Source organism: Argentina anserina, chromosome 3, assembly GCF_933775445.1.
Source record: "Argentina anserina chromosome 3, drPotAnse1.1, whole genome shotgun sequence".
Taxonomy (NCBI): Eukaryota; Viridiplantae; Streptophyta; class Magnoliopsida; order Rosales; family Rosaceae; genus Argentina; species Argentina anserina.
Window position 1 is genome coordinate 9,635,979 of NC_065874.1, and position 72,089 is coordinate 9,708,067.

Consider the following 72,089-nt stretch of genomic DNA (forward strand, 5'->3'; position numbering starts at 1 on the left):
GTGCCGCTCTAGGCTGCCAGTTTGGTTGGTTTACGGTGAGTGCAACCAGGCGGGGTGTTTAAGTGGTTGTGTTCGACCATAACGCGGCGGCATATGCTTGAACCTTGACGAGCCTACAAACTGTGCGGTATTGCGGCGTCTCAAGATTGTTCAGAGGCTTTATTGAAGGTGTTTAGTGGATCTGAAGCTCATTTCCCTTGGACCGGTGGTGGGTTGCATGATTTCAGGTGGAGGAGTTTTGTTGTGCACACTTTGATTGAAGTATTTCGATCTGGTATGCCTTAAAAGCATGTAGGAAAGGGTTTTACATCCTATCAGCGTGTTGGCGGCAATGGAGGGAAAATCTTGTCTCCACTAGCGGCGGCATTGGAGTCTTGCTCACGGGATCATAACCCTAAAAATATGATCAATATTGATAGAGGTACCAAAATGACTTACAAATGAGAATTTCAGGTATCAAATTGTCCGTTTTCATACATCAGGTACCAAATTATCCAAGTAGCCATACTTTAGGTACCATATGAGGAATTAACCCATCCTTCTTTTTTTTTCATATTCTAATACACTTATCTTTTGATCAAGTTGCATGTGGAAGTTGGGCAAACATTAATTGAGAAAAATCATGAAAATGGAGACACTAGTGAGAAGTCTTAAAAAGGTCCTTCACCGAAAGACATAGGACCGACTAATGTCTGTGGGCACATAATGTCTCCTACTGAAAGACTGATGAACTTGTTAAGTTAGAAAGGATATGCTTTTAAAGACAAAGGATCCAAGATGGTTCGGATGTCACAGTTCTCTCAATCTATGTGGAAATGAAATATATGTGCTATATTGTCAAGCCACGTACGTTGTCACATTTTCTTATTGAAATGCACTACTGCAGTTGACAACGAGTTCAGATATTAAAGATGGTCATTGTGTTTTTAGGTAGAAAGGCTCACACTTCACAGCTGGTTCTATTATTGTCAAAGGAGGCGGATGCAGTTGACTCGTTGGTCTTAGTTTGAAACTACTTTGAACGCCACTCTGTTAAACTGAAAGTAGGAACATATCATGAACGCCACGTCCTCACGAGCTACGAACAAATTAAAATCATGTAAAATGACTTGATTTCAAAGAAATTCTAAGCAATTTCTATACATCAAGCTACAAGACAATTATCTCATAAAGTAGCCACAACATGTTTAAAAACCTAACTTATTTATAGTATCCGGAACGTCACTCCATTTACAGAAAGTAGGTGTTGGAAAAATGGTTAATAAACCATTTAAAATCAAATTATAATTGATTAACTTAATTAAGTTAAACTTATAATTAATCAAAGATGAATATAGATTTGAGTTCTCCACAATGAGGGCTACAAGATCATATGTTTGTTTGTGTAATTTGGTTTGTGGGTGAATAAGAAACTGTCACTCAAAGATAGCTACTTAGAATGAGGGGAAAATGTTTGTCCCCCATTGGAAAAGAGAAGTGTTGAAAAGACTTTATATAGAATCAATTGTGTATGGATTGTAAAGTGTGTAAGCCCCCTTATACCCTCTCGCGCACGCGCAGGGGGGTGCAAATCCCAGGTCACAAGGGAAACTCGTGTATGCCCGTGCAACCTGCGGACACGAATACCTCATTGAATTGAGGGTCGGAACGCAGATTCTTTTTGCATTTCCGAAAATTCAGTTTTGACTGTTCAAATTCTTCTTTTGTAACAACTATGTTATTGTGTGTTATGGAGAATTATAACAGAATTGAAATCAGTGCTTGTAATATATGTAACTCATATATGTTATGATCTTTTGATTTCTATAACAACCATCTTATTCATTACTGTATAAATAGCCATCATCATTTCATTGTAAATCATCCATTCCCACTCTCAAAGTTCCTAGCTTTTCTCTGGTGATAGAAAAAGGTACATTTCGAGTTCGTTGAAGGTTCTAGTTAGTAGTGCAACTTCCTAGAATTATTTAATCGTTATATCCTGGGATACAAGCGCCGAACATCCTTGCACCGGTAGAGGAGGTGTAAAAGTCTTAAGGACAGTGTGGTATCACACACGTCTCGACTAGTTCTTCCATCACCAATCGTTCGGTATTTTGGTTGAATTAATTTTCGTGTTCTTCGTTATTAGAGTTACATGTTTAGTTTCTGTTTTATAATTCAGTTTATTAAATTATATATGCAATATATCACTGTTTCTCTAACAATCTTAAGACGTTTATTTTGATATTGCTTATATAATTTGTATTTCGATATTTTTCTACAAATTTTCAAGGAAAACTTACACCTTGTGTGTGTGTTTAAGTTTCCGAAAATGACTAACGGAGAAAATTCTGGAAATGGCAAAGGACCTTTGGTGCCAACTGTGCCTGCTGCCCCTATTGTACCTGTCTCAATATCCCATGGGGAAAAATCTGAGAAGTTCAACGGTTTGCATTTCAAGAGGTGGCAACAAAAGATGATGTTTTATCTGACCACTCTGAATCTGGCAAGATTTTTGACGGAGAATGCTCCTGAGTTCAAGGAAGATGACCATGGTGATCAAGCAAAGATTGCTGCTGTGAATGCATGGATTAATTCGGACTACTTATGTAGGAATTATATCATGAATGGTTTAGCCGACTCATTGTACAATATGTACATTAGCATGGGAACAACAAAGGAGCTATGGGAATCCTTGGAGAAAAAATATAAGACCGAGGATGCCGACGCCAAGAAGTTTATCGTGGGTCACTTCCTTGATTATAAAATGGTGGACTCAAAGACCGTGATGAGTCAATTCTCCGAATCTGAGTCTGAGGCTGAGGCTAAACCTAGACGAAGTAAAAGGGCAAGGTCCGAAAAATCTTATGGACATGACATCCTGTCATATATGGTTGAAGGTGATCCCCGTACCTTCAAAGAGGCAGTAAGCTCAACTGATGGTCATATGTGGAAATAAGCAATCAAAAGTGAGGTTGACTCTATCATGCAAAATCACACTTGAGAATTAGTGGATTTGCCACCTGGGTGTAAGCCTTTGACTTCCAAGTGGATTGTCAAAAAGAAATTAAAAGTTGATGGGTCAATAGACAAATACAAGGCTATAGGCAAAAGGAGGGTTTGGATTAGTTTGACACTTATTCTCCTATGACGAGAATAACCTCCATACGGATGGTACTTGCAATCGCAGCGTTGCGCAAACTTGAAGTACACCAAATGGATGTAAAGACGACTTTCCTAAATGGAGATGTAGAAGAAGAAATCTACATGGAACAACCATAAGGTTTTTCTGCTCCTTCTCAGAGTAAGAAGGTGTGCAGATTGGTTAAGTCATTATATGGCTTAAAACAAGCAACAAAAAAATGCTATGAGAAAATTGATAATGCCATGATCACCAGTGGATTTAGAATAAATGAAGGTGATAAGTGTGTATATGTCAAAGACACTGAAAATGGATATATCATTCTATGTCTGTATGTGGATGATATGCTTATGGTTGGGAGCAACGATAAGATGATCAAGTCCACTAAAGACAGGTTGAATTCTAAGTTTGACATGAAAGACTTGGGACTTGATGATGTCATTTTAGGAATTAAAATTACGAGAACATTAGAAGGGCTTGTGTTGAGTAAAACACACTATGTGGACAATATTCTTGGGAAATTTGACAAGGAAGGTTTTGGAATTGTGAAAACTCCTGTAGATATGAATCTACATTTGTCCAATAATAAAGGTGAAAGTGTTTCTCAATTAGAGTATTCAAGAATAATTGGGAGTCTAATGTACTTAACAAGTTGTACAAGACCAGATCTAGCTTATGCGGTTCATAAGCTAAGTATGTACACGAGTAATCCTGGAGCTATGCATTGGCAAGCGATTGGAAGAGTACTCAAATACCTAAGGTATACTCGTACCTATGAATTGCACTACACATCATACCCAGCTGTTATAGAAGGGTTCACTGATGCGAACTGGATATCTGACATGAAAAACTGAAAGTCTACTAGCGGATATGTATTTACGCTAGGGGGTGCAGCCATGTCCTGAAAGTCCTTAAAACAAACAGTTATAACTAGATTCACAATGCAGTCTGAGTTTGTAGCACTAGACAAATGTGGGGAGAAAGCAGAATGGTTACGCCAGTTCATAGAGGACATTCCTAGATGGACAAAACTTGTGCCTGCGATTGGTATACATTGTGATAGTCAATCTGCAATTAGCAGGGCACAAAGCAAGATGTATAATGGTAAGTCTAGACACATTCGTCGAAGACATAATACCATTAGACAACTACTCTCAACTGGAGTTATCTCTATAGACTATGTAAAGTCTAAAAATAATATTGCTGATCCTTTAACCAAAGGGTTAAACAGAGAGTTAGTTGAAAAATCATCGAAGGGAATGAGACTAAAGCCCATTGGAAATTAAAAATCACTACAGTGGATACCCAACCTAACTGACTGGAGATCTCAAGATCTAGGTTCAAAAGGGAAAACCAAATTGTGGAGATTAGTTCGGATCACTGTGGGGAGTTCCCCAAGTCCATTCCTATGATGAAAAACAGTGATACCCGTATGGATGAGGTTAAGCTAAAAACTTTTAATGATTCTTATACATCGAGAAATCAAGTAGAGTAATGCGGGTTACTCTTAATTAAGAGATCACCTATGCAAGAGAGAAGTGTGGCCGCTTTTAGGGGAGTTAATAAGGGCATAACTCTTATCAAACTACTTGTAGAACCAGGCGTGTGTTTCATGGCCAAAATGAGCACAAAAATGAGAACCGAAGTGTACCAGAGAGACTCATGTGTGAAGTATGTCATCATTTACACAAATGATGAATAGTTTAAAGATATCGCTTCTACTATTTAGTTAGTAAAGTAAGCATACTTTCATAAGGGAATGTTCAAAGGGTCAAACCTACCTATCCTATGCAGGTTTCAATTGTAGAAATCTATCACCAAATTATATCGAGTCTTTGGTGGCCAATTTTATTCATGTGGAGAATTGTTGGAAAAATGGTTTAAAAACCATTTAAAACCAAATTATAATTGATTAATTTAATTAAGTTAAACTTATAATTAATTAAATATGAACATAGATTTGAGTTCTCCATAATGAGGGCTACAAGATCATATATTTGTTTGTGTAATTTAGTTTGTGTGTGAATAAGAAATTATTACTCAAAGATGACTACTTAGAATGAGGGGAAAGTGTTTGTCCCACATTGGAAAAGAGAAGTATTGAAAAGACTTTATATAGAATCCATTGTGTATGGATTGTAAAGTGTGTAAGCCCCCTTATACCCTCTCGTGCACGCACAGGGGGGTGCAAATCCCAGGTCACAAGGGAAACTCGTGTATGCCCGTGCGACCTGTGGACACGAATGCAACACCGAATTGAGGGTCGGAACGCAGATTCTTTTTGCATTTCCGAAAATTCAGTTTTGACTTTTCAAATTCTCTTGACTGTTCAAATTCTTCTTTTGTAACAACTATGTTATTGTGTGTTATGGAGAATTATAACAGAATTAAAATCAGTGTTTGTAACATATGTAACTGATATATGTTATGATCTTTTGATTTCTATAACAGCCATCTTATTCATTGCTGATTGTAAATCCTCACTGATATAATTGCCATCATCCTTTCATTGTAAATCATCCATTTGAAACACAATCCTCTCCCACTCTCAAAGTTCCTAGCTTTTCTCTGGTGATAGAAAGAGGTACCTTTCGAGTTCGTTGAAGGTTCTAGTTAGTAGTGCAACTTCCTAGAATTGTTTAGTCGTTATATCCTGGGAGACAAGTGCCGAACATTCTTGCACCGGTAGAGGAGGCGTAAACGTCTTAAGGACAGTGTGGTATCACACACGTCTTGACTAGTTCTTCCATCACCAATCGTTCGGTATTTTGGTTGAATGACTTGTCGTGTTCTTCGTTATTAGAGTTGCATGTTTAGTTTCTGTTTTATAATTATTTATAATTAAATTTATTAAATTATATATGCAATATATAACTGTTTCTCTAACAGTAGATACCTATCATCAACACTTATGCTCTCACGAATTATGAAAGAACTGCCAAATTACCTAAGATAAAAAAAATATCTTAAGTGATTTCCATGCTACAAACCATAAGAAAATCACCTCAAAAAGTAGCTATGACACGTTTGAAAACCCAACTTATTTACAGTATCCAGCTAGAAACTGCCCCTTGCAAAGGGTCTCTCCTCAATCACGGGGTGTGGTATAATGGTTTCTGACCGCGAAAACTCTTTGACTAGGGTTTAAACGTAACATTGATCAGGGGTTCGATCGTTGGCGGAGGCATTACACACCTCTTTGTTTCTAACTAGGCCACAATGTGGGTCTGAGTTGGGGCATTGAGTACATTACTGTGGCCAGGGCACCAGGTGAAATTCTGGGTTGTAACCATTTCACATGGGCCCCGTGAGGGATTAGAAAATGCGAAAGGTATTACCTTTGGCCGTGGGAATACGCTGATACTAGGTTTCTAGACTGACTCATCCGGTTTGGTATGCAACGGTGTACCACTGTGGAGCATTGAAGGGTTGTCTTCCGCTGGGTTTGCCTTCGGGCCCCATATAAGAAATGTCTTAGAACTAGAAATTAAAAAAAAAGGTCTCTCCTTAGATAGAGATCACATATAAATTAACTATATTTTACCAAGTTCGAACAGACCAAAAACTATCCAAGCCTCCACACTGGTAGAAGACAGGCCAAACTCGCCGGTGGAAATCGAGCTCCGGTCAGACTCCACAACATCCACGATTACCGAGGATCAAATCAAGTAGATTTCACTTTAGAAAAGATAAAATAGAATAAGGTGTTAAAGGAAAACATTATTACCTTATTAGTGTGTCTTCGTCAAAGTAACTGACGGAGACAATTTAGCAATCAATATTGATATTTAGTTAATTACGGATCTAAATTATGTAACTGATCAATTCATTTATTGTCATTAAACTGATTGATACATTTTCATGTAATATTTCCCCTATATAAAGGGGGTTCGTAATAATATGAGTAGACCAATTCTTTTTTCACTTTTACACGTTATCAGCACGTTTGCTTTACTATGAGTTTCTAGCAAAAAAAAAATTTGAAAACCCTAGTTTTTTTTCTTTTTCCCGGTCGCCGCTCCCTAGCAGCACCACTGCGCATCTGATCGGCGTGACCAACCGCTCGCTTCCGACTGGCGAGACCAGCAGCCCAGATCGGTGCGGTTCGCCTCCTGCTCCTGCCGCGACATCGCCTCCGCAACGAACCAGATCGCCGACCCCCCCCCCCCGCTCCGACGTGACCCAGATCGCCGACCCCCCGATCTCTGATGCGACCCCCGACACATGCCGCAAGCAAGATCGGCGACGCGAGATCTGATCCGCCATCCGCGATATCCGATTCGCGACCCGCGACCCGCGACCCGCGACCCGTTTCGAAAAAAAAACTGAAATATTTACCATTCTGGTAAATCAAGTAAGTAAATATGCATGTCTACAAGATGATTTGTTTGTTGGGTTTACTGCATGCGGATATGGTATGTTGTAATGTTTTCAGTTATGCATGGTAAATTTAAGACATTAATTTATTGATTGTGGCATATTTGATCAATGTGTTATACTTTATAACGTGCTTAAGAATTAAATATATGCATGTTTCATAGGTTCTTGACATCAATATTATTATTTTAGCACGACTTATATATTATTTTCATGATAATGAAAAATCATGCGTTTTACAAATTTTTATAAAGTAACTATGCGATAAAGTATTTTCACAAAAATCATAGAAAGAAAATATATGACCACCATGAAATTTGGTATTGAAATCCAATTCACACTCTTGGAAATTAATAAACATTTACTCTTGTTTTTGTAGATGGCTGACCAAACTCGACCCGAATTCGCCATTTTGGACTCAGAAAGAATTGAGTACCATCGTTGGGTTTCTGATGTTGAAACAACGTTTGTGGGAAAGGACTACACAACCACCATTTATCCTCCCACCGACAAAAAAGATGAACCGTCGGCAAAAACCAAAGCCAATGCCTAAATGTTCTTGAGGCGGCATAATGATCAAAGCTTGATATGGGAGTATCTTCAGTTGAAAACACCTAAAGAACTGTGGGATGCCCTAAAGGGACGTTTTGGGAATATTCATGACACTTTGCTCCTAGAATTAACTGTCCAGTGGAATGAAATCCGCTTACTTGACTACAAAAGGGTTAATGACTTCAACATTGATATGTTGCGCCTGAAAGCACGTCTCAATTTATGTGGCAAGGAACTCACAGAAGATGATATGATCTAGAAAACTCTATCCACTTTCCCTACTTCGGCCCTTATACTAGCGAACCAGTATAGGTTGGAATATGACAACAAAAGAATCACTACCTTCCATAAATTGATCACCATGTTGCAAGTATCTGAGCGTCATGATCAAGTTCTTCTGAACAATAATGTCAGACCTATTGGGACAAAGAAAATTCCCGAGGCTAACTATGGCAAGGTGAAGGATGGAAAGAACCCTAAAGCAAAGAAGACTGGACGTGCTGACCCTTACACACGTGGGGGCAATACACCATGTGGAAAAGGATATGGAGGCCGTGGTATGGGTCGTGGAATGGGCCGTGGACGTCCTCCCAATGTATGGTGCAAAATGGTGGTGCAGGTCCTAGTGGCCATGGTGGAACTGGACCTAGTGGTGACAAAGTGCAAAAAGCATCGAAAAACCCATAAGCAAAAAGGGAAATAGTTGGCAATGAACCTTGCTATAGGTGTGGAGACACTTGATAGGAGCACTTTGTGCGACGTTCTTAACATGTTTTTATCTAAATTTGTACTTTGCTTAGCCCTTATTGTTGTACTATTGAGTCATTGAGTCGTAGTAAGAGTCTTGAGCGGTATTGGATGTATTTTGGTGTTTACATGAGTTAAAACGCATAATTAGTTTAGAGTCCTAGTTTGACTAGGAATCCTTGTTAGGTTTTGAAACTAATTATCTCTTACTTATGATTTTATTTTCTTATTTTCATATTGGATTGAAGAGATAATTAAAGAAAAAAAGATGGAGCCAAGTCATGCAACAATTAAATAGAAGATGATCATTAAAGGCATAAAACATGGCATGTTTTAGGGATTAAAGCATGGCATGTTTTAGGGATTAAAGCATGGCATGTTTTAGGGAATAAAACTTTCCATGATTTAAGAGATTAAAGCATGACATTATTATAGGAAGAAAGAAGCAATTTCAAACCCTCCATATTTCCTCTATATATACATGGCTTCATCTCTCAAATAAGATCACTTCTCATTAACATTCAAGAGCCAAAACTCTACCAAAACACCACCATAAATTTCCCTCACAAATTAGCCAAGCCGTCCACCCCAAAACTATCATCATCTCTACCGAGTTTCACTATTGAAGACACACCTCCAATGTTCCTACAACGTGTGATTTTCGCAACTCATCTCCATGGCTTCGTCTATTTGTATTAATCTACAATTCTTTGTCTATGAAGATTGTAAGTTGTTATTTATGTGGAAATATTGGTTTTGTATTTGTTTTAGAATTTTCAGATTGTTTTATTGGATTTTTGGATCTTTGCCGAATTGATGGTTTTCTATAATTAATGAGTTTGTATTTCTATTGTTGTGTTATAATCATCTTTCTCATACTTTTAGATAATTTTCAGATATGTGCATATGAATTTAGTGCTTGGATGCATTCCCTAAGATTGTGTTTGAGTGCTAGATTCATCAACCATATTGACACAAATCGAATCATGCCCTAAGTAGGTTCGATTTGTGTTGATTAAAAGTGGTAAAAATTCTGGAAATTTGCATGTGAAACCATGGTGGGTGACGCCATACATGAAACATGTCTCCAACAAAGATTTGGTGCTTAAATGTAATCTTGTTTGATTTCTACTCTAAGTGTTATTGAATTCGATTGCATGCAAATTTAGATTAGGCCCTAAGTCAATCTAAATGTTAATTGAAATCTTGCACGATTAGATGATCCCCTAAGGCTCTAATTGTATTGGTGTCTAAAAAGTATGTAATTGGTTGAATTAGAATGCATGATAGGTTCGAACTTGTAATTATGTGCTGTAATGGTAAATTTGGTTTAAGTTTGTTAAAGAGAAGTCGATCATGTAAATAATAATTTAGGTTTTATTTTAGTAGTTAATAATCAATCTCAAACCCCCCATTATTTATTAACACTAAAAGTTTAGAGTTCCCTTCAATTCCCCGGAAAGAACGATCCATGCTTATTCTATACTAACGATGATGTTTTACAGGGTTTATTATAGACGTTTTAACCAACGCTCTATCATTTTGGTGCCGTTGCCAGGGAATTGAGAAAATCTCAATTCTTTGAAGTGTTAATTTTGTACTATATTGTATATTTGTAAAAATAAATTCATGTGAATAGTAAGGTGAATAGTAATATTCAATAAAAACAATTATAAGTTTTTTTACATCTAAAAAAAAAAGTAAATCTCTGTAAATTTTTTTTTTACTTTTTTTTGTAAGTATAAAAATGTAAATATACTTATAAATTGTAAAAATAAAAAGTAAAAAAAAAAACTTTATCTTTGTAAAAATAAATTTTGTGTACAGTAAATAATAAATTAAAAAAATTAAAAAATAAATGTATGTGAACAGTACTAGGTAACAGTAAAATACGCACAGTAAAAAATTAAACTTTTTTTAAAATATATTTTTTTGTGATAAATGTTTTAATTTTGTTGTAGTATGCATATAGGATACTTGTTACACTTAGATAATTTTTAAGGAAACTAAATGTTTATTTATGCTTAGTTTATTGTAAGTTATAAAGTAAACGGAATAGGTAAAGTCCATTTTATCAATATTAGACTTAACCCTCCATTAGTACTTTGTTAAGGTCACTTGGGGTTGAGAGCGGTTTTTATTAACACTTTACGAGCAGTCTAACACACAAATTTATTCCGAGCTAAGTAAGGGCATGCTATTTTCATTACCCTGGTTCAAGGTTTATAAAATTAGATCTCAGAGGCTCATAGACTGACATACATCTCGGTGATAGAGTCGATAGTGGAAACATCCTTTCGAGGGTGTAGCCTCCGTGGTGTCCAACAAATGAGTCATGCCTTGAGACTATCTCTGAATCTAACTATCCAGCCTTCTGAAACAAAAGAATGAGTTTGTGTCTAGACAACATACTTAGGCCGCATGTCCACCTCGCTTTATAATTTAGAAAATAACTTTGTATAAATAGATGTATATAGTTTCAAAGCATGTAGGACATAAATGGGTATTTTTCAGAAAGCGTAATGAGAAGAACAAAGTCCTAAGGTACAAGGCTCGCCTTGTGGCGCAAGGTTTCTCACAACGCCCTGGAATTGACTATGAGGAGACATACTCTCCCGTAATGGACGTCATAACGTTTCGCTACCTTGTTAGTTTGGTAGTTTCCGAAGGACTTGACATGCATCTTATGGATGTGGTTACAACATAGCTCTATAGGGATCTAGATTCAAAGATATATATGAAAGTGCCTGATGGACTTTAATTGCCCAAGTCAAGTGACTCTAAACTACGGAGTTTGTTTGCAATCAGGTTGAAATACTCACTTTATGGACTAAAGCAATCTGGGCAGATGTGGTATACCCGTCTAAGTGACTACTTCATTGGGAAATGATATAAGAATAATGAATTGTGCCCCTGCATATTTATAAAGAAAACAAGTTCTGGATTTGCTATTGTAGTTTTATATGTTGATGACATGAACATAATTAGCACTCTTGATGAAATAAGAGAAACCATGAGTTATTTGAAATCCGAATTTGAGATGAAAGATCTTAGGAAAACTCGGTTTTGTCTAGGCCTTGAACTAGAGCACCGAGCTTGTGAAATTTTAATCCACCAGTCTGGATATGTCCAAAAGATACTCATGCGATTTACCATGGACAAAGTGCATCATGTTAGCACTCCCATGATCGGTCGAAGTTTGGATGTAAATAAAGATCCGTTTCGCCCACAAGAAGAGGTCGAAGAGGTATTAGGAGCTGAAACTCCATACCTAAGTGCAATAGGCGCCTTATTGTACTTGGCCCAATGTACTCGACTAGATATTGCATTCTCAGTGAACTTGTTAGCTAGATTTAGCTCAGCGCCTGCGCATCGTCATTGGAGTGGTGTCAAGAACATATTTCGATACCTAAAAGGAACCATTGACTTGGGTTTATTCTTTCCTTACAGTAAGACAGGAGGATCCGCAAATGGAATTGCAGTTCCTAAAGAAAAGGTCGATGACAAAATTACTATCCCCTACTCTGAAACCCCAAATAATGTTTTGGTTGGTTTCGCTGATGCTGGGTATCTTTCTGACCCACATAAAGGCCGTTCCCAAACTGGTTATGTATTCACTATTGGAAAAACGACAATATCTTGGAGATCAACCAAGCAAACCCTTGTGGCTAGCTCTTCGAACCACTCAGAGATTATTGCTCTACATGAGGCGGTTCATGAGTGCGTATGGCTAAGGTCCATCATTAATCATATTCGAGGAACTAGTGGTTTAAGTTCTACCACTGAAGAGCCTACATGCATTTATGCAGATAATGCAGCTTGCATCGAACAGATGAAGCTAGGTTATATCAAGGGTGACAATACGAAACATATATCTCCAAAGTTTTTCTACAATCAGCAACAACAAGCTCTCCTCAAAATTCAAGTGAACCAAGTTAAATCTGAGGAGAATGTGGCAGATCTATTCACCAAGTCATTGCCTAAAGTTATGTTTGAGAAACATGTAAAAGATATATGAATGTGAAAGCGTTCCGAACTCCCTTGATTAAAGTAAGAGTTAGGTGGAAGGGTATATTTTAGGGGGACTCACACATGTCATTAGTGTGTTGTACTCTTTTCCCTTTCAACCAAGATTCATTTTGTCTCATTGGGTGTTATTATCTGGCAAGGTTTTTTATGAGGCAACAGTTCACGCACTACTATGCATTTGACTTAGCATAAGAGAGTGTTAAAGGAAAAACATTATTACCTTATTAGTGTGTCTTCGTCAAAGTAACTAACGGAGACAATTGGGCAATCAGTATTGATATTTAGTTAATTACGGATCTAAATTATGTAACAGATCAATTCATTTATTGTAATTAAACTGATTGATACATTTCAATGTAATATTTCCCCTATATAAAGAGGGTTCGTAATAATATGAGTCAACCAATTCTGTTTTCACTTTTACATAAGGAACCTAATTATGTTGACTTAACAAGCGCTCTTGCTCCATCTCTAACATGTGAAATTGTAAAATATAACAACGCACCGTAACACATGGGCTTTGGTTCGAGATCATTGGGTTTGGACGTAGTCGTACTACCTGATTCGACCATAGTTTTCTTCTCCTAGCTTTAGCAGGTAGAGTCAAGTTGAAAGTATATATGGTTTGGGGGTTTGCAAGCGGGTTCTTCCATAAGTCCCTTCAGTCTTCAGTTTCAATTCAACAAAATAAGATTACAATAAAGGAACACTCAGTGATATAACTAAATTTCCCACACTCTGTACGACCAACAAAGTTAGTTACATGACTATCACAAAACACAATAGACATGAGTCAAAAAGACCTAATCTTGAACCAATCAAAAACTAATTCAAGAAGTAGTTGATAACATACTCGCCATCAATCTCAAGAAGAGAACTGCTCCACTAGTATCACATACCAAAACCTTCGGCATATTTGTAAAGACAATCTTCCCATTACATTAACACCCAGAAAGAACTAAATTTTAGACAAGGTTCTAAAAAGCGTTAGGCGGTATGTAGGCGGACAACCACCTCCTAGTGCCTAGACGGTTAGGCGGCGCCTAGGCGGTTTTGAATGATTAAATATTTATTTATTTTTATACATATATTTAAACTATTTTAATGATTAAAAATATATAATGATGTTTAATATTAATTTTAAAAATACTTAAAATAGTCAAAATTCACTTAAGTAGAAAGTCCATAAAAATATTGAAAGAAAATATAAATAATGAAACAAATGCAATAATACTAAATCTCAATTTATTTCTCTCCAAATTATTTCCTAACTCATTTAGTATCAGACTCAAACTTAATGTTCATATTTCTTTCTTCTTCTTTTGTTGATGAGATTCAGTTTTCAGAAAATAGACAAAGAGTGAGAGTTGCGGCCTCTTTTAGTTTTTTTTTAATGTCAAATGATGTTGATCGACTAAGACTGAATAGAGCCAATTACACCGTCTATGACTGAATAGGACCGCCTAGGACCGCCTAGGACTGAATATGGCCACATAGGACCGCCTAAGACCGGTTAGAACCGCCTAAGACCGCCTAGAACCACCAAGGACCGCATAGGCGTCCGCATAGAACCGCCTAGGCGGCCGCCTAATTCACAAAACGTCACAGATGGCCGCCGAGGCAAAAAGCGTGGCGGTGGGTGACCTCCTAGTGCCTAGGCGGCCGCCTATACCATTTTTTAGAACATTGCTTTTAGATAATCTTTGAACATGACATGCACCATAAACATGTGCACTCAACGACACGACCAAACCCTACCTATCGACATTCTAAATTCTCGTTCAAAGATGAGGGACGACAAAACCCTTAATAAACTAGAAACTAAAAAACAAAACAAAAACAAACCTATGTCAAACAACCTAAGCCCACCTAGATTGACCCATGCCCACCTCAGTGGATCTTCAAGACTAGCCGACCAAAATTACAGCCAATCTGCAGCCAATTAGCCTCTTTGTCGCCGACACCAGAAGCCACCACCCGTGTATGTGGCGTTGGTGCACCTCACAACCAAACGAGATCCAACCCAGTAAGGAGGAGCGAGATCGAAATTGGATTCACATAGCCTAGCCAACGTAGCCTCCGCATCCATATCTCATACCACCACACACTGGCAGAGGCTCCACCCACCACCAAGAACCCGACCAGCAACCTATGGTGACACCATGGAACCGCCTCCGAGATTGGCTAACTACACCAGAAAGGCAAAGCATCAACCAGATACACTCTCTCGATCCCCGCCATGCTAGGCCACCACTTGGTCCTCCTCACACCCGCGGATGGCAACGTCAATGGATACACCGTCAGACGGGGACTCAAATTTTCTTCCGAAATTCTATAGCGTTTCGGATTTTGCGGAGACGAAAAAGTGGGTTGTCATCAGGCTTGTAGGGATGCCACTATATGTGATTACTTCTAAAAAACATCGTTTAAGAACCTATATATACAAAATGAAATTTATAGTCGGATGTAGATGTTAATCATTTAGTGGTGTCGAATTTCATTAGAAAACTAGGATTGGGATTAGTCATGTCTAATGTCCAAGACTACTCATGTTCTTTCACAGTCGGAGAATGTATCTATCATATTGCATCAAAGCACTTGATTTGTACGTAGAACTCTTACTCGTGTCACCTATCCCTCTCTGTTTTTTTTGGTCAATGGATGAAAATCATTAAAGGCTGGCTTTGATAATACAAAGGGAGAAACTAGGCATAAACCAAATCAGATAGAACTGAAAAATAACAAAAGACCAACAACAGAGCAGAGGAGGCTAAAAAGGATCTTGAACTAAAACAAGCTTTAATTTCATTATTGAACAACTACACACGTGTATGCAATCTAAAAACACAGCTACTAAACTATATTCGTATACACATAAATTGGATGATTAATTAACATTTAAGATCGTCAAGTTATACGTTATACGTATACATTATAACGATGTGATTGCGAAGACAAGCTGGTCAAGAATGAGGGAGAGATATATTCTTAGTGACAATGAGAGAGAGAGAAAGAGAGAGAGAGAGAGAGAGAGAGAGAGAAACAATGGGTGATCAAAAAGGGTAGCAGATTGCCGCGTGATTCTACAATATCATCACGCATGACATACCAGTCTCTCCAGATTTTGACTTCATTGAGCTCGGTCGACTTCTGCCATATCCAATTAATCTGGCGATCAGTTCGATATCTTCAATGACAAAGTCATGGAAACAATCTGAAAGTCTTATCAAACACATTAAAAATATGCTGCGTCGTCCTCGACTAGATCAAGAATGAAATTCTATCTGTATCAGTTGGTATGATATGTAAATGATTCTCGATCTTTAAGAATGAATCATTGGTCGGGCAGTTGTGTTGGATGTCCAAATTGCCCATCGGTTCATAAGAAATTAGGGGGCGGAGAAGTATTTGAAGTTCACAGCACTAGATTACCAACTTTGATTAATAAGTTGAACATGTCATAAGGATTCCAAAGTCACAAAGAGGAGATCGAATTCTGTTTCTAATTTATGATCGGCTTCGTCAAAGTTTTCTCTGTTAGGTGTGTTAGTCATCCTTCCTGATATTTTACGTGTTTTAAGTTGCTACTTGATGTCTGTGAGGGAAATAAACTTTCAGCTTCATGCATGCCCCCATTCTTAGATCAAGTCTGAAAGTTAAAGCACAAGGTCACTAACAAGTGATTCAAGTAAAAAAGGGTGAAAAAATAGTAGAGTACATGCCAACATCACTCCTCCCACTACTACAACGTGAAGAAAACACCGATAACCATGAAGTGAGGACCAAAAAAGCAAGCACTATAAATTAACGAGTTTATGGAGGAATGGGGAGAGGAGTAATATGAGTGAAATCTTCAAATGACAACGGTATCAAGTGTTATTCCAATTCATTGTATTATGTATGCTTGAATTGACACTTAATTGGGTGTAGTGTTTTTTGTTTTGCAGGTACCTTCTTCCCAAAATATCAAAGGAGTAGAAGTTTTGTTGGGAATCTCCCTTCAAAAATTCTATGTTCCAACAATCTTGATTTAATTTTCTCTTCTTGTAATTCGTTGATAAATTTGTAATAGTTTATATCCCAATCTTCATGTGCATTCTTTGATTAATAACAGAGCAGCACCTCTACATGATAGACCTTAACAAAAAACTGAAGAGTAACGGCAACAAGCGATTGAGTTCAATATTTCTTCAGCACATTACTTTGAGCTTGATGGTAGATCTTTCCATGTACTACTATTATTCCGGAATTCCAAAATGCAGTTTATAACTTCAAAATGTGAAATTATATTGGGTTGTGTTGGAAATTCTACATAAAATTTGCACCAATTAGGATTGAGATACATGGTTGAGTCACCTATGTTAGGATTGCGGCTCAAAACTAATTCCTTGTCTATTTTGGATTCGTTACTTCTGAAAGATGTGGGTAAACTATTATAGTGTATCTAAGATTCTTAAAGTTTTCCTTAGAAGTAATCATAATCATATTATAAGTTTGACAAATTGTGAACCTATAAATATGACCTTAGAGGGTTAATTTTAGGTGTGGATCAATTGAGAGTTTATAGAATTACAAGCTTTGAGAGTTTGGGTGATTTAGAGAGTACTCTACTGTAAGAATTTAGGTTGTAAGAAGATAGATTATTAACTTAAGAGTGTGGAAGAACCGAAGTGTTCTTTAGTTATAATTTTCTTCTTGTTTAGTGGATCCACCATCACTATCACCAAATGACGTAGATTAACTGTTTTGACTAACCCTCGTTAATTCTTGTGTTCACTTGTATTCTAATTGGTTATTGTCTTCACTTAGTTTTGGTCTTGGGCTAGGGAGTTTGAAAAGTGACCTGAATTTCCTATCATTTGGTATCATAGCCAGGTTTCGTGAGCTAGCGGAAAGATGATGATTGAAGACGTCGAGACGAAGGTTGATAAGTTTGATGGGCATTACTTTGTTATGTAGAGGTCTCAGATAATTGATTATTTGAATATGAAGAAATTGTCTAAGCCTTTGAAAGGAGTTAAACCAAAGACCAAGGAAGAAGATGATTGGGATGTGCTTGATGCTCAAACTTTAGGAACTATTCGACTATCGCTATCAAATGAGGTTCGACGAGATGACTACCAAGGAGTTAATGGACACTTTGGCAGATATGTATGAGAAGCCAGGCACTGCCGAGCAAGTGCATTTATTAAGAAAGTTATTTTCAATGAAGATGAACAAATAAGGCTCTGTGTGAAAACAAACTGCGGTTTGTGATATTGTCGAACAATTGGCCACTGTAGATATCAAATTTGAAGTCACGTTAAGGCGTTGGTTTTGCTGACCTCCAAGCCAGATAGTTAGGATGTTACTATCAACTTTATTGGTAGTTCAGCTGGAAGAAAGAAGTCTACAACGAAGTTTGTGATACCCTATTGAGTGAGGAATCTAGGAGGAAGAAGAATGATGAAGAATAGTCGTTTACGACTACATCTGTTTTGGTATTAAGAGGAAGATCTTGTGGAATTGAGGGTTTGAATTGTGGTCGATTAAAGTTGAGGAATTTTAGAGATCCAAATAGAGACAAATATAAGGAGTGCTTTTATTGTCATGATATTGGGCATATTTGATAAAATTGTCCAAATTGAAGTTGAAGAAGACTACCACTGCTGCGGTGCAGGATGAAGATGATGGAGAATATTATGGTGAGGCACTCATGGTCACATCATGTTAAGAGAAGCCACAAGATAAGTGGATTTTGGATACCAGTTATTTTGAACACATGTCCCAATAGGGATTGGTTTTCTTCCTACAAGTATGTGAAGGAAGGTCTAGTGAAGTCGGTTGGTGCAAAAACCTACAAAGTCATTGGTGTTGGAATAGTCAAACTTAAGGTACATGATGGATTAGTGAGGGCTTTGGAGAATGCTCTTCATGTTTCTAAATTCGATAGGAATCTGGTATCTAATGGAACTTTGGATTTAGAAGGCCACAAGATTGTTGGTCAAGATGGAAATATGAAAGTGTTGAAGGGAGCACTCGTAGTGATGAAAGGTAAGAAGGTAATATGCCTCTATCATTTAGAAGAGAGTTTGGTTCGAGGTGGAACTGTTGGTTCCGATAAGAGTTTTGTACAAGGTGGAAAGATAGACAATCTTGGTTCCTATTGGCATTCTAGGAGATGAGCAATAGTGAATGTGGAGGAACAAAAGTTGCTTCTAGAAGGGTAAAGTTTCCAGAGCAACTAACATTGCAGTAGTCTTTAAAGGGAGACAGACCTGTAAGGATCCCGACACAAGTTTATGGTGGAAATATGCTAGCTAATGCATATTCCATTATTGAGAAGTCACCTGCTTCAAAGAGTGATAAACTTAAGGAGCAAACTTGGTGTTCTAAGAGTGATGCATCTAGAGAAGGTACCATTGAGGCTGGAGAATTTGTTAAGAGAAATGTCGCTCAAGTGAGTTGTGAAAACAATTGAAGTACACTCCCATTAGGTTCGGCAACTTTGATGAAGACTTGTGGATTGTATGCAAGTGGCTGAGCTGTGCATGTTTGAGGGAAAACGTTACTGTCCAATACTCAAATTTGATTGTTTTTCAAACTTGGCTAACTCGGCTTGTTGTTGAGGGCGCTGAGAGGCGCATTGAGGGGTGGTGGTGATCGTGTCTCGTTGAGAAGACCCAGAGAAGCTTGCTTGTAGTGGAGGGTTGGAGATTTTTAAGCCGAGGTGGAAATTGTTAGGATTGTGGCTCGAAATTGATTCCTTGTTTGTTTTAGATTTGTTACTTCAACAAGGATTTGAGTAAGTTATTCTAGTGTATGTAGGATTCTTAGAGTTTTCTTTAGAAATAATCCTAATCATATTATAAGTTTAACAAATTGTGAGCCTATAAATAGGACCTTAGAGGGTTAGTTTTAGATGTGAATCAATTGAGAGTTTAGATATCTAGAGAGTTACAAGTTTTGAGGGTTTGGGTGATTTATAGAGTTATTTACTGTGAGAATTTAGGTTGTGAGAATATAGATTATTTAAGAGTGGAAGAACCGAATTATTCTTCAATTGTAATTTTGCTCTTGTTTAATGGATCCACCACCACCATCACCGGATGACGTATGTCAACTATTTTAATTGAACCTTGTTAATTCATGTGTTTGCTTGTATACTTATTGGTTCCTGTCTTCAATCAGTTTCGGTCTTGGACTAGGGAGTTCGGAAGATGACCCGAATTTCCTATCACCCTAGAGAGTGGCTGCAGCAAGACTTCTTGTTGAAGGGCATTGAATCTCTATGCCTGAACACTTTTGTCAACTACAGAAACACGTGAGAATTAGAAGGGAAAGTGAGAACATGTAAACAGTGATGATTCGTAATGGTTGCGGGAGGATCAATCGAAAGGATACTCCCATCAACCACCGTACTACTGCAGCAAAGAGAAGACCAAGATAGTAGTGTCTTTGTGTAACTATTCAGCGCCATAGCATCACAAACTTGAACAGTGATATATGAATTACACAGAGAAGCAAAGATACTGTAGCCTGCCAGATATATATACTTTGAAATTTAACAGTTTCTGTAGCATCCTGGCAATGTTCAACATTCGACTATTCTGTTTTTCCCAGAAAGCCAATATAATGGCCGATCACTAGACTATCCCTTATTGTTTTACCCAGTCAGATTCTACTCTGCGGTACGTTGCACATGAAAATTTTAGTTCCTTTATAAGCTTAATATTGCATTCGCATCCAGCTCTTTAATTAGTGTCTATGTTTCAAAGAAACCAACAAAAGCAATAGCAATATTCAATTACCAGGTGATAGTTTGCAGATCTGACTCTGAAATCATGTAGCTTTGAGAAACTAAAACCATTGTTTCAGTATGTGTCTTAACCTCTAGTATTTCATAGGTCACTAGTGTGTGTGTGTGTGTTTTAATCTACTATGACTACATGAAAAAGCTTTTCAAAGATAATGAATACCCCCAGCCTTCTAAGAAGAATCAAATGAAATTACTACTAAAACAAATGCACAAGCCGTTGGTGCAATTGTTAATCAAAATGATCTGGAAACTGCAAACACAATATCACGGCAACTATCAAATAAGTTTTTTTTTTTTTATCAAAGCAACTATCAAATATGTGAAACAGATTCGGAAAAAAGTGTTGTTAGACTCTAAACTGTTATACTGATTAAAAAACTTCAAATTTGAATCTTGCCATTACTACTAACAATTAGCAAAGATATTTATGTACAAACTGCTGAAGAAGTAAATTATAGAACTTTTAAATCATTATAACTTCTATCCACGCACGCTGACACAACAAAAAAGAATGGAACAAGCTAACTGATTTGATGTACTCATGCAGTCATGCTGCTAGAAAATTCTTCAGAACACGTAGGGGTTTAAGTTCTCTGGTTTGGACCGGGAATAATGGAGCTATTAAAAATACTGAGCAACACAGATGAGACTTCAGTGGTGGACATAGACAGAGTGTGCGTACGACTTTACCGAAATCTACTGATATAATCTATGTACTCACATGTTCGGTAGAACAGAGAGGATCGATCTAATGCCCAAGGAAGATCCTTTTGCAACATAACTTCAATATGACTGGAAAAAAATATATTGAATTTCACATATTACAATTACTATCTGTACCAATTGAATCTGTGTTGAAACTACAGCATATGGATAATGATATTTAAAGAAGCTGAAATATGAACATTACCTAATGAAATATACCAGACTATTTAACTTAGTTCACATGAGCATCCGTTATTGTTGAATCTACTACCGCAATTCCCCTTCATTAGCACTTCCCTCCTCAGTCCTTGATTCTTGTTGGTCATCTACTACCGCAATTCCCCTTCATTAGCACTTCCCTCCTCAGTCCTTGATTCTTGTTGGTCAATCTGGTGAGCAACATCATATGTGGCATGTACACCAACAAACAAATAGTAGACAATCATTACTGCAGTGCAAATAGCAAACCTCAAGAATGCAACATAACCCAGAGACCCAATGAGGAAGAGATTAATTCCAATGGACAATGCAGGCAACCATGGAACTAGGGGAACACTCCAAACCTTGGCAACTCTTTGCTTGGGAAGCAATGCCATCCACAAAGTCCCAGAAATCCAAATCACACCAGCCACAACATACCAAACCCAGCCGCCCATATTGGTGTTCCAAAGCACAGCAATTGCGATTGAGGAACCAATGATAACAAACAAACTTGCAAGAAACTTGAACAGGTCCCTCTTGGCTGTCAAATCCTTAACATAATACCTCCTCACAAGCAATGCAATAGCGACACACATGAATATAGAGAGTGTACTGAAAGAAAACACACTCGACAGGACATCCAGACTAGTAAAGAAGGCTACAATTGCACTCGCTATGGTCACCAGTATAGTAATGGGGGTTCCAGTTCTAGGATGAACCAGAGCAAACCAAGGTGAACTCATATGAGACCTCGCAATCTGTGTAGTGTACCTAGCTTGTCCAAGAGATCCCACCAGCAAGCTAGTAGTCATTCCCTTAAGAACACATATACTCACCAAATACTTGGCCCAATTCATCCCAATAGCCGTAAACGCAACCGAATACGCAGCATCTGCACTGATCTCAGTATATTTCTGCATCATAACCAAAGCCAAAGACATCAAGCAATATATCAGTGATCAAACTCATGGAACCAATCAAACCTACTGGTATATCCTTTGACGGTTGCTTAACTTCCTCTGCAAGGTTGGCAACCATGTCGAAACCAGTGTAAGACCAATAAACCAAAGCCGAAGCCTTGAAGACACCCTCTGCCCCACAAGGGAAAAAAGGGTAACAAATTCTCGGTCTTGCCATATATAAACCAACAACTATAATAAACAGAATCACCAATGCACGTGCAATAGAAGCAATCCAGTTCAGCATCGAAGTCCGAGCTGTTCCACTCATCGCTACACCATTAGCAACTAGGAGAACCACAACAGCAACTGGGTCCAACAAGTTGAATCCATCAGGAAGTGAACTCACCCGAAACCTTAAAAAGTCGGTGTTATCTGTATTGATCATGCTAGCAAAGTAAGAAGTCCACGATCGGCCTAGCCCGGCGGCGCCGACCATGGCCTCGAGGAGAATGTTCCCCGCGGCAATAAACGCAACGAAGTCTCCGAGCTCGATGCGGAGATAAGAACACGATCCACCGGCGACGGGGACCTCGACGGAGAACTCGGTGTAGCAGAGGACGGAGAGGAGAGCGGAGAGGCCGGAGAAGGCGTAGGAGAGGACAATGGCGGGTCCGGCGACGAGAGTGGCCTCACCGGTGATGACGAAAATGCCGGAGCCGAAGCCGAACCAGATGAGGTCCCACCAGGTGAGGCAGTGCTTCATGTTGTGCTCGCCTTGTTTGGGGAGGTGGAGGAGCTCGAAGGAGTCGGAGGAGCGGTTGAGGAGGCGGTCTTTGAGGCGGGAAGGGGTGTGGGAGAGGGCGTGCTTGTAGGAAGTGAAGGTTTCGAAAGTGGGTTCTGGGAAGAAGTCGTGTTTGGTCCATCGTTTCCAGTAGCTTCTGGGTTCAACTGGGTCTTGTTGGGGATGGGAAGCCATGGCGGGTGGTGGGTTTGGAAGTGTTTGGGAGTTGGGAGAAGACAAGAGTGAGTTTGGTTGGGTCGGTGAGAGGGGTTGGCAGGTTGATTATGTGTGTTGTTGGATGTGTTGAAGTCTTGTTGGGTTGGAATTGGAGAGGGGACGATGGAATTGAATTGATGCCGTCATTGGAGCTGGATGCGTATGTGATCATACGGGCCGTGTAGATACACAGTTTATCTTTGCCGTTCGTTTCAACACGTGGAGCTAATTTCTGATCGTTTGAGATCAAACTCCAAATCGACAGAATACTCGCGAGCGAGGTAGAATAGAAATCTTAGGAAAAAAGTCTGGGCCACAGCAAATTCTCTATTCTTCTTCCATGGTTCTGCTCATGGTGTAAGCACAACACTTAAAGTGATCAAGGGTTTCCTTGTTCTCTCTGCTCTAACCACAGTAGTGCTTTGAAGCAGTTCTGAAGAATGGTAACTAATAGTGGCGGATCTCTGGAGTTTGCTCATTTGTTTTGCTTTCAATGGATACCAGAGGCTTAATAACGCGCAGCCGCCCAGGAGTACATACGGATACGTGGCGGTGGCGAAAAAGTTGGGCACCTCGGCAATAATGAGGGAGAAGTTGAGGAGGAGATCGGCAGATTAGATTTAAATTCGAGATTCGGTTAGTGGTGACGGAGAGTGGTGTCTCTGGTGGTGGTTATGGGTACTTTATTTATGAAACCGAGTGCAGCAGAGATGCAAGAATGCCTGAGACCACCCAAAATGAGGAAGACAAAGAACAAATGTATCATTTCAAGAGAGTTCTGATGACCTCTATGAATATAGTACTTTGGCGTATTTTTGGTCGGACTCCGATGCATTCATGGTCAACACCTTTTACTTCTTCCTGGCCTTCCCTACTTGGGCTGCCATCATGTAGAAATTCAAGAAGCAGTAGAGGACAGCCACCAGAACCACATACCCATAATCTTTAGGAAGCAATGTCACGACTGAACCCATTTTCGGACTGAGTTTATTAATATCTCTATAAAACTAAGTCAAATGGCTGGACCGTCAAAGAGTGAAGATTTGGATCTTGATCGCGATCCCATTCAAATTCAGTCTTTCTTACGAAGAATGAGAAAAGATTATTGAAAAAAGAAAAGAAAAACAGAGAGGAGGAGAAAGATGTCCCCCATTATTAAGATTTCTAATCAACCACACAAATAGTCGCCTCAGTATTCCTACTACCACTAAAGGCGCGTGGTTCAACTTTTAAACAGTGTATATTCACGGCCCGTGCATGGAATAAGCTCTCATAAAATTACCAGATTTCTGGTCCACGTGATTGATGAGTGAATGAATATCGAATCCTGGCCAAATAGCACAACTCAGTGACAGTTACTAGGAGTGAGTCACTGCGAGTGAATGACAATACAATCTCTCGACTAATAAAAATAGGTAATTAAGTCCATGAGATTTTATGGAATGACTACTCTATTAAAAGGCACAAAAAAATTATGTCATTTATCTATTTTATTTTAGTGTTAATTTCAAGATTAAAATAAAACATTCACAAATCTCTTATTAGTAGGTTGTTGAGTATTAAATTGTAATGACTTAGAGAATCTCAGTCGGTTAGACATTTTAGCCAAATCATTAAAACAATAACTTTTGACTGCACTTTTTTAGAGCAACTCCAACCATGTAGTCAAAATCCTACATGTACAATAAACGGCTAATTGACAACATTCAATCACCTCTAATCAAGTAGTCAATTATCATACGTGTTTTAACTATTCTCAATAGCATCAATCTTAAGCCTTCACCTTTTGTTTATCAACATCTTAACTATATATTATGCATGATTCTCTTAATAGCATAATCTCAAGCCTTCACCTTTTTTATCAACATCTTAACTATATCACTATACTTCTCTCTTTCTTTATCCTTGAATCATTTTCTCAAATTAGATCTCAATCTCTCTTCAAAGCCACTAAAAATCAGATCTGATACGAATCTCCCAAACCTCATTCATACCTCCCCAACCACCCCCACCCCCACCACTCACTACTAGAAAAATGAACTTATACGACAATAGCTAAAAACGGTCGTCACCTAAGAAGAGATAAGACGACGAAATCAATGTCTTCAGCTAAGTGGACCAACTCCTCACCTAGGTTAAACTAAGATGACGACATTAATTTTTGTCATCTAAGATGGTGACTAAGTCAACGAATAATATTTTTGTCGTCTTAATATGGAAGTTAGGTGACGCCTTTCATTTCGTTATCTATGTTTTAGCTTGGGTGACGAAATATATATATTTTTGACGGAAATATAATTAAATATGTAATTAAAAAAATAAATTGAAAAAAAACTAAGACTAATTACATATATACAGTATTAGTAGTTTAAATATAATTTTTTTTCTTTCAATTTGAAAGCTAAGAGTATAAATTATGATTGAGGAATTTTAGTTCATTCCTTTACTTATTATTATTCATAGTTATTTTTTTGTTAAAAGCGGGTGATTCATAGTTAATTAGTTTTAATTATTTTTGAAATACCAGTCTACTTAGTTTCATTTATGAGAGCCTTTACGTAGGTACGTATTGATAGCATATTAAGATTATAAACAATTATGTCAAATTTTGGAATCTAATTAAATCTCATTAAGGATCGATATTTCTTCTCAATATAGATACATAGTTGATATCTTTAGCTTTTTCAATTATGTTTTATTCCATCAATATATGGCTCTCATAGATGATTGCTAATTTCTTCCCACGTCATGGGAGGCTTTAAAGGAGCTTTGAAATGAAATTATTCCAATAAATGCCGTAGAATTTAAAATGTTAGTTACTTAAATTTAGCATATATGCATATTAATATACATGCTAAACATGTACCGATCAATAAATTAAGAAACTTTGAACATATTCATATTAGTAGGATGTATTAAAAAAAATTGAAGATCGATGAGAAAGTTAATTTTATTTCATAAATCATTATGACTAATTAAGAAAGAAATTATACTCTTTTGTTCTAGCGATTTAAAGTTGCATATGTATTTCATTGATGTTTGAGGAAAATGTAGACTAAAATTGTTTAGTCATGGACATTTCGAAATCCATTAAAGTGGCATGTTCCCTATCTATATAATAGTATGAATTTAATTTAAAAAAAAACATAATTACTCACATCCAATGAAAGAACATGGCGTGGATCGAAACCATGCACCGTCAGATTCGATCAGATCCAACGGTTTATTAACATCTCATACACCAAATCATGGTGATCTCTCCTTCCTTTATCTACACCGATCGAAATTATATCTCTTCAAAATTTCAGATCCATTTTCTTCCTTCTTCTTTCTTTCCCCTTTGTATTTTAGATCACTTTTCTTCATTCATTTTTCTTTCTCACTTGATCTTTTCTCCCTTCAGATCCAAAAAACCTTACCAATCTCACTCTCATAAGCTAGGCCTTCTGTCACCGCCACAGTGAGCACACTTCCGCCACCACTCCTCATCACTTTTTTTGTAATTGTTCGAGAAGCTTGATACCCAGGTAAGGAAATGCTTCAAATTGAGGAGCTCCATAATTTGGGATGTTGGATGCTTCTGATTTGGTTTGCTATGGAGGGGTATGAGCGGTATCCAATTTGGTTTGCTCTCATCTATCTTTATATTGTAGGTTTTGTGCTATGGTGTTGGTAATGGTGGTATTCTCATCTCCATTATTTTGGTAGTGGTGATGTTTTATGGAGTTTGATAAAAAGAGACGAAGATAGATGTAATTAAAAGTATTTGGCCATGGTATACAGTGGTGGTTGTGGTTTGGATGGCGTAAAAAATTAACATGATGAGTGGCGGCGGCGGGGAAGAGCCACGGTGGTTTGTGATTGAGAAAAAATAATAAAAACTAAAAAGAATTTTCTACTTAATAAAGAAGATTAAAAAGGATGTAATAAGTTTTAATTACCCGATTGAAAATTAATAATTGATTGATAATAATAATTAAAATGTGTTAATTCTTAAAGCATTACAACAATTTTAATTAATTATTTTGTTTTTGTTTTATCAACACTTAGGTGGCGAAATGTTTTGTCGTCTAAGTGGGTTATTTTGGTCTTGTAAGTTTTTAAGCGACGAACACATTTTCGTTGCCTAAGTCATACTAAGATGACGAAAAATGTAAATATTGTTGTTTATGTACTTGGGTCACAGCACTTAGTTGACGAAACTTAGATGACGAAAATTTTGTCGTGTAATGGTCTGGTAGTGACTAATTCTGGTAGTGACTATCTGCCCATGGCTTCTCCTCCTCCTTACAATCTGCCATTTGATTCTGATTCCGATTGCAATCTTGATTACAGAGTGAAAGATGGGAAGAATGTATGAAATAAATCAATAAAGAAGAGACAAGGATATTGCCGAAAAAAAGAAATCAAATATATATATAAAAACATAAGTTTGGACAATATTGTTGGAGTAGATTTGGTATGACTGTCAAATTTGAGTTCTGACAAAAAAGTTGACAATCTTATAACTCTAAGTGAGTAGGTATGCACATGTGCACTTAGACTAAAACTCATCTCCAATCAATTTTGACTAAAGGCAGCAAATGTCCTCTCTCTTATCTCTCTATCTCACTCCCTCGTCTTCCTCTACCATCCCAAACCCATCGAAACAAAGAAACTCAGAATTCGCAACAAAAGCTTCAACCAAAGACCAATCTTTCTTCTTTTTCAAAGATGGAGCAAGCAACGAGTAGACCTAATTGGTTAAAAGCATCTTAAGGTGGTGCCACCACTCTCTCTTGTTAGCGTAGGGCTGAGGGTTAGAGAGGACGGTGGAGACGAACTAGAAATAAATCTCTGAATCTTGGAGATTAAGTTTGAGAATGGGCTCGCATTTTCATGCCGGAGACTTGGTGGAGGACCAAAGCTTGCGAAGCTCCGGGCGGTGGAGGTAGTGCTCGTAGGTGGTGGAAGCTTTATCTAATTTATGATAAGCCCAACTGCTATTATAAATACAATGACAACAACACTAGCAATATATAACAATGCCGAGAAGCCATAGAATGAATAAAAAATGATAAGACAACGGCGGGTTCAATATAGAGAGTGGCCTAACCTGTGATGAAATAGATGTCGGAGACGACGACATAGTCGAACCTAAGCCAGACCAAGTCCCACCACGTGAGGTATCGCTTCATTGTATTTTCGCTTTATTTGTGGAGTTGGAGAAGCTAATCAATTTTGTCAAAACCCATCCCTAAATGAAAACCTAATTTTTAAACCTTGGGAAAATTCACCTTTTCTTCATCTACAATGTGGTTCTAACCTTGAGTCTCATTTTTTTTTTTCCACATTATATGCTCTACTCATACAGTTACACTAATTTTGACATGCCTTATCCAAGTTTCACAACCCCCATAACCAAAATACATTCCATTCTAGTCAGCTAATACAATGAATCTACTATTGAACCGCATATTAATCTACCATTTGAAATGCATTAGAAACCTAAACCAAGACTCATTCCCTTAAATTCAAACACTACCACTCTACATGAAACTAGGCTCCCTTTTTTTCTCAAACAAGTACCTTCCAAACGTTATATCCGCACAATTATATCTACTAAACTAATAAATCTCCACATGAACTAAATATTCATACCATCTCTATATCTCCGTATCGATTATATTTACTAAGACGTAAATTGAGGTATTCCAAAACTTTCATTTCGGTCTTTATTCATTAGACGTACATTGTTATATGTAAAACTTCATTTCATTTCGATTTTTATTTCTTATTCCCTCCGAATTGTTTAGAAAATTCACCCTAATGCGCAAAACACAATTATTATTTTCTCTCTCCATTCATGGGTCGAGGGAATCGACCAGTAAACGTGACCCTCTATTAAAACTCATCGGGAACCTCATCCCCTCGGTCCCACCACCTTCAAAACAAATTATTAAGGTATACATTTGTCCACATTATTTTTTGACCAAACTCCTCCCTCTCTCCCTCTCTGACGTTCCTAGGCTTTCGTTTCAGCACATCCAACGGTCTAGCATCAATCACTTCATCCCAACCTTGTCAGCTTTACTCAGGTGGGTCTTGGTCAAAGGCTTCAGATCAAATGGAATGGCGCCACGTGGGGGTTGATTAGAATGAGTGCACACTGATATGAGTTGTGTGGGTGAAGCAGAGGAGACAAACCCAATGTTAAAAAGTAGAGACTATTTTTGGGGGTGTGAAGAGTGAAGGGGGGAGGAGCCGAGAGAAGAGTGTTGTGAAAATGGTTCCTTGCCAAAAGCTCAGAGGCCAAAGCATACCCAGCAGCCAATATGTTAACCGTGAACATTTACCTGGTTTCATCAGATCAGAAACTGCAAATGAGTTTGGCAACAGCACCTGCAGTGACATTCTTAGAAGTTCTAATGGGAATGTTTTCCGAACGGAGGAAACATATGTTGACCCCACCGGAATGGAATTCTCTCTGATGCTACATCTAGCGATTGGTCTCTTTTCACAAGTTCTGATGAGGCTTCTTTCACAACTGAGAGCACTAGAGACTCCTTCAGTACTGTTGATCATGCTGATGCAGGAAATATGGATCCAATCTCATCAATTTTCAACATCTTGTATGCGCCAGAATATTCTCGCAGTTCTGTTGCCTGTAGAAAGTTTTCAAATAGTAGGCCTCACAGTAGCTTTGTTTCTCAGGAGTAGGATGTTAGTTCAAATCTGTACTTGTCATCATCCAATTGACTGAGTACAGAAATGGAACTATTCAAAACAGGTCACCGATTCTTCAACTGCACAGGCTTATAGTTAATGATGCCTGTAAGATATGGGAGTAACCCATCAGTCATGACTCTTGACTGAACTTCTGATAATTGTAAACTCAATTAGATGAGAGATACTACTGATTAATTAGATGGATTAGCCTGGTAGGAGCGGTGCCTCGAAGTTTTTGTTTTCGATGTATTGTCGGTTGAGGCATGCGGTTCTTGTCTAAGCAAGCAGCATGAACAGTCTTGTTTAGCCATTAATTTATGACTGAAAGTTGTAAAGATCCAAGCTTTTTCTTTCCTTCAACATGTTTTCATGATATCTATCATCATCACCATCATCACTGAACTAATCTAAATTCTGTAAGCCCACGTAATATGCAAAACTAGTTACAGACAAGTAGTTGCTTTCAATGAAACAAGATGCGGTGCTTCTGAACCTCATTTTGTATTGCAAATGCAGGAAACTAGACTTGACTATAATTCTATAATATTATTCACTGCAAACACATGCTGCCTCTTTATTTTCTGGGAACTACACAGTAGTAACTCAACATTTCTCACTACTGCAAAACAGCAGATTTGAACTACTAAGATTCACTACATTCACCATCTCTGTCTCTAATAAGATAGCTGCAAATCTTAAAGACGAGAATTGGCCATCATTTTACTCTTCTAAATCAAACGACATCCATATCTCATTCACCCTGTGATCAAATTCAAATGGAGAGTTGTACTGTGCAACAGTATAAATTGTAGTGTGATCAGCTCCATGGCTTTTCTCAATAGCTTTAGACCAAACAGTGCCTGCAAGACTGGACTGCAAGGCAGCAGCTTCTACTCCAATATCATAGTCCGAAACAAACCCGCCAAATTCTCTCACTGCCACATATGTAGACGTCCATTTTTGAACATGGAGGCCTTCTGCCGGTGGTGGTTTTGCTTGGTTCTTCTTTGGTACATAGAAGCTCACCACAAATGAAGACTCGCAGAAGGGTCCATCGCTTGGTTGAACTTTGCTGAGCACTGGGGCAGTCATCTCAATTTTCTCACCATACTCATTCTTCCCTTGAATGTAATCAAATAGCCTATGACAGAAGAATCAAGAACAACCATATAACTGTATAAGTACTAGATGACATCCATCTAGAAAGCATAGTTCACTTCAACAAGACAGCAATAGTATATATGAGCTAATGAAAACAAAAACCAGAGAAACTAAACTCACTGTAAGAAGCCAGTTCTGGTGGCTGCAACCAGAGAAATGTCCTGAATAGGAGCAGTTGATATCCATTCACTCGAATTGTATCGACGAACCTCATAGCCATTGCCAACTTCAATGGAGTCATAGCTCGGGCACTCTATGCTGTTACATGATGGTGGAAATGTTGCCACGCTTTTCTGAGCTTCTGGCCAGAGACCCAAATTCAGATTGGAGAGGAGGCTCAAGAAAACAGAGAGCTTAAACATAGAGGCAGCCATTTCTGATAAACTGGTGGAGAGTTTTGTGATTTGTTCAGGTCCATAAGTTTATAGGAAAAGTCTGGAGGGAAATGCCCTTGACATGTTGAGAATTTACGTGTGGCTTTGCATGTTTCTAAATTATGTTGTTAACTTGTGACCGGGGCAGGATTGTGGTTCTGGGGAGTTTATTGGGTAATTACGACTTCTTCAAGAGGCTATTGTTAGTACACGACTACACGAAGTGATAATAGTTTGAAGTGAAATTCATGCCATAGAGAATGAATGGATGATGATAAATGCTTTGAAGCTTTGTACATGATTTCATTTCTAGTGCAATCTCTTGTTTTATATGAAGTTTTAGTAATAACAAATATGAACTAGCTTTGAGGTAAATAACAATCTCGTTTTAAGGAACCCCCCCCCTCAAGCAACTCAAACAGCTGTGGAGAAAGTTTTTGTGATCTGAGGGCATCCTGTTGCTAGATGAGCAAGCTCCCTATAACTTGGTAATGGCGCAAAATGATCCTTAGTCTTACTATTGTGACCGAAAACCGACATGCTCAGATGTAAATACGCATAGTTACTAGGTTTAGTTATGATTATGAATGTTGTTGTCTGTTTGTTTCTTTCCTTATATCTCGACCATTTTCTCTGTATTTCATCTTATGTCTTAGTGATTTTCATTGTTAAAATCGTGTGGTCCGTTGTACTATAGTACTCTCGGATCCAAACTTGTCGTAACTTTGTTCTTTAATGAAGTTTATGTTGAGATGTGGCTCAAATTAATATCATGTTTATTACAAGTGCAGTAATGTTTGAATGGAAGAAATTGACAGCAATAATCACAAAGTAAATGCATGTGCAATAGCTCATTTATTGTGATGTAGAGCTAGAAATAGCTAGAGTGATGCACCCATATTTGAAATATGTATGAGAACAAGTCAACAATCATACAATGTTATTGTGGGAATGCATGGAGAATGAAACAATAGTTGAGAGCTACTAGGAATAGTTTGATACTATTTTAGTGTAGAACATTGAATGAGAAAGAAGAAAAAGTATGACTTTGGTTTTTCTTTATGAATGTGTTCTCTATGTTAGCATGAAAAGAGTTGGCTATAAATAGTCATGAAAGTTGGCATTGAAAGATGGTGGAGGAGCATCCGAGTTTTGTGTACTCTCTTGTTTAGGGAGAATTTCATTCTCCATTGAGTGGTGTGATAGAGTTGTCTTTACTGTGAATTGAGAGTGTGAGTTGAGAGAGTTGTACAAGGGTTCAAAGGTTTTTGGGTTTAAGTATAAACTTTGAGTGAAACACCTTATATTTTATTCACACTATTCTTGATAGTAAAGGAAGATCGGATCACGTCCCGTGGACGTACCTCAAGGAGTGAGGGAACCACGTTAAATTTTGTGTCTTTAAGTGTGTTTGTTTTTCCCTATTATAGTTATATTCTCGATATTGTATTTTGATTATCAATCCGCTGCGTAAAATCCAACATTTTAAGTTGATAAAAAAAACTTGGTAATGGCCTAAATAGATTGCGAGTCTTCTAGTTCAGTTGCTCTTCTCTTGCCTTAGAACCAATCAAACCTGGATGATAGGTGACCTACGATTGGTAAATGCTCATTGACATATGCGTCAGTTTCAAGCGGATGAAATAGAACCCTGTTCACATACTGAAGCTCATTTTTGCAGGAACCGTCAATGGCATCTTCACTAAAGACACGTAACTTGTCTAGATCTCAAGGGATAAGGGGAACATAGAGAAATTTGTATCAATATTTGGAGTAGGTGGTTTCTGTACATGCTCTCTATACTTAGTATTGAGTGAAGGGCATTATTTGTCTTAACAATATGTGATGTAAATGAGACGCAACAATAAGTGATGTACATGAACAAAAGGCAGATCTTCATAAGCAATGGAACATAACTAAATAAGATTGCAAAGTTTGGGTGTAGCATTGTAGACTCATAAGGAACATAACAAAATAACATTGCAAAGTTTGGGTGTAGAACTGTAGACACATCATAGTCTTAAGGCATGATAATCAGTAGGACAAAGTTGAACCAGCAGCTGCTATAGCAAAGTTCATGATATTTGGGAGAAGGAACAAAAGAGCATGCATTGTGGTCAAGAGCTAAAAATATGCATATTTAAGCAGAAACCTTAACAGCAGCAGAAAATGAACTACTGAAAAGGTTTTTAGATCTATATGTCCTCGTTTCTACCTGCACAAGGTTAAGTGAACGATGTTAACAATTATGCTTCAGCAAGATGCAGAAATATCTAATTGTTGTCGCCCACCATTAGTCAATTTATGATATAATGACAGTGTTGAACAATGGTCAAGTGAGGTTCTTGAGAAAAATTTGTGCTGACAAATGTGGATGAGGAACCAATCGTAGGTTTTGAAGACAAATGATTATTTATCAAATGTCTTCAAAACCTAGGATTATCTGCACATCCACATTTATCAGTTTTTGAATTATTACTTCACCACAATCTCAGGTCCAATGTTCATATAGTTCATCATCAAAAACCAAATACTTGTCTAAGGTACTAAATCGAAAATGTCAAAACTGATACTCAAAAGTTCAAAATTAAGGACATGAGGACCTCTATATAACAAAATAGGCACACAAAGCAGAAAAGTAGAGACATGAACCCAATATCAATTTTACCTTTTTGAAATTTCTGTTAACAAGAAATTGCATTGTCCATGTCCAGTAATACAAGGCTCTCTTTGTAAGAACGAATAGAGCAAAATTCATACTTGGAACTCCCAAGTGTTGGTTGAATGACTTAAGTATGATTATGTGTATTTATGTGTGAAACTACCTACTCCCAAGTATAGGAGGTCAAGTTTTAGTAAGGGAAAATGTAGAGTATCGTACCCAAGGGATTGAGGAAAACTCAACTCTAACTAGATTTTCGCAAGAAAAACAAGAAAAACATGCATTCTAACTTTTTACAAGTTCACAACCTTAGCCCTTTGGAAGCTAAGAATCATGGAGATGGTATTAACAAGTGGTAGTGAATCGACTTGGTTGATTTTAGAATTAAGCTAAGCAAACTAATTCTTGCACTAAAACAACAAAGAAAGGTAAATGTAGAGATAGAATCAAAAGAGGAGTAGAGACTTAGGCATTGCACCTAGCCTTACTCATGCACAAATGTAACTCAAGATTAATGCATAACATGTTTGACAAACTTCCCCCTAGTGCTTTGGTGAAGCTACCAAGAAACCAACTAATCATGCAATTTAACAAAGTTTTTGGAGCCAAATTAAATTACAAAACCTTAGTCCCAATTATATTACCTTATAATACAAGTGGGCTATGTACCACAAGCATAATACCCCGTTAGAGTAATTACACTCATGGCACAAGCATTAAGTTCATGGTAAGAAATTCAAGCAACTTAATATTTTCCGTAAGAAACACTAGGCCACCACCTAAAGGCTACCCATGCTCACGGATTCAAGAAGTTGTCAAGTTCAAGTTCCGATTCATTAATTACCTAAACATGTTTCTAGGTGACAAAACTAGTAACACATTTAGTAAGCATTTTAAGTGTAGAAGCCCATAGATTCAACATGCATCAACATCAATTAAAAGTAAAATGAATTCATTAGCACATGAGCCTAGCCTCAAATCCAACTACTCACAACCCATTAAATACAACAACCCTTGAAAATGAAATACATCAAAAGAGAAGTAGAGTAAAGAGAGAAGAGATTACCAAGGGTTTGGTACAAATGATACCAAACCGTACTTCTAAAGGTTTACTACCCACAAAGATGTAATAAGAAAGAAAATGCTTCTAAGTATGGTATTAATGGGTTCTAACAAAAAAAGAACTCCATGAACACCATACTTTATCCACACAATCTAGGAACAAAGAACAAGGGTTGAGAAAGAGTATGAGTAGAGGATAAAGAGAGTGAAGTGACCCAAATCTATGAAACAAGTTTGTGATTGATCAAGGGTGTAAATGATCTTTAGTTTTTGGTGAAAACTCAAGACACTTTACACTTTTCTTTGCACAACTTGATATCTATGACTTAGGCCTAAGAAAACTATGTTAAAACTATGGAAAATATGAAGTTTTGATGGAGTTTTAGTGTGGTGAAGGAGAATGCACGAATTTGTGAAGAATGAGGGTATTTAAAGGCCTTAAGGTCACAAATGAATGGTGGAGATATAAGGGGATGAATGGTTAGATATGGTGGACAAATGTTGAAGCACAAATTATGGATCTTGTTCTTGACATTATCTCCTTCATTTGTTTTCTTCTATTTTGAATTTAAATTGTAAATTAAAATTTACAATTCATAATTCACCAATATGCTTCATTGACTTATTGACTTTAACCACCACCATTTCCGGCAACCACCTTCTCATCGCCGGAGTTTAACAAGCATTTTCCGGCGTTGACTTTTCTTTTCTTATGAAATCTCCACATTTGCTCTTTTTAGCTTGAAACTTTCACCCGAATCCATAATGTGCGCTAAATCCACTCTTCTTGACGTGTTTCCGATCATTTGCACATTTTCCTAGCATGAGTAGGAAACGTAAAAAGAAATAAATAAATATACAAAAATATAAAGTAAAAGAATAAGAATAAGGCAAACATTACTAGGTTAATATTAACCTAACACCAAGATTGTTGAATTTTTGGCTCTGAGTGTCAAGTGAAACTAAGCTTCGACTTTCAAAGCCTATCAGTGCCAAAAAAACTTCTCCACTCTTTCGAAAACATAATGGATGAGGCTGCAACCATCGTTCTGGACCTTGTGGACCAAGAGTTATCAATTTAGTCCCTGACTCTTCCTGACAATACTCTTTCATTAACCATATATCAACATAATAAATATCATCCTTCCTGTAGCCTGTAAATAAAGCAAGAGATTTCCCGTCTCCTGAAACAGACACTTTCGGTTTATAGTGTTGTTCAGTGCCCTTCGGCATCATTATCTCGCGAAATGACTCACGGCCCAGATCAAATGTCAAAATGAAATAGCAATAATCATCAGCAGCTTCCTTCCTTACTGTACAATGAATAGCCCCATCAATAAAAGCGTATGGAATAGCAACATGTATTTGGCAATGAGGAACTACAGAACCAAGACTTCTCCATGAGCCAGTGGCTAGTGAGTAAACCCCAGCTACAGCTGGAGTACTCTGAGGAGCGACAAATCGAACAACTTTGTAATCATTGGTCATAACTGTTGAGAAACAAATATGTCATTGATTGTGATAGGTTGTGTATGAGTTGTAAAGTTTCCTTATGTGTAGTAATAGGTTGTGTATAAGTTGTAAAATTTTCTTATGTGTAGTAATATGTTGTATATGAGTTGTCTTAATATTCCCACTGTAGCTATAAAACTCATAGTGCAACATCAATAACAATTTACTTCAGCCATTTCTTTTATTCTCTTTTAACAATAACATCAACCCCAAATGCAATAGAATCATTAAAAGGGCCAACTTCAGTGGGATTCGTCTATGGTGCAGCGCTGCATACCATACATACCGAATCGGACAGTAGATAGAGTGTCTTAAAATACACGTGGGGTCTGTGGAGTATATGAATGGTGGATTAGAGATATGTATGATATGCAGCGCTGCACCATAGAATTTCTCACTTCAGTGAAGGTAAAACCGGGCAAGGGAAGCATCACTTCCTTTCTTATTGCTGGATTCCATATTATATAATTGAACGCTTTACATAGTTCATCATCTGCAAGGCACACCAGCCCGTCACATATGCCAGCTACACGGAAACGCTCATTTGCCGGCTTTACCATTTGGTTAAACCGAAACTCTATCTGGCAGCACTCATCAAAATCACGGTTATCATCATAATGCAAACAATACACCCTCTTCGGGAATCGGGTTTTGGCTGCGGCCACAGTTCAACAGAAGTTGGAAATCGGCCACCGTGCAGCAGAAGTTGTTGAGTCCCATGGTGGTTACTAGGTTTGCTTTTTTTGGTTGAGGAAGGAGCGAAAGAAACTAGAATTTTTAATAATGGCCAACCATGGCTTGCTCACCGCAGTGCATCTGACCAGGCACTTAATTGGTAGTCTAAGGAAAATAGTCTGACATTGCTGAAAATTTACACCACAGAATATGAATACAAACCAATTCACAATCAGAGAGCCCAAAAATAGAAACTCAGCTACCATCGTAAGATTCACATAAAGGACAAAAAACCCTAAATTGAAATCCTATACAGAAAAGTTTAGCTTGTACTGCAAGTCTGCAATTGACAATAGTAAAATAAAGTAAAAATAAAACTGAAACTAAGCATGGGATTCTTGTTTTAGAGATGAGAGGTATAAACAACGAGCAGGATTTACCTCGATGAGAATTCCTCTAAGAAATAAGAAGCGTCGGCGGTAACCCTAAAATTGGAGGCAAGAGATTCACTGATGCACTGGAGTTCTCAAACGGAGGACAACACAAACTCAAACGGAATTCACTTATGCTTTCCATGCAGTAGTATTCTAGCTTCTCTCAACAAGAACCTGAACCGTCCATGTCAAGTAGAACAAGGCTCTCTTCATAATAATCAAGAGTGCGCTCAGTACAGCAACTTGATGAGACCCCGAGAATTTTCTGTTTTTGGATCACAGGTCGAGTGAGATTAAAGCTAGCTCCCTATTGATGTTAATATGTTATAGCGTTCTTCACCCTTTTTTCTAAAACGCATTGGCTGTGACCACCAAGGGTGATCAATTTCGATCCATGATTCCTGCCTGCTATACTCTTTCATTGATCAGATATAATGATGGACTTCCATGACCTGCACACACAGGTGCATCTAATCAAGCATATATCTCATCTGATATCCTCAGGAAAAGATGAGTTACATAGTCAAGTAGAGTTACATAACTTATATCAGCTCAAACAAGGGAACACCAAGAACGAACCAGCTATATAAGGAAAGTTAAAACCCATCCAACAGTAAGGCGGTTTCCCTACATGTTTAGATGACTCTTGACATCAATGAATCAAATATGCTTCTCGTGTTGAAGATGACAGTGTCTGTCTCAACAAGAGTGATTTAATTATGCCACACGAACATGCACAAGTACACAAAAAGCGGTTCTTTCCTAGTAATGGTAACATCAGAGATACGATTGCACATTTATATAATGTAAATTCGTCATTACTCAGAAAGCAAGATGAACTGTAGCATAAGTTTGAACTACCAGCCACTGTCCGATGGAATGAGTTCAGATATTTAGGGAAAGGAAAATAAAAACAAGACAGATTACATGTCACTTGGTACAAAAGCCCAAATCCAAGCAGGTTTTTTTGGCACTCCACAGCTACACAAAGCACATACTTCGCCCAGAGATCATTTTTTCTACTGCAAATTGATTCCTGCACAAAGTTGAGTGGAATATGATAACAAGTGGCAGTTAAGACAATCCAGAACACCAGTTTCTGAGGATTTTAGATGTAATTGGTTGCGAACAATGGGTACATCCCTTAACTGACCTTATGTCATACTGACAAGGAGCTACATTTGCACAACTGGCGAAGACAAATATTTAAAAAAGTTAAGAAAAATCTAGGTCATTCAAACTTCAGACATCAATGAAGAACGAACCATTTCTCAAAATTCCAGTAACAAAACTCCAAAACTTTTGATGCAATCTCTATTAAAAAGGACAAAAGAAAATCTGCAGAATCTAGAAATACATTCAAGTGACAAAACTAGAGGACTCCGTATAACAAAGGCTACATTCAAGGAGAGTAATCTAACCTATCTACCTCTCCTATCTGCACAATGAACTAATTTGTAGTCCTTACAACTATGACTGTATGAGTACACCAATTCATTTGCAAACTTATAGTCGTTCGAGTTGCGGTTTTCACAGGATCAAGTGAAACTATGGTTAGATTTCGATGGAAATATGGTTCTATCAGTTCCAAAAGTACTTCATTGTTCTTTCTACAACAATATGCCACGGGGCGGACACTTCCTTGTGGACTTAATGGAGCGAGAGTTACCCTTTTGGTCCAGGACTCGTGCTGGCAATACTCCTCCATAACCCAAATATCGAGATAATAAATATCATGCTCCTCAATATAACTAGTGAACAAATCAAAAAATTTTCCCATCTCCTGTAACAGACAATTGAGATCTTTGGCAACAATATCTCACGAAATGCGTCACTGATCATATTAAATGCCAAAATGAAATAGCGGACACCACGGGCATCTTTCCAATGATTTATAATCCAATGAATATTTCCAGCCAAAAAAGCATGCGGTCTTGGACCATATATGCAGCATGGAGGATCAATAGAACCAAGACTTCTCCATGACCCTGTGTCAAGTGAATAAACCTCAGCTACATTTCGACTTCTCACATCCTTATTTTCAAGTGTCTCAAGAGTTACAAGCCGAACAACCTTGTAGTCATTGGCTGTAGCATCAAACCCAAATCCAACAGTATCTTCAAAAGGCACATGAGTGTTGAAGGTGAAACCAGGCCGGGGAAGCATCACTGCTTTTCTTATTTATGGGTTCCATATCATGTAACTTACAGCTTTCTGAAGGATATCATCTGCAAGGCACACCAACCCGTCACAAATGCCAGCCACACGTAGACACCAATTTAGCGGCCGGTAGTCAATTTGGAAATCTATCTCACAGTACTCATCAAATGCAGGGTTATCGCCATACAAACAGTACACCTCTTTTGTAGCCCTACGTTTAATGTAGCGGAAGCCATGCAGTAGAAACAGAGAAGTATTGTGCCTACGTCTGAGATGGGCGTGAACAAATCCAGAGTTTCTAATAATAGACAACCAGGGCTTGCTCACCGAGGTACATCTGATCAAAGACTTGATTGGTAGCCTGAATAGTATATCATGTCCGGAAAAGCGTCAATCATTGCTTCAGATTTCAACTCACTTGCGGAATTTTACACTGGAGACAATCTGAATTTAAATCAGGCAATCAATTCACAATCAACACAACAAAACTAACCAACAATAGAAGTAGAAAACTAAGCACTAATAAGCTGTGCAATTGATAGAACTGGAACCACAGTAACAGCGGAAGTGACATTCATTTAAAGAAGCAAGTCCAACACCCAGATGCATATAAGCATGCTAGTGTTTCTAGCTTATAAATATCACAAAGCTTTAGTTTAACATTGCTTCTAATTTACAGGTTCCCACATTCCGAAATTTCAGCTCCCACAGAAAACTCACATTATAAAGACTTGATTGAAGCAGTAGCACTATTACGTAAACTTTTACATGAGAGGGGTGTAGAAATTTACCTTGATGAACAATCCCTCAGCTGAAGACTCGGTCCTTCTGCACATTAAAAATGCGTCGGCGGAAACCCTGACCTATAGAAGAGGATGCGACCTTGTAAAGGGAGTCCGTGGAAACTTGACTAGTTTTATGGGCCGGGCTGGGCCATTGCCCAATTTGAGAGCTCTCTTTTAGTTAAACTGTTTCTTCTAGAGACTAAACTGTTTTTAATTCCTATTTTGATTTGAGTTATAGAATGATGGTGGTAACTTTGCATCTATAATTTGAGATGACTTGAGTACTTAACAGTGTTCATTGCAGACATATCACATATCAGACTTACTAGACTACCCTGTTCGACAAACACGAAATTTATCGAACATGAAGGCACACAATAAATAACAAGCTTAACCAATAAAAGAATTGGATTAATGAACAAAGCGACATTTAAACAAAATGCCTTCCGAAATCAAGAGGGGGTAGATATAGCAACTAAAACAGCAACTGTATTGCACTTGAAACAGCGTAATTTGCCTATTACTGACTCTTTTACCTATAGAAAAGCGACAGTTAAGCTTTACATAGCCTACTGGAAGTGTATACTTCCCATCTGCACTGTAAGAGAGTAACTTGGGTATCAAGGCTATCATGTTTCCCCTTGACTTCATGTATTTCACATCAAGGCACAACAGAACCAAAGCTTTCTCCATGCACTTGTGTTGGATTCACATCTTCATTTTCAAGAATCTGATGCTTTTTAGTCATTCATCATAGCATCAAAACCAAGCCAAAGATTTTCCTTCAACTTCAGAAATGATGCTATGACCAATGACTAGATTCTCCACAAGGTCCTTGAAGAGTTTAACAACCTTTTAGTCATTGTCTTAGCATCAAAACCAAACTTAACATTCCTCTCAAGTCTGGGTATGATGCTATGACCAACGACTAGAATATCAACAAGGACCCTAATTGGTGTGATGACCTTTTAGTCATTGGTCATAGCATCAAAACCGAACCTCAGCTTTCTTTGAGTTCGGGTAAGATGCTATTACCAAAGACTAGATTCCTCACTAGCACCATGAGAGGATCATTGCTTCGCCACGAAAAGAGTCTCATTGCTTCAGTTTCAATACCGTTAATTGCAATTTCCATATAGTGAGTGCATTTTAATTCCAATTAGTTTCGAAAGCCAACACATAGAACAAAAACTAACTAATGTTCGAAATAAAATAGGAAATCAACCAGAATGAAAGAAATCAAACAAGGCAAGAAACAGAACCCGAATAAACCATCAAGAGCTAAACAGACTTACAGAGCATCCTATTTAAAAGAGAAATAACCCCACAGAAAATAAAATACTGAGAAGTCACAGAACAGCCATGGAAACTCCCCAAGCTTGAGATCTTATTGCAAATTATCATTGCCATAAATCCCAATCTGTAATTGACATTTTCCGGGCCAGATTACTATTTTTTTTTATGAGGTGAAGGAGGTCAGAAAGGGCCAGATTACTATAGATCGAGCTATTCAATCTTTACACTGTATCTCTCGATATTAAATTGCTTCTTCCTCAAGATGAATAGTAAAATCAAGATTAGTGAAAATAGACTTTGGAATGATGTGAATGGCGTAGAACGAGCAAGATTACCTCGACGATTTCCTCCTGTAAGACAAAAGGCGACGGCGCAAAACCCTAATAATAAACTCTAAAGGATGCTCTGTATTTATAGCCTAATGGTGAGACCTCCACTGATAATCATGTAACAAAAAAAAAATAGAGGCTTCCCGGCCCAGGTGTAATGGGCCAAACACCTAGCCCCTTTTCAAAGAAAACCAAACCCTAGCGTAAGCAGATTCGCTTGGACAAAACATTTACTTCCAAAATGCTTCTCCAGATGAATTAGGGAAACTGTCTGAAAGATCAAACAATAGATATTCAGAGTAGCAATATGAAGCAATTGTGGTCACTATAAGGCGGACAGATCCATAATAAGGATATATTACATCAAGATGGTGTTAGAAAGGACTAAGCAACAGGATAGAGTGCCTTTAGCAATTCAGATGGTAGGTATAGCAATTGAAACAGCATAATCCATGCAGCAACCTTTTTTCCGCACTTTGTAGCGACAAAACTCAGGGCATTTGCCATTATTTCCTACCTGCACATAATTGGTTGATGAAGTCAACAACTAAGCTATAGCCTATAGCAAGCTATACTACATTAATCATATGAACATAATGGTATCGAAGAATGGTGTTGCAGGCATTCTGAGTGCAAGAAAACTATAGAAAAGATTTTCACCTATCGAGTTCATAATATCCGAACGAGAAACTGAAGTGAGGAGAACATGGACATACTCCTAAACCAAAAGGAAAGTTAAATGGAGATGAAGTATTTATTTAAGAAATAAAATCTGCAGAAAATAGAATGATAAATTTAACCATTTATGTCCTACTTTCAGTTTCCAACTGTGCAGTTTCAGGATTATCACTTTGTCCACAGTGGTCTGCTTGCAATTGCAAATCAGCAAACAAACAGTGACAATAGTGTTACTCAACAACTACAACATAACAATGCCAGGTAAGTATCATAACCTCCCTCACTTTTCACTTTAGTACTACTCATGCCTGATCCTGAGTAAAGAGTACAAGGTTATTGAAATAAATAAATCAGAATAATGCTAAAACTGTAAAACCTAGAAGTCACATGTCACTAGAAAACACAAATCAATCGATTTATCAACAAAAAATATATATGTTGGTGACTGCAAAGTGTTATACTTAACATCACTTATTCTCCTATTTCTTCTCAAGAGTATGATTCTAACCCCTCTTCATGTTTTGCATCAAGAAGGCTTAGTTGGAAAAAATTCAGCTAACCATTGGAGTAACTGCTGTACAGCTCAGTAGTAGCTTCAACAACTCCGCAGGGCATAGTTTAAAGTAGTTCCAAAATATATGAAACAACACCACTGATAATAGTAGTAGTTAAACGTACCACATAAAATTAATAGATATAGTCTTTAACTTCCTGTTTTCCAAACTACCAAAGAAGAATTACGTTTACTAGGTTGTGTTACAAGATAACAAAAGTAATAAAGACAATCAGCTAAGACAGGAAAATATATGAAATACTACCAACAGCAACTTGACAGCAGAAAACAGTCATGAAAAAAGTACCAAACTTGGTTAAGTAATTAAATGGCATATTGAACATCAAACTTTGTGGCTGGGCCTAAATGCAACGATCATAGTTCACATAGCATAGGCATTCAAACAAGAGTGAGAAAAAATTCACAGAAATTCAGTGCTCTAACTAATTACCTCGCCTATATATTCCCTTAATAAGAAGGTGCATCCTGGCTGTCACGCAAGACAAGGCCTTCTTCATAAGGGAGAACAGCACAGAGCTTACCTCCAGCAATCCCAAGACTTCTAAACTGTTTGCTCACCAGATCAACAGAAACTAATTCAAGGTCATCTGCGCGCCAACACCACTTCTCCACTAGTCCTAAAACATAATGCCCTGGGTAAACTCCTGTCCGGACCTTGTCGAGTGAGAATCATCAGTTTGGTCCACGACTTCTCCACACATTATTCTTTCATTAACCAGAGATCAAAAAAAGAATCAGCTACACTCTGGCCCCTCGCAAACAGAGCAATGGACTTTTGGTTCGCAGAAACAGTCAATCGCAAGGCCAATTTCCCATTTAATTTGAAATTCTTTGGCAACATCATATCACCAAAAGACTCACTGCCCATATCAAATGTCAAAACTAAGTAGTTATAATTGCCATTGGTGTAACGTAGAGCCAACCAGTGAAGTACTCCATTAACGAAAGCCTGGGACGAGCAGCCACACATTTGACATGGAGGAAGATCAGAACGAAGCCTACTCCAACAGCCCCTTGCCAGTGAGTAAACCTGAGCTATAGTTGGACAGTCACAAAGTGTTTCATTTACATTAATATAAGAGTAGCTAGTCTCACAACCTTATAGTCATTGGTCACAGCATCATATCCAAGACCAATATATGGTAGCCTCATACCCACCATGACTACAATACTTAACATTAGGCTCAGGGAGGATCACATACTTTCTCACACAAGGGTTCCACAAAACCAAGTTGTAAGCATAGCACTCCAAATCATCAGAAAGGCATACCAACCCATTACAACTAGCCACCACTCGAAAGCACGAATTCACCAAAATTTGCTTCAAAGCAATGGGAAATTCAATCTTACAATACTCCCGAAAAGCAGGGTTCTCATAATACAAAGAGTAAAGGTCTTCCTTGAACCCTTCTATGTGGGTTTGGCCAAAAACATCGTAAAGGTCTTCACCAAACACATTGTGGACTGGTAGGAGGTGAGTGTCATTCTGGGTATTGAAGCTACGGTTGTGGGTGAGGTGGGTGAGAATAATGGTTGGGTCTTATCATTGAACTCCATGACTTGCAAACTGAGGTGCATTTGACCAGAGATTTAATGGGGTCTGATTAGGACTTCAGGGATGAGCTCCTCAGGAAACTCTCTGATCAAATTCTTGAGCAAATCAGTGATAGACGGCTTAGAGATGGAGGCAGGGGACAAGAGGGTCTTACCTTGTTCACATGAATCTTCCCACATTGTGTCAAAGTTTGAGTCTTTGTCTCCGTGGAGTGGTGGGGAGAGTGAGATTAAGGCAACGGCGTAAACCCTATGGAAATGGATTTCTGTCTGAAACTGTGTAGAAGTAATGTTCAAAATTGCATACCTTCCCACCAATTCTTGCGGTTAATTACATTTTACCACACTATTTCAGAGTTAAGTTTTGTTTTGACCCCTCTATGGGAGTTTTTGACCATGACAGTTTTTCACTTTGTACCCTTGCAATTTTGTTAACTACCACTTGTACCCACCCTCCACTTTGCTCTTACAAATCTAGTCTTGTCATGTTTTTTTCCTCATGTTCTACTTTTTGATTTTTACCGATATTTCGATTAGTTACAGATTCATATCACAGAAAATTAAATCAAATCGACTTATTTTTTTTTGAATGAATCAGTTTAGGAGACAACATATGTGAAAGAACAACTTTTGGTGCCCGTCAACCAAAGACTTGTATCTCATTATTGGGATCCCGTCGCCAATGAATGAAAAGTTCTATCAAGCTCAAAATTGCATGATATATCATTGATGGATCACTATCATCACACATGGGTACGACGTCTGAAAAGCTGGTATTCTGCGGATCGGCCGCGCGAGGTTGCGGCGGGTGTATCACATATGAACATGACCACCCTGGCTCAACTAAACTTTCATATGCAGAACATTACCGATGTAATATATTATAAAAAGAAATTCATCATGGAATCCTAGCTAAATAGTCATATTTGAAGGAGCATAGCTAGAGTGGAAAAACGTACAATAAGTTCACAACTTCTAGCAGGGTGACATTTATTGGATAAATTCATTCTATAATATTTGATGTATGACCAATTGGACATTTTGATACTTAATGTTAAAAAAAAACAGTTTGGTACTTACCTGAAATTAGGTTTTATAAAACACTTTAGTACTTATGTTGACTTCTTTATTAAATATAAATGGTAAAATTGACATTTACATATTATCCAAATAAAAATACAAATAGAAATTCAAGACTAATTTATATCACCTTGGTATTCATTATTTTTATATCGTTTGCGAGAAAATAAACATGAATTAATTTTAAACTTTAATTGAAGTTGAAAAATTGGATTTTTGTTTAGGAAATCTAGAATTTGTGATTTAAATACCCATAATGATGCTTGTGGTTAATTAAATATAGCCTCCCGGAGTAGTTTTGTGAGATGATTGAATTTCATAAATATAAAATTGACTTAATTATCCTATCAACATGAACAAAAAAATATTAACTTAAATGTATAAAATGATTAATATTTGAGGGTAATAAACACATAAAACTCATGTTTTTAATTGAACTTTTGTAAATAATATACTTAAATGTATTTTATCCTCCTATAATCAACATAAGTACCAAAGTGTCATATAAATTCTAACTTTAAGTACCAAACTCTCATCTTTAAAATATTAGGTACCAAAGTGTCTAATTCACCCTACCTCAAGAATTATAGAAGGAATTTACCCACATTTATTACTTCTAAGTTGTAGGCCTTGTTCAATACAAGTATGCTTATCAACCAGATCGTTAAATGAAAACCAAATGACTTGCGCGCGTGAGTTGGGTCTAAAGTCTGAATAATTCAAACATTCAAGCTACGTGTGTCTGCAAAGCAAAAACTTACAAGCTAGCAGTCGACCTTGGCTTTCCATTTCAATTCATTAAGCTCCATCAGTCCATCTCAATCTCGATTGGGATCCTTTAATCGATATGCGTTGTTTAAAACAGCGACAGTGCTTCCATGAGGACGCTCACCTTTCTTCAAACTACTTGCAGACAGTTGTTTCGTCAGGTTTGCAAGGTCATCTTCAACAGAAGAATAGCCTTCTAGCACAAAAAACTTCCCTTCCAAATCATCCGTAGTTAACTGGCCCAGAGCTTCCATTGCAAGCACTTTCTCTTCCATCTTTCCAAAGGCTGAAAGTGCACTTACCGTATCAACATCTCCAACCATCTCACACACTTCATTTGCAACCTTGGCAGACCGCGCGCGCGCTTTTAGGGTATCCTATTCGACATTGCCTCTTGTATCTTGCTCTCTACAAGCTTTGTACTCAAGGCAAGACTATCAACAACACCCTTCTGTTGATCAAGTTGTGCTCCAAAAAAACTAGCATCATCCGCAAGTGATTTTCACTACGCCCATAATACGTTTAAGTGACGATCAATTGACGTCGCCTATAGCCGATATGCGTCGCTAGACTCTTACAGCGACGCCATCTCCGTCGCCTAAAGTCTGTCCTTCCATATCTAAAGCGACGACAGGACCAATGTTCGTCGCTCTAATAGACACAGGCGACGCCACCAGTATCCGTCGCACATTTTTTCTCATGACGAATATATCTATCCGAGGCGACGACATTTCATGGCGCGAAACTTTTAGGCCACGAGACCCTTGCCTTGTTTAGGCGACGACCCTGTGTCGGTAGAGTGTTTAGGCGACAGACCTTTTCTGTACTAAGGCTGTCGCTTAGTTGGGATTGAGGCTAAGTTGTTACTCCGTCGCTTTAGCATTTTTTGTTATATAAAAAATAATTGACCAAGTGTGCCCAGCCCCAGCAGCCCTGTCTACACAACCAATTTACCAAGTGTGCATGAATTTAATAAGAAAATAGAATCCTGAATTTCAACACATTTGTTCAAAGCTTGAAGTACAAAACTAGCGCAAGTGTGCAAAATATGTACTTTACTTCCACAAACTAACAACCATACACATTTGTTCAAAAAATATGTACTTTGACACCCTAAACACAACAGTCTAGAACCTATGAAGTACTACCTACCAGACCCGGCGCTTGTGTAGCAGGCAAAAATGCCTCCAAGAGTGCAAAACGCGCTTCAAATGTTGCCTTACACTCCGCCAATTCTGCAAATAGACAATCGGCTCTTTCTTTGTGGCCCTGAGACTCCTCTCTTACAATCCTCAAATCCTCCAGCGTATCTTGATTGTAGCTTCCAAACTGGCGTGGTCCTCCACTCTTCTTTGCAGGCCTTCTAAGGGCTCTTCCCGCACCTGTCATTAAAACAACACAATAATAGATTGTAAACAATGCAGTAAATTAATTTGGGCAATACAAGTAACTGTAAACAAGAACAAGTTTAAACAATGCGAAACCTTAAAGCAATAGGTACATTTTCTGCATTTACCTATCATTTCCACTGTTCCTATATTAGCCTAAATGAACAACAAAGTGCAAATAAGAAACAACCATTAGGCACAAACCCAATGAGTATTACTAATAACAAGATTGACAAACATATTTGCAATATGTTAATCATTATATAGATAGCAGCCTAGTAGTAAGTAATAGCACAAAACTGCAAATTGACTTTTACAAAATACAGAAGCAGTTTAATAATAATCTCATAGACATTTATAAGATAGGAATTCACCTATTACTAATGTGCCCCTCCTCTGTCCGAAACCCTCCTCAATGATTTCAATCTCGTCTGGATGTGACATGGGTTCCACTGCTCCCGGGTTTGACTCATCTCGCTTTCTCTTTTTCTCGTCAAACTTTGTTTTCATTTTTTCCTGCCATACATGCACATTGATTAATATTGAAGCAACAAAAATATTAATTCAACAAGTCAAGTAGTCAATGATACAACCAACTAGCAGTATTCTGTTGAAGAAGCTCACCAACGCTTCCCTTGCATTTGGTTCTGGTCCGTACACATCCATCACAGCAGCACAAAAGGGCGCCAGATGCCCTTTCTTGAGATGCTCCTCAGCTCTGTAGCTTATAGCCCGTGAACCGGAGTGGTGATTGATAGGATCTGCCTTGTTGTTTCGATTGGCTTTGTTGCGCTCACACACGGCCTCAAAACAAGAAAAACAAAGAGTTAGTCACTAGTTGACAATGTTAATACATCAAAATATAGAACAGTTTAAAGCAATAAGGTGAGATGACTTACAACATATGCTGGCCTTTGCCACTCTTTTACCAACCACTGCCACTGCTCTGGCCGTTGCAAAAACTCAAGAGGAACAACATCAGGTCCCTTGTCCAAATAGTGCTCTTTGTTAGCCAAGAAGTGTTTCCGGCAGTCATACTTCCAATCTTTGAATATTGCTCCCGCCTCAGTGTCAATCCACTCCAACATTTGTAATTCGTCTTTCGGTAATTCATAGTTTGTCTACAAAAACAAATTTTGTAACATTAGTACTGGCTGATTTTTTGTATCAAAACATAGAAAAAAAAAACACGATTGGGGAAAAATCACTTACCTCCAGAAAATGAGGCACTACGGCCCTGTCTACATCGTCAAGATGAAAATATGAATGCTTCTTCATCGGCACATTGGACCGGACACAACTGCCGATATCCCTCGACAACAAGCTACAGTTTTCCTTTGAATGGGGGCCCTGGTGGAAATCAGACCATTGCAGTAAGATCTTGTGTCCCATAGCCTTGACGATGTATCCCGTTTTGTGGCCGACCACAATACCCCGTCTCCGCTCCTGCGGGGCTGCATCAAATATTGAGAAACACATCGAATCAGAAGCAATCCACGATAACTAAACAAGAGAAAGCAATAATCAATGTTAAGCAGTCTGGAGGATAATCACAGAAATCCAAATCTAAACAATTAAGCATTCATAGAAATCCAAATCACTATAAACCAAACAAAATCAAAACAAATCAACTCAAAAGATTCGATGATATACTTAGTGGCACCATGCTCAGTCTACACCTAATGCTCAAAACCGGCTCAGAGGAGCATCAAGCTCGTCGTATTCTTCATCATTATCATCATAACTTTCTTTTTCTTCTTCTTCTTCTTCTTCTTCTTCTTCTTCTTCTTCTTCTTCTTCTTCTTCTTCTTCTTCTTCTTCTTCACTCTCTTCTTCACTTTCTTATTCTTCTTCTTCTTCTTCTTCACTCTCTTCTTCACTTTCTTCCTCTTCTTCGCCCATGCCGACATCATCGTCATCCCCCACTTCTTCATCTTGAACAAGAAAACCCAAATCAATGGTAAAACCAGCAATCAGACTGTGTCCCGTGAATGCTTCTATTGTAGGTTCTTGATAGGGTTCTTCAATATTATTTCCTATTAGAGGTCTCATCTCCTCATATATTGCAAGTGTACTTGCATTATAGACATTTCTGTGTGACATCTCATTGACGACCTTCCAAGTCTCACCGGCCTTCATATCTTCTAGATAGAAAACTTGTTTTGCTTGTGTCGCTAGAATAAAAGGGTCATCATCATACCAACTGGTGGATGTATCCACCGATAACAAGCCGTGATCCAGCTTAGTGCTCCCATCATCATTAGGGTCAGTGTCGAACCATTTACACTTGAACAAGACAACCGACATGCCGTTTGTATACAGTAGTTCGACAACGTATTCAAGAATCCCATAGAACTTCCCATTAATTGTCTCATACATGACCCCACTGTTCTGGGTTTGTAAGTATTGATCTTTTCGCCAAGATACGAACTTGACGCCGTTCACATAACATGTTGCATAAATATGGTGTGCTTGGGGTCTTTGAGCCAATTTGAGCACCTCCGGATCGTAGGCATCATCTTTATTTTTTCTAAGACGATCAATCTGTAAGATTGAAAACGTTAGTGCAATTAAATTGTACAACTTAAGTTAATTTAAGAGGAAGAAGCTTTTATGCATACCCATCTAACGAAATACGGCTGAAAATGCTTCTTACGATCGGCATCACTGTTGTTTTTATTACGTGCCTTATACATACGTTTATGCTCTTTGACATAGTAAGATACTTCTTCACATTCTTCTAAAACAGTCCAGTGAGCCACATCAATATCTTGTTCCCCCATTCTTTTATGACGTATGAGCTTATTCGGCCGCACAAGTTCAGAAACAACAGAAAGATTGTATTGTGCTGCCTTCGGGATGCCTGCATCTTCTAGAGATCCCACATTACGAATGTATAAATTGCAGTAGGTCACACACTCTTGTGCAATGTATCGCTCAGAAATATAACCCTCTGGATAACGCATATTGTTCACTGATTTTTTATAGTCCCCTAGTTGTCTGTAAAAGGAAATATACATAGGTTATTTCAAAGGTATATATAATGCTTTATATATATGTTGTTAATGAAAAATTAATTTTGTACCTTTCCATGGGGAATATCCAGTTAAAATGTACTGGACCGGTTAGCAACACTTGTTCAGGAAGGTGAACCATGAGATGAACCATGATGGTAAACAGATGAGGAGGAAAAATCATTTCAAACTGACATAGAATAATGACTATCTCATCTTTCATTTGTCGGACTTCCTCCTTTTTTAACTCTCTAGCACATAATTTTTGAAACCATCTTGACAGTGCTACTAAAGGCCTGACAACGTGCTCAGGTAAGAACGGTCATATAACCACTGGAAGAAGACGTTGGAGCATTACATGGCAATCATGGGTCTTTAAACCATGAAACTTCTTCTCATGGAGATTAACCTTATTCCTCAAACTTCCCGCATAACTATGAGGATACTTAACATCGCGAAACCATTCAAATATCTCAACTCGGTGTTCCGACCTGACAGTGAATGATGCAGGAGGAAGTTCTCCACTGTTTCTTTCCCACTGACTTCTTCGCACCCCTCTTTTTTTCAAAGCAGCTCGAGCTTTTGGACCGTCCTTCGACTTTCCTTCAATACCTAGAATGGTTGCAATGATGGTGTCCCAAACGTTCTTCTCAATGTGCATGACATCTAGGCAGTATCTCACAATAATAAATCTCCAATAAGGCAACCTCCAAAACTCGCAAATGTGTGTCCAACATATTCTGTTTCTTCGATTATAAGGGACCTTGAAGTCCTCGTGTAAGCTAAGCACAGAGTAATCATGAGCGTTTATTTTTGCCCAAATTTCCTCACCAGACAGAGTAGAGGGTCTTGGCCTAAATTCACTGAACCCATTAAATGCGTGGCCAGCAGATCGCCAATGGTGGTCTTGGGGTAGCCATCTGCGGTGACCCTCATATACCATCCTCCCACATATGTGTTCTGAGCAAACATCATCCAAACAAATAGGACACGCCTTATACCCATGGGTACATGAGCCTGCCAACATTCCTAAACCTGGAAAGTCACTGATTGTCCACAAAACTGCTGCTTTCATCATAAAAGTGGATCCGTCATACCGATCAAAAGTATGGACTCCATGCGTGAATAATGTTATGAGCTCATCGATCAATGGCTCCATAAACACACTAAGACATTTTCCTGGAGACTTAGGACCTGGAATCAACAAAGCCAGCATATTAAATTCCTTCTTCATACACATTGATGGAGGCAAATTATACGGTATCACAACAACAGGCCACGTACTATGCAAGGTTCCCATTGTTCCAAAAGGATTGAAACCGTCTGTTGCAAGTCCAAGACGCACATTTCGAGTGTCGTGGGCAAAACCAGGAAATGATCTATCAAAATGTTGCCATGCCTTTCCATCTGCCGGGTGTTTGAGAGAGTCATCATCATCTACACGCCTCTCTTCATGCCACCTCATTGCCTTTGCAGTGTGCGGCGACATGTACAAACGCTTCAACCTTTTGGTCAGAGGGAAGTAACGGATCACTTTCCGGGCAATTTTAGTGTTCTTCCTACCTTCTTCATGTGGCATCCATCTTGGAGTTAGGCATTTAGAACAATAATGAAGACTTTTGTTATCTTTGTAAAACAACACACAATTATACTCACATGCATCAATTGTTTCATAACCCAAACCGATATCTTTCAAGATCTTTTTAATCCTTTGCATATTAAGGGTAAAAATGTGTCCAGGAGGAAGCAAGTCTTTGATATAAGTACATATGTCGTTAATACTTTTGTCAGACAATCCATTATCTACTTTCAATTGCATTGCTTTTAAGACGGCACTGAAAACTATCTCAGTGCTGCCATCATACAATGGGGTCTGGGCTTCCTGTAAAAGCCTATCATACTTTTCATAATCATCATCTACAACATCACTGAACGTAGGCTCACCATCAGTAGTCGGGTCATCTACTGCATGAGGATCATATCCGGGGCAATACGGGAAATAATCATGAATAAGCTCTGTGATTGGGTTCATGGAAGGACCGACATCACCACTAGAAGATGCCCTTTGCTGAATGTATCGCCTTCGAAGCTCACTCATGCTTGCTTCATTTGAAACTTCACCGTGATGGTCCCATACTGTATAAGTGCTCATTATACCCCTACAAGACAAGTGTGCATACAAGTTGTGTTCTGTCACCGTTTTGTGGTTACAACAATCTACGCACGGGCAACGGTAGTAGACATTCCCATTATTGTTCTTACGAGCCCAGTTCACAAAAAGATATATCCCATCAAGGTATCTGTTATCACTTCTATGGTATTGCATCCAACTCTTGTTTGGAATATCTGTCATAACTGAAATAGTAAATGTGCATTAAGTTAGTAAAAATATACAATACATGCACGTAATATACTTATTCTTATTGCTCTTCTTCGCCTTATGCCTTCGGTTAGGGTCCTATCCCATTTAGGAGAACACTTCCTTTGTTAAGCTTCTTGCTTTCATGAGTTTCAATTTTGGTTTTGGAAAAATTTCGGCAGCATCTCCCTACAGTTCCCCAAGTGCACAAATATCTAAACCTAGTTTGCACTTGAGGAACAATATAGGGAGATCCTGTCGAAATCAATATCCAAAACTAAAAATGAAATCACATGAAGTGCAAGGTCGCTCAACAAAGTCATGTTCTCCCAAACTGTCCAAAAATGGGACAATTCAAGAATCAAATGCCGTACAAGTGATTCTCGAACGGGAATTCTAAGTTAAAAGCAACCGGTGAATTATTGCAAGAGTTCACTCTTACACACATTCAACCGGATAATAAACACATACTTAGTAAATAAATTAAAATAAAAAAATTCATGAATAAAGCATATATTTGATTTTCACATTCACTAATTCTATATGCAAAAACTATTATGCACTAAATTAATCTATACATATAACTTGGACAAAACCAAAATCAACACTACATACATATATTAAGTGATGAATAAAGTACTGATTTTATCATAAATTGAGTTAATTAATATTAAACTCTTAAACACTAAATTGAAGCTCTAAAATGAACCAAATTCAAGCTCTAAAATCCTAATTCAAGCTCTAAAACACCAAATTCAAGGTCTAAAATTGGGTAATATCCTAACACTAAACTCTACAATAAACCTCCAATTGCATGAGTACATTAAAACTAAACTATAAAACACTAAATTCATGCTCAAATAAACACAAAATATGGTAGAAAAAGATGAATAAATGATATAGAGTTCATGCTAACCTCACAAATCAATGAGAAGAGAGCTAGAAGAAGGTTTACACCACTTACTTCAAATTTTCTCCCAAATCTCTTCAAAATCGCAGCTGCAGCATCATTTTTCAATTTCAGATCCAGTTTCTGTTTGTCTTTAAGGCCAACTGCCTAAATAGATTTAAAAACTTTAAAGCGACGGAATAAATCAATGTTCGTCTCTAGAGAGTTTAAGCGACGGCAGTGTTTACTGTCCGTCGGTCCAGATCTTCCTTAAGTGACGAACTCAGTTATCTGTCGCTTAAAGTATTTTGGGCGACGGCCGTTGTCCAATGTCGTCAGATGTCGTCGCTCAAGAGTGGATCTGGCGTAGTGTTTCGCCTCTTGAGAGCTAGTCGTGCTAAATCTTCCTCTCCTCGTTGAAGAGCTAGCTGTGCTTTCCGGTACCAATCCTCCGAAGCCTTTATCGCAACTTCATAAGGTATTACATGTGGTGAGGCCTCATGCATCTTCGTCAAGTCATCGTTCATTTTGACAACTGCTTGCTCTAACATTTTCTCAGGATCTTCGAATGAAGACATGATTGCGTTTGCATATGACTTGATAACCCTAGCAAACCGGTCGAAAAGGCTCATACAGGCAACAAGAGCAGTTTCTTATCGTCTGAAATGGTTTTGCTTATTGGAAGAACAAAGCCTAATCGATTCAAGTTTTAGAGCTCCTACTCCGCCGTTACAGAACGACGTTGTGAGAGGTCTTCTTACCATAGAGAGACTGGTGAAGGATGAAGATGAAGAGGCAGGGATTGATCATGGTCATTCCTATAATAATCTGCGATTTAGCGGCCCTTATACGCTCACAAATCTCAGATCAAAATGAGTCGGCTGCCAACCCTAACTACAATGGTTAAGGAAAGAATGAATACACATTTCCAGTAAGAAGAAAGAATAAATTAAGGCAAAAATATCAATTTGCACTCCAAATTTGGTCATAATTGTCAATTTGCACCCCGAACTTGTATTTGAGTCAATCTACCTCCTAAACTGGTAACAATTGCCGATTTGCACCTCATTCGTTTAATTTAATGTTTTCCATCTAATTTTAAGTCACATGTCATGCATTTGAGGGACAGTATTATCATTATATATTTATTCATATTTAATAATGAAATAAAGTAATAAAATTACTTAAGAAGAACACTTGTTACTGTTTTTTTATTTTTTTCGAAATATGTTATTAATTTATATATTTATTATTTTACGTGATATGATATGTTAAAATATATTATGAAAATATAAATAAATACCTAGAAAATTAAAAATAAATACATATAATATATATATATATATACACACAACACAATATATTTAAATGGGTGAGTATGTTGAATAAATAATTCGAAGTAGGGTTAAGTATGTAGAAAAAAGATGTAAATAAATAATTTGATTAAAAAAATAATCCTCCTTTTAAAGAATATTTTTATTTATTTTTAAGAAAAATAAATTGTAAATTACAACATTACTCCTCATGTGTATCACATGTGACGCAAAAATGAATGAAAACAGTTAAATTTAACGAATGAGGTGCAAATCGGCAATTTTTACTAAGTTCATGAGGTAAATTGACTCAAATGCAATTCATAGTGCAAATTGACAATTTCAGCAAAGTTTGAGGTGTATTTTGATAATTTTGTCTAAAATAAATATGTTTTTAATAGATATTGTGGAATGGACCGAACAACCCATTATGCAAATGTTGGGTTTGCAGGCCTGCACAGAATCGGCTCAATTATAATGCCCCATTACATGTACAGTAACCAATTGATCTTTCACACTCTTCTCAATTCTCACGAATTGGGAATCAGTACATTTTCTCATCTCATTAGAATTTCGTCTGTTTTTATTCCTAATTCCGTTAGAAAATGATATCATTTCCCTTTCCCAATAGGAAGGGGAATGTGGGGATTATTTTCATTATTTTCTAACATTCCATTTCCCATTAGGAAGGGGAATTATTTTCTAACATTCCCTTTCCCAATAGGAAGGGGAATTTGTGTCCTAATCGGATTAGCATTCCCACCACCAATGGCACATTCTAAAGAGTAAAGCCTATATATAAGAGAAATGTATAAGCCTATACATAATCATTCTCCAACACACTCTCCATCTCTCCCTCTCAGTCTCCGAAGGTAATTCTAGAGTTTTCTCTTGAATTCAATACTCTTCCTCCTCCGCTTTCTCCTCAAAAATTTATTAGGCGGGTTGTCTTCTTTACTTTGTTCTTGAATTTTGCTTAAATTAAGGGGAAAATATGGCAGTAGCTGCTCGTGGACAACTCAACTTCAATGAAGTTCACGGTGGATTTAAAGGCGTCGATTCCTTTGAGAAGTTGGAACTTCTTGGACAGGGCACTTATGGCGAAGTTCATAAGGCCAAGGAAAAAGGGACCGGAGAGGTTGTTGCTTTGAAGAAACTGAAGCTGGCAAAGGAGAATTACGAGGTGGAAGGCTTCCCCATCGCTGCAATAAGAGAAATCAAGATTCTAAACAAGTTTCATCACGAAAACATCATCAAGTTGAAGGAGATTGTGACATCTCCGGTGCAAAATAATCAGGTTCTTGGTGATTGTGGCATCTATATGGTGTTTGAATACATGGAGCATGACTTGACAGGTCTGGTTAATCGACAAGGGGCTAGATTTTCAGTTCCACAGGTTAAGTGTTATATGAAGCAACTCTTGATGGGGCTTCACTATTGTCATCTCAATGGAGTGCTCCACCGAGATATCAAAAGCTCAAATCTTTTCATAAACAATCAAGGCAGATTGAAACTGGGAGATTTTGGGCTTGCTCGGAATTTTTCGGCGGAAGAAGATCATCAAAACGCTAAGCTTACCAGTCAAGTCGTTACATTGTGGTATAGACCTCCAGAGTTGCTTCTTGGGACTAAAAGTTATGGTCCAGAGGTTGATATGTGGTCTGCTGGTTGTATCTTTGCCGAGCTTCTATGCCAGGGTCGGCCACTTTTCAATAGTAACACAGAAGCTGGTGTTCTAAGTAAGATTGTTGAGGTGTGTGGAGTTCCAGGTGAGGCCAGCTGGCCCGGAGTTTCAAAGCTTCCTTGGTATGAAACATTCTTGAAGAACATGAAATCGCAGCAGAGGCCTCTTAGTGAGATTTTTAGACATTGTGACCGCCCTACTTTGGAGTTGCTGGAGAAATTGCTTACTCTTGATCCTTCTAAGAGAATATCTGCAAGGGATGCTTTAGATGCTGACTACTTTTGGACTGATCCATTACCTTGCGATCCGAAAAGTCTACGCCCCTATGAGTCATCGCACGAGCTTGATGTCCAAAATGATAAGAAAAAGCGCAAGCTGCAACAATTGCAAGATGAGAAAAATGTTGTAAAATGTCAGAAACCGATGCAGTACCAACAGCCACTTCCCCGTGGAAATCCACCACCCAGTCATCAGAAATCTGAACAAGCAGAGGCCAAAGAGAAACCTGATCATCATGAGCTTGATATTAGAAAGGAGCATGATATGAAATGGCGCAAGCAACAAAAATTGCAAGATGAGGAAACTGTAGCAGAATCTCAGAAATCAGTGCGGTACCAACAACGACATTCCCGTGGCAGTTTACCACGCAGTCATCATATATCTGAACACGCAGAAGCCCGAGAGGAACCTTTCCGTCGCAGCTATAGTTCTCTGTCACCGGTTGCTGCACGGCCTCGCCGCTGTTATGAAAGCAGGCCTCCTCGGCCCTCTTATGGAGCAAGAAGATATTATGAGAGTGATCGTTATGCTTCAGGTCGGGATCGGTACTCAAACATGAGGGATGGAAGGCGTAAATGGCGGTACTAGCTATTAGAAGTGATGCTTTTACCCATAAACAATGAGGGGGTTGATATCTAGAGCTGCCATAGGTTTTCCTTAGCATTACTTGAATTGTAAATGTTTCCATCTGTAATGCAACCAACTGTACGTCCAAATGAAAATATCATACTTTCATCCTAAAATTACTACTTGTTGTGATTCAGAAACTTTAAGAATGAATGCCTTTTGTTTACTCATCATTTACAACAATCGGATGGCTCATGGCTGAGATACGAATCTGTGACAGAATTTTGTTTTTAAACGTTTCCTCTGCTCGTTCATTTTTAACCTCACCCTTTTTCATCTGTACGTGATCCATTTTGTAGTGGAAATCTAGATGAAGACCTCCATGGGGACTTGAATGTTAAATTACGAAACTTCTGCTGAAGATTGAGATACAATTCCGAACAGACCTTGTTTTGATGAAATAAGTCAATTGAGTAATTGATTCTACTCTGAGGCATAGCTACCGGCTGGTTCATTTATGTATTTGTTTTCACCTTTGTTTTTCTGAATTAGAAATTGCAGATTTTGACCTAATGTTATCAACTCATTATCATGTGTAAGCTAGTTTTGCTAGTTTTCTTTATTTATTTGAGTTGTTTTCAAACATGAACAGAATCATCTTTAGCTTTTGCTCAATTTCTTGAAGATACAGGTGCTTGAAGATACAGGGCACCAGAGTCTTCAGGCATCCTCACAGCTCAATCCGCGTATTGCATGTTGGCAGAGCAGCATCCTGTAGTGAATCGGGGACGTAGAATATGGCATGCTGCTATCCAACCTCGCAAGAGTTTGGCTACATGGAAAGTTTCATTGAATAGGATCCCTACTGATGAGTTCTTAAAGATATTTTCGATGAAGATATATTTGTATATATTGTGAATTAAACCATATACAAGAGACTTATATATAGTAAAGGCACAAACCACATTTTCCACCACATTTTCCACTAACTCTAACACAGACTCATGAGACTTATATATAGGAAAGGCACAAACGCACAAACCACTTTTTCCACCACCTTTTCCACTAACTCTAACAGAGACCCATACCGGACCATACTATTGGTAATCACCACACAACCAAATACCAATTAGGTATGGTGGCAAGTACCACTAACTCTCAATACTCCTCCTCAAGCTGGATCCAAAAGATTGATGGATCCAAGCTTGGAAAGAATTCCAAGAAACTGAGCTGAGGGAAGAGACTTGGTGAAGATATCTGCTAACTGGTCATGGCTTCGAGTGAACACAGTGTCGATCACTTTGTTTTGAACTTGAGAGCGAACATAGTGGCAGTCCACCTCTATATGCTTAGTGCGCTCGTGAAAAACAGGGTTGGCAGCAATGTGCATTGCCGCTTGATTGTCACGAAACATGGAAATAAGCTGAGCATGAGGAAATCCTAAATAAAAAAGGAGAAACTTCAACCATATCAACTCACAAGCAGTAGAAGTCATAGCGCGGTACTCAGCTTCTGCGCTTGAACGAGCAATAACACTTTGCTTCTTGCTCTTCCATGTTACCAAATTCCCTCCCACCAAAGTACAATATCCAGTTGTTGACTTACAATCACATGAATTTCCAGCCCAATTTGCATCAGAAAATCCCATGATTTTGGTATGATGATTGTTCTTCATCAATATACCTCGACCAATAGAACCTTTAAGATATCGAAGAATCCTCTTGACAATTTGAAAATGTTCCTCAGTAGGTGAATTGACTCACCAAGCTCACTGCAAATGAGATGTCTGGTCTGGTTATGCTGAGATAAGTCAACTTTCCAACAAGCCTCTGATACATTTCCACATTGTTGAATTTATCACCTTCTACTTTTAGTTTCAGCTTGCTGTCAAGAGGTGTGACACTAGGCTTGCAATCTGTTATCTTGGCTTCTTCTGAAAGATCTAGTAAATACTTTCTCTGATTGAGAAACAAACCCTTGGCTGAAGTGGTCATCTCTATACCGAGAAAGTATTTCAACACTCCCAAATCCTTGATCGCAAACTTCTGATGCAAGGAATGTTTAAGAGTATTGATTTCATCTTCATTATCACCTATAATAGTAAGATCATCAACATACACAAATACCACCAACTTGCCATGCTGACCAATTCTCACAAACATGGAGTCTGCACTGCTCGTTTTGAACTCATTAGCTTCCAAAACACAACTTAACTTAGAGTACCAAGCCCTAGGAGATTGTTCAGCCTATACAAAGACTTGTGCAGCCTGCAAACCAGTCTCAGATCACTTGTTTGAGGATGACCTAGAGGAAGCTGCATGTAGACTTCTTCTTCTAATTCTCCATGTAAAAAAACATTTTTACATCCATTTGATACAAGGGCCATGACTGGTTTACTGCAATAGATAGAAGTACTCTAACTGTGTTCATCTTGGCCACAAGAGCAAATTTCTCCTTGTAATCCACCCCATAAGTTTGAGTGAATCCTCTAGCCACCAATCGAGCTTTATATCTTTCAACTGTTCCATCTGACCTGAATTTCATTTTAAAAATCCATTTGCTACCAACAACCCTTTTTCCTTATGGAAGTTGAACTACACTCCAAGTTTTGTTGGCATCCAAAGCTTGAAATCTTCTTTCATGGCAGTGGCCCAAACAGCCTGCTCACTTGCTTCCTGGTAATTTTTTGGTTCAGCAGAACTTGAAATGACTGAGAGAAAGGCTCCATGAGAAGAAGAAACTTTGTTGTAGCATACAAAATTTTCTACTGGATATTTGGAGGAATAAATTTTATAATCTTGCAGTTTAAGTGGAGGTTGCCTAATCCGACTTGGATATCTTCTCTCAGTGGGATTGGCATGATCTTCATCATCAACAACTTCTTTTGAGTGAATAACACCATGATCAACAGTCTCATGTGGACTTTCAAGAGTTGAAAATGCATTTTCAGACTCAGCTGCAACATCGTCCGGGTCTTCTGAGTCATCATAAAAAATTCCATAATTACTTTCATCTTGTTCAGTGCCAGCTGCATCTGTATGGACCAGCTGAGATTGATTACTTGCTTCCACTTCTTCCCCACTGATTGGTAATGAAAGAAAATCAAGGAAGTACTCCCCCTGGGGAGATGGAACTGGTGCACTGTAAAATGGAATGTTTTCAATGAATCTGACATCTCTTGGACTACCAGTTTCTTGGTGTGAGGGTTGTAGACTTTGCAACCCTTATGAGTTGAAGAGTAACCAAGAAAGATACATTTAACAACTTTTGGATCAAGTTTAACCATGTGAATAGATTGAACATGAACATAGCATATGCATCCACATATTTTGAGATGAGAGATATTGATTTTTTTGCCTTTCAGAACTTCATATGGAGATTTAAAATTCAAAATCCTACTTGGCAGTCTGTTAATGAGATATGCAGCTGTCTGAACCCCTTGAGACCAAAATCTCTTTGAAACATTCATTTGAAACATGATTGACCTTGTTTTTTCAAGAAGATCACGATTTTTACGTTCAACAATACCATTTTGTTGTGGTGTTCCTACACAACTTGTCTGATGTATGATTCCATTTGTACTTAAAAATTGTGACATGATTTTGGACATATATTTAGAGCCATTGTCTGAACTGAGGATTCGAAGTTTAGATGAAGACATGGTTGTAACAAGGTTATAAAAATATTTGAAGGCAAACATGAGATCACTTTTGAGTTTTAACAAGTATAACCAAGTTACTCGAGAGAAGTCATCAACAAAAGTCACAAAATATTTATAACCATCGAATGAAACAAGAGGGCCAGGTCCCCAAATGTCAGAGTGAACAATTTCAAATGGTTTAGTAGCTCTAGATACAAATGAACTAAAAGGTAGCCTAGATGACTTGGCTAGATGACAAACTTCACACTGAAGTTGCTCTTTACATAAAGTTGGAAAAACATATGACAAACACACGGTCTGATGGATGTGCAAGACGTTGATGCCAAAGTTGGTGTTCTTGAGCTAGGCTGATATTAGCTTGAGAAACTTTGGGGATCCTAAACTCCTTTGAGAGATAGTACATACCATTCAGATAAAACCCTTCACCAATCAGCTTCTTGGTTGCTAGGTCTTGGAATATAACTTTGTCAGGATAAAAAATGGCAAGGCATTTTAGAGTATTAGTGATTCGACCAACAAACATCAACTTGAATGGAAAAGAAAGAACATACAAAGCAGTGGATGGTACAATTTCAGATAAAATATTTATTTTTCCCTTTCCTAAAACAGGAGCACCTCTACCATTGACAACAGACACAAGAGAAGGAGAGGACATTTTTTCAAAAATTTGAAGCTTAGAATTTTGGTTAGTCATGTGATCAGTTGCCCCTGAATCTATTATCCAAAAATCATTCATAATGCTAGCATGTAAGGCAGTAGAGAAAGCTTTCAAGATACCTGGAACATCATCATGTGACACTCCATCTGCCTCAGATAAGAAGCCAGCAAATTTACCAACCAAAGCTGTAGTATTTCCATCATTCAACTGTTGTTTAGTTCCTTGCTTGAGTTGAAGATAGGCTGCAAACTCATTTATCAACGCAGCTGGGTTGGCAGTGAAATCCAAGAGACCTCCAAAACTAGATGAGGAAAGATTTGCCTTATGAACTGGTGCTTTGAAATTGGACTGAGCATCTCTAGCTGGTTTATCAAATTACTTGAGTTCAAGGTGCAAGATCCAACATCTCTCTCTCAAATGCCCCTGACAATTACAGTAAGTGTAAAACAGTTCAAGCCGCTTCCCTTTGTATACCTTCTTCTCATTGAGTCGATGATCACTAGCAAAGGCTCTTGCTTCAGAGGCATCAGTTTTTCAATCTTCATTCATCACTCTCCTCTTAATTTCTTCTCGTTCAATGGTGACGCAGATGCTTGTCAAAGTAGGCAACTCAGACAACATCAGGATGTGGCTGCGCAAATCCTCATATTTAGGGCCCAAACTTGCTAAGAGTTGGAAGATCTTGTCTTCTTATGCTCTCTTTTGTAGGATGGTGGCGTCGGTGGTGTGAGGTCTGTACATATCGATCTCATGCCACATGCCTTTGATGTTGTCAAGGTGATGAACGAAGGTACTTGCTCCTTGCTTGAGACAAGTGATGTCTCTTTGCAATTGAAACATCCTTGTGGCATGATTTTGGTTGGCATACAATTCTTTCACAGCCTTCCAGAGATGCTGAGAATATTCATAATAATTGAAGATTTCTCTAATGGCGGGTTCCATAGAATTTAGGAGCCATGACATGACTAGCTGATTCTTGTTAAGCTATGCTTCATAATTAACAGATAAAGGCTCAGGAATTTGAACACTTCGAGTAATAAATCCAAGCTTGGATCTACCACCGAGAGCAAGAGTCATAGATCTAAACCAAGAAAGATAATTAAGCTCATTAAGGAGCGTAGAAGATAGGCTTTGATTTGGGTTTGGATCAACATCTAGGATTTGTGAAATTGGGAAAAAAGAAATTGTTGAGCTGCTACTGGAATCTTATAGATCAGCCATGACTGAAAAGAGCTCAAAAAGACAAGCCTATAAATAGTCATGCCCTGATACCATACATATATTTTAGATGAAGATAGATTTGCATATATTGTGAATTAAACCATATACAAGAGACTTATATATAGGAAAGACACAAACCACTTTTTCCACTAACTCTACTTATATATAGGAAAGGCACAAACACACAAACCACCTTTTCCACTATATTTTCCATTAACTCTATAGAGACCCATACGGGGCCATACTATTGGTAATCACCACACAACCAAATACCAATTAGGTATGGTGGCAAGTACCACCAACTCTCAATAGTTCCTTTGGCGTCGGGGTTCAGTTATTTGTTCCCGATGTTATTTATGCCGAAACAATTTTGAGAGCACTAATCATCTCTTTATCACATGTGAGTACTCATTATCCTTATGGTCTTGGGTTGCCTCTCTGTTCAAGCTTCCTTTTAATTCAGGTTTGTCTCTGCTTGATCTTTTTGGTGATACATACACCTACAGCCTCTCTTTTTCCTCCAAACTTTTATGGTACATTGTGATTTGCAATTTCTTGTGGAGTTTATGGATGGAACGTAATAGACTGAAACATGATGGGGTGATTACAGTAATGCACTTTTTAAACAAAAGCTATTGTTATTGATAAAGGAGTCAGGGTCTTTGGCTTTTGTTTCTACTTCCGCTCCTCAGTCTATACCAATTTTTGGCTTGTTGCGTTCTCACCATTACGCTCTACAGCTCCTCGAGTGATTCCAGTGCTATGGCAACCTCCCCCTTTTAATTGGGTGAAAGTGAAAACAGACGGCTTTTTTTGTGATCAATTCCATTCAGGTTACGGAGGTATTTTTAGAAGCCATGAGGCCTTATTTCTTGGTGCCTTTGCAGTTAATGTTGAAGTCCCTAGTGCTTTAGATGCTGAGATGTTAACAGTCATTGAAGCCGTCCGCGTTGCTTGGACTAATCAATGGCATAATCTTTGGTTAGAGGTAGATTCGCTGATTCTCTTACAGTATTTCAGGGCTCCATATTCGGTTCCATGGCGTCTCAGTATTGCCTGGAATAATTGCATGCGTACTGCAAGGCAAATGAATGTTCACATCTCACATATTTACAGAGAGAGTAACTCAGTGGCTGATAAATTGGCTAACTATGGTGCAGCTTTGGAGGGCTATTTTTGGTGGGATCTTACTCCGCCTCTCATCCTTTGGTCTTGATTTTTCAGGTCATACTAATTACAGGTTCTCATAGTCTCTTATGTTTCAGGCCCTTGTTGGGTTCTAGCTTTTTGTTAGAGCTTCGTTGTTTCATTCTGTACTAGTTTTTTGTTTTCTTGTATGTATTTTCCTTTGGCAAGTTTTGGTTTAGTCACTTTACTTTGTACTCTTTTGGATTTCAGTTCAATAAATTTTCCAATAAGAGCGTATTAGCTCTTATCCGCTTACCCAAAAAAAAAAAGGTGCTTGAGGTGCAACTAGTCTGGTCTTTATTCTGTTCCTCTACAATCAGTTTCAGTCATCTTTGTTATTTTGATTTACATGTGCGAGCATATATATGCTCAATATCTGGTTGAATTCATTTAAAGGGACTCATATTCATTCACTTCGCCTTGAGCCCTCAACACAAGCAGCAGAAGACAATAAATTAAGCCAATTACATAATACATGTACAATGGCAACAAGATCAATAATTTTGCATGATGCTAGCTTGCCGACTACCATTTATTTGTCCACTCTTTTAAATTTATGTTATATATTTTTTTCAACTCATATTTAGATAATAATTGAGCAATTAGACACACGTCATGAGTTTAAAAGGGTGGGTACAAGGTGGACAAATAAAAGGTGGTCGGGAAATTTGTTTCATATCCCAAACAATGCACCTAATTTGATCCAACTTGTGAACAAGTCTTGAGAGAATGTTATCCACATAAAAAAAAAAGCTTTGAGAAAGGGAAGATGTAAAGAATCTTTCAACGAAATAGTGCTCTTTCAACTCTCTCAAAATGGATTATATTTCAAACATATATGTCATGGTTCCTTACTTCGACATGATACAAATATCTAAATTTGATATTTTAGATACTTTTTCAAACCTATTGGTGATACTAAGTAGCAGCCAATTTTTTTTATCTATTTTTCATCATATTATGCATGGATAGATATATCATGGCAAATTCAAGTGCATAATATCTGGAACTATATGCCCTTCACGTTCTCTTCCTCGTACTAAATGCTGCTGATAAAATATAATTGTTCATTCGGTCTTACCATGCCTACTAAATAAGCTTGATTTACATGTAACATAGGTAAATAGCGTGCTATATCCCTTCTTGCTTAATATGCAAAGTCCAATTTTGAAGAAATGAAAAATATTTGCATGGATCAAACTCTTTGCAACTGCCTCTAATTGGTGTCGCTATTTTCAGTTTTATTATTATATATACGGAAGCGGCGATTTTATGATTCATCATTGATGCATTAAAGATACATTTGTAGCCCAAAAAAAGTTAATAACTTAATATACTTGGCCTCATTTGGTTCATGGAAATAAGAGCCGCTCGTTCGTCTTTTCTATGGGAACATTGTTAGTAGCTCGATACTAAAACAATAAGAGCATAAGAAAAGTTTAGGTTTGTAGACTCATCTCTTGAGGATTCCACATTCTTTTAATTTTAAGAATGAAAACGTACATATTTGTCATCCTTTCTAGGAAAATCAATTCAGAATCGTACAAGGGACTCAATATTTATACAAGAATCAAAATGAAATAATCAATTTCAAAGCCTTATATTTAGTAACTTGCGGATTCATTTTGCATCCGTGAGCACTCCTCAAAAGTGAAGCATCTTTTTTTTCCATTGTACATGACAACGTCTTACATACTCCAAGTATCGGTACTCTAACGTGTTGGCAATCTAATAAATATTAACTGTTATTAAAAGTTCAAATTTAACGGCTGAAACTAATGCCAACATATCAGAATATCAAAATCATTAGCATATAAAAACTTTTGAGAATTTTACTCAACTACTCTAATTTGCATAGTAAAAGAAAGCTAAACTAGACATTTGTATTCAATCACCATATTGATTTTTTTGTTTTATTTTTTTGTCTATACCGCAGATTAAATTTTCTGATATTCAGCTTAATTTTTTTTATTTGACTAAAAATATTGACTTGATTTCCTCAAGCGGATAGGATGAAAATTTCCAACTGTAAACACCAAACTACAGCTTTTCGCTTTCCTTTACTCCACCGACCTTCTCTCTCCTTTCTCTTCCCAATCCAAAGCCTATGAGTAAACGCGTCACTACCCATCACTCTCCAACTTTCTCAATCTTAGTTTCTAAAATCTATGCGTTTTTCTCTTTGAAATCTCATTCAGGCGGGTCGTCGTCTTCTCTTCCCTGTTTTTGATTCAGCCCCAAAAATGGCCGTAACGGGCCTAGTGGCTCCTGGGCAACTCAACTCGGACCTAGTCCCCGGCGGATGCAGAGGCCTATTCGCTTCCTTCGACAAGTTGAGAGATCTCGGCCAGGGAACGACGGCGAAGTATCCAAGGCTACAGACAAATCGACCAGAGAGATTGTCGCCCTAAAGAAACTCAAGATTCCAAAGGAGATCAACGACAAGGAAGACTTCCCCATCACTGCAATACGAGAAATCAAGGCCACGAGAACATCGTTGAGTTGAAGGAGATCAATGTTTTAAAAGGTTAAGGCGTAGCCGAGGCATTTTCGGAAGAGCCTCACCAAGGCGTAAGCCTTGAGGCAAAAGTCGTAAGCCTTATGTATGATTTCCTATAAGTGTGCATTGATTAGTCTTATATATAGTCTTATGTATAACATGATTTGTAACCAAAACATACATGATAAATAGTTATTCTTTCATAACAAATACATATCAAAACTATGCAATTAATCAAATCACCTTGCATAACATAAATTCATATATTAAAGTACTAACTAGTCTTAAAATAAAATAAAAAACAAGAACAATATTTGAACTAGCTTCATGCTTCAAAATCGTCATCATCATCAATTAGAATATCATAATTTAAATCATCATCCAAATGTCATCATCATCATCACCTCCAACACCAACATATGTTTGGTAGAGGGGATTGATAGAGGTGATCTTTCTAAAGTCTCAACCTCAAAACCTAAAAGACCCCGTTCAAAAAATAGTTTTTTTTTAAATAAAAAAATGGTCTATTAAAAAAAATCTTTAACTAAAAAATAAAATTTGAGGCCTTCGCCTTTCGCACCTCAAAACGCGCCTTGAAACGCCCTTCGCGTCTTGGTTCGCGCCTTTTGCGCCTCGGAGCCTAGGCAATTAAGTAGTTTACGCCTTGCGCTTTTTATGCCTTGAGGCGCGCTTTTTAAAACATTGAAGGAGATTGTGACGTCATCTCCAGGTCTTGGTCGTGGAATCGGTCATGTCTATATGGTGTTTGAGTACATGGATCATGACTTGACTGGTCTGCTTTACCGCGAAGGTGCTAGGTTTTTAGTGCCGCAGGTTAAGTGCTACATGAGGAAATTATTGTTGGGCCTTCACTACTGTCACGCAAACGGAGTGCTTCATCGAGATATCAAAAGCTCGAATCTGTTTTTGGATAATCAAGACAGATTGAAGCTTGGAAATTTGGACTTGCTCGTAATCAAGATGATGGAAATGGTGCTGGGCTTACTAATCAAGTTGTCACGCTGTGGTATAGACCTCATGAGCTGCTTCTTAGTGCTAAAAGTTATGGTCCGGCGGTTGATATGTGGTCTGTTGGTTGTGTCTTTGCCGAGCTTCTATGCCATGGGAGGCCAATTTTCAGTAGTCACACCAAGGCGGGTGTTATGAGTAAGATTGTTGATGTGTGTGTTAGCGTGATTTTCTCCGTGATTTTTGGGTAGGATAAGTTGATTATATATAGATTATAGATCAAGTGTAATTCATCTATCAAAATACATTTTGAGTTGGTATCATAGCCCTTTTTTTTAGCTCTGTTTTTTTTGGGCTTCCACTGTTTTTGCGTGGAATTGCACCTTCTCCTCATTTTTCTTCGCAGACCCTCTGCCCTTCACTGGTGGCCATGCATTAACTTGTCCAGTGGCTAAATCAAGCAAAAACTCTGCAGGGTTCATATGTGCGTATGAAGCTCAATGCCGAAAAATACTCCATATCATTCTGCTATCAGCAAGAGTTTATCAAACATGTGAAACATTATGCTTGACGGCTGGTGAATAGTTGTGATTCTTGTTCTTCCACCCTATAGACCAAGTCAGCTAATCCAGTGAGCTCCTTCAATCCGTCCGAGCTACTTCAAGCCATCCGAGCTCCTTCAAGCCGAGATCACCATCGCTGCTCGGAACCTCCGCGACCCGCCCACCGCTGCTGCTCGGAATCTCTGCCCGCCACTGCTCGGAACCTTCGCACACAACGACATCCCCGGTCTGCCCGCAGCAACGTCTGACCCGTTGCTGCTCGGAACTCCGTGACCCGCTCATACCCGAAGACTTGCCGCTGTCGATGACGTTCCCTTGAAGCTCCGGTGAAGAAGAGGAGGTAGCAGAAGAAGAGTGCGTCGGCGAATAAGTTTCCGCAAAATTCGACCCGACCCGGCTCTTATTCGCCCGACCCGACCAGGCCCGGATCCATCCGGCCCGACCCTGATCCACCTGGCCCGACCCGGCTTGAATTAGACCCGACCCGGATTCGACCCGATTCGATCTGACCCGACTTCTATTGTGTTTCCGCTGCATCAATCTTGATTTTTCATTTTCAATGGGTTTTGGAGACGACACAAAGAGTTCTCAGATCAATAATGTTCAGCAATTTGAAGTATCTGTCAAGAATTCTGAAAGTGGTTCTTTTGAGGGCACCAAACTCAATGGGACCAATTTCCGTAAATAGAAGAGGATTATGGCCGCTCATCTTCGAGGCATGCACAAGATGGGGCATGTAACCGGAGTAACTACGGCTCCTAGTAAAGATGATATTATGGCCTACACTAAGTGGGACGACAATGATGGTCTTGTAATGTCAGTCTTGTGGAAAGCTATGAATGAGGAGATATTTGATCTGGTGGAGGCGTGTGACACTGCGCAGGCAATATGGACGACACTAGAAAGCTTATATACTAATGACTCTGATTTCATACAGGTTCATGAGTTAATGTGCACAGCTTTGACAATGCAACATGATGGGCAACCAGTGGCGCAATATTTCACCAAACTGAAAACTATTTGGGCTGAGATTGATGTGAAACGTCCTTGCCGAATCAAGAATCAGGAGGATATTGTTTGGTACGAAAAAGAAAAGGAGCTTGAGCGAGTTCACCATTTCCTAAAAGGTCTCGATGCAAAGCATAACAGTGCGCAAGGGGAATTGCTCAAAAAGACCGAACCCCCAAGCCTACTTACAGCTTTCACATATATCTGAAATGATGAATCTCAACAGGAGAGTCTTCATCAGAAACAAGTTGAAGTTTCCAGCCTTACTGTTCGTGCTCGCTCTCCGGCACCACCCCTTCCGCATGCAACTTCAGCTCCACTTCATCAGCGAGGACCTCTACCAGGCTTGGGGAATCAGCTTTTCCCTCCTTGCTCTTACTATCATGATACTAACCATGCTCGGGAAACATGTTGGAAGTTGTATCCATAACTTAGGCCTAAGCGGCCTAATTATCATCCCAAGGCGAAAGCAGCCATTCAATTCGTCCACGAACCAGATATCTATGGTCTGGTTGGACATGATCATCACACAGCAGGAGGAGCAATACCTACCGCATCCATAGCTGTTCGTAGTACAATTGGTATGGCTTTAAATATTTCTAACTTTGTTGATTTTCATATATGGATTATTGATTCTGGTGCATCTGATCATATGACTTATGACAAATCTTATTTTTCCGTATTGTCTCCTCCAGCAGTACCCTATGTTACTAATGCTAATGGTGAGGCCTTCCTCTTATTAGGGAAAGGGTAAGTTCGTATTACTCCCACAATAGAGCTTCACAATGTGCTCTATGTACCTGTTTTATCTCATCATTTGATATATGTTCTCCAATTGAACATTGACGCTAAGTGCTCTGTGACATTTTTTCCTATATATGTAATATTTCAGGATCTTCTCACCGGGGAGTTAATTGGTAGGGGGTATCTGAGGGGCCGGTTGTTTCATCTGGATCAGACATATGTGGGAGAGAAACCAGGGGCACAGTCTCGAACCGCTTTAATCTCCACTTCTGACAAGCTAAGTGAAATTTGGTTATGGCATCATCGCTTAGGGCATCCATCTTTTAGTGTTACGAAAAAATCGATGCCTACTTTGTTTATTAATGTGGATGAGTTCCTTTTACGTTGTGAGACATGTGTTTTGGGCAAGAGTCATCGCTCTACCTATTCCCCTAGTAATTCTAATCAACGTCTTCTTCCTTTTTAATTAATTCATTTTGATGTTTGGGGACCCTCTCAAGAGTCTACTGTGTCAGGGATGCGCTATTATGTGTCATTTATTGATGGTTGCGCCCGTCTTTCGTGGGTTGTTCTCCTCAAAACTAAAGATGAGGTTTTTCTGGCTTTTCAAGCCTTCTATACTACTGTTCAAACACAATATAATGCCACAATTAGAGTTCTTCAATCTGATAATGGGGGAGAATATGTGAATCATGTCTTTCAGGAGTTCTTTAACACGCACAGAATTGTTCATCAAACAACGTGTCCTTACACACCTGAGCAGAATGAAGTTTCTGAAATGAAAAATCGTCATTTTCTTGATATGGCTCGGTGTATTCTTTTGAGTGCCCATATGCTTAA

General features: G+C 38.2%; 4 protein-coding genes and 4 pseudogenes across 4 annotated transcripts; 2 read left to right on the plus strand and 6 right to left on the minus strand.

Annotated features, from left to right (window-relative positions):
- Positions 1-21,661: 21,661 nt before the first annotated feature.
- LOC126789187 (cationic amino acid transporter 8, vacuolar-like) lies at positions 21,662-23,507 on the minus strand. Its single transcript, XM_050515277.1, is given in 2 exon segments — positions 21,662-22,487; positions 22,489-23,507. Coding segments are annotated over 2 exon segments (1,749 nt in total). The 5' UTR covers positions 23,412-23,507.
- Positions 23,508-30,596: 7,089 nt separating this feature from the next.
- LOC126789192 (uncharacterized) lies at positions 30,597-31,680 on the minus strand. Its single transcript, XM_050515281.1, has 2 exons — positions 31,422-31,680; positions 30,597-31,281 (listed from the first exon to the last, which is right to left on the minus strand). The coding sequence occupies exons 1-2, from the start codon at positions 31,673-31,675 to the stop codon at positions 30,861-30,863; spliced, it is 675 nt and encodes a 224-aa protein (XP_050371238.1). The 5' UTR covers positions 31,676-31,680; the 3' UTR covers positions 30,597-30,860.
- Positions 31,681-36,299: 4,619 nt separating this feature from the next.
- Positions 36,300-37,727, minus strand: LOC126786997 (F-box/kelch-repeat protein At3g06240-like). Its single transcript, XM_050512944.1, has 3 exons — positions 37,718-37,727; positions 37,327-37,566; positions 36,300-36,889 (listed from the first exon to the last, which is right to left on the minus strand). The coding sequence occupies exons 1-3, from the start codon at positions 37,725-37,727 to the stop codon at positions 36,300-36,302; spliced, it is 840 nt and encodes a 279-aa protein (XP_050368901.1).
- A 1,600-nt stretch (positions 37,728-39,327) lies between these two features.
- Positions 39,328-40,578, minus strand: LOC126789190 (F-box protein CPR1-like; annotated as a pseudogene).
- Positions 40,579-44,289: 3,711 nt separating this feature from the next.
- On the minus strand, positions 44,290-45,576 carry LOC126789189 (F-box protein CPR1-like; annotated as a pseudogene).
- A 1,664-nt stretch (positions 45,577-47,240) lies between these two features.
- On the minus strand, positions 47,241-55,963 carry LOC126786998 (membrane-associated 30 kDa protein, chloroplastic-like; annotated as a pseudogene).
- A 1,238-nt stretch (positions 55,964-57,201) lies between these two features.
- LOC126787000 (cyclin-dependent kinase C-1-like) lies at positions 57,202-58,758 on the plus strand. Its single transcript, XM_050512945.1, has 2 exons — positions 57,202-58,377; positions 58,561-58,758. The coding sequence occupies exons 1-2, from the start codon at positions 57,202-57,204 to the stop codon at positions 58,756-58,758; spliced, it is 1,374 nt and encodes a 457-aa protein (XP_050368902.1).
- A 9,009-nt stretch (positions 58,759-67,767) lies between these two features.
- Positions 67,768-72,089, plus strand: part of LOC126787001 (cyclin-dependent kinase C-2-like) — a 7,361-nt pseudogene continuing 3,039 nt past the window's right edge.

Coding starts and splice junctions, on each gene's coding strand:
- LOC126789192 (XM_050515281.1), bottom strand. CDS start 31,675: ATGGCTGCCTCTATGTTTAAGCTCTCTGTTTTCTTGAGCCTCCTCTCC. Junction 31,282..31,421: donor ACCAGAACTGGCTTCTTACA/GTGAGTTTAGTT, acceptor CTTCTGTCATAG/GCTATTTGATTACATTCAAG.
- LOC126786997 (XM_050512944.1), bottom strand. Junction 36,890..37,326: donor AGTGATGCTTCCCTTGCCCG/GTTTTACCTTCA, acceptor GTTTCTCAACAG/TTATGACCAATGATTACAAA.
- LOC126787000 (XM_050512945.1), top strand. CDS start 57,202: ATGGCAGTAGCTGCTCGTGGACAACTCAACTTCAATGAAGTTCACGGT. Junction 58,378..58,560: donor GTCATCAGAAATCTGAACAA/GCAGAGGCCAAA, acceptor ATATCTGAACAC/GCAGAAGCCCGAGAGGAACC.